At 37.0% G+C, this 72,089-nt stretch overlaps 3 protein-coding genes across 6 annotated transcripts; all 3 read right to left on the bottom strand.

Annotated features, from left to right (window-relative positions):
- Positions 1–729: 729 nt before the first annotated feature.
- Positions 730–6,431, bottom strand: LOC145994434 (uncharacterized). Of its 2 annotated transcripts, none has more exons than XM_083130565.1 (6): positions 6,297–6,431; positions 4,896–4,999; positions 4,473–4,623; positions 2,878–3,033; positions 1,698–1,852; positions 730–1,054 (listed from the first exon to the last, which is right to left on the bottom strand). In XM_083130565.1, the coding sequence occupies exons 2-6, from the start codon at positions 4,991–4,993 to the stop codon at positions 871–873; spliced, it is 744 nt and encodes a 247-aa protein (XP_082986691.1). In that variant the 5' UTR covers positions 4,994–4,999; positions 6,297–6,431; the 3' UTR covers positions 730–870. The 2 variants fall into 2 exon arrangements, with proteins under 2 accessions (XP_082986691.1, XP_082986692.1); XM_083130566.1 differs by having other exon boundaries at positions 4,896–4,995; positions 6,293–6,312.
- A 7,084-nt stretch (positions 6,432–13,515) lies between these two features.
- Positions 13,516–38,929, bottom strand: LOC145994435 (uncharacterized). The gene is made up of 6 exons (XM_083130567.1): positions 38,790–38,929; positions 35,949–36,047; positions 22,546–22,675; positions 20,791–20,946; positions 19,018–19,178; positions 13,516–14,523 (listed from the first exon to the last, which is right to left on the bottom strand). Exons 2-6 carry the CDS (start codon positions 36,041–36,043, stop codon positions 14,355–14,357), a joined length of 711 nt encoding a protein of 236 aa, XP_082986693.1. The 5' UTR covers positions 36,044–36,047; positions 38,790–38,929; the 3' UTR covers positions 13,516–14,354.
- A 3,418-nt stretch (positions 38,930–42,347) lies between these two features.
- LOC145994436 (monocarboxylate transporter 12-like) lies at positions 42,348–60,080 on the bottom strand. Of its 3 annotated transcripts, none has more exons than XM_083130569.1 (6): positions 59,952–60,080; positions 58,827–59,161; positions 51,399–51,512; positions 47,008–47,151; positions 45,116–46,213; positions 42,348–42,751 (listed from the first exon to the last, which is right to left on the bottom strand). In XM_083130569.1, exons 2-6 carry the CDS (start codon positions 59,122–59,124, stop codon positions 42,561–42,563), a joined length of 1,845 nt encoding a protein of 614 aa, XP_082986695.1. In that variant the 5' UTR covers positions 59,125–59,161; positions 59,952–60,080; the 3' UTR covers positions 42,348–42,560. The 3 variants fall into 3 exon arrangements, with proteins under 3 accessions (XP_082986695.1, XP_082986694.1, XP_082986696.1); XM_083130568.1 differs by having other exon boundaries at positions 58,827–59,164; positions 59,952–60,064; XM_083130570.1 differs by lacking the exon at positions 51,399–51,512 and having other exon boundaries at positions 58,827–59,164; positions 59,952–60,064.
- Between the last annotated feature and the right edge of the window lie 12,009 nt (positions 60,081–72,089).

The raw sequence follows: 72,089 nt of genomic DNA on the forward strand, positions 1-72,089 counted from the left end.
TGGAATACACATTATATTCAGTTCAAGAATTTCAAGAATTAACTAACTTTATAAAATAAATTTAGATTGTATACACTATATAACATGTACTTTTACAGCACTAGTTCACTTCAACAAATAATTTGTCATTGTGTGTTTTACTATTATATTATGTTATATTATTATTAAAAAATTGCCAAATTGATGTATAGATATATATATGTGCGATGTCAACATGTCTTTTGTAATGTACATGCACCAATGCCCCCAGGGGTATTATCGGTGTGAAAATTGCTCAATAAACTCAATAAACTCAATAAACTATTCACGCTATCTCTTTAATTTAAAGTTTTCACTAATCAGGACAATGTTTTGGCATTTCTTTGTAGAGCAAAATCGTCAACTTCACTTCTTCCTCTTCATGTGTCTTGTGCGATACTTCCGTGCAAAATTCTAGCTTCCGTCATACACCAGGTCGACACGACCTGTGCGAAGGAACCCTTGAAGTTCAAACAGGGAAGGACAAAAGATTTGAATTTCTGAATATTCGTGAAGGTAAATAATATTTATGCAGGGTTAGTCAAAATGTTGTTCTCGATTTGAAAGAATCCAGGAATTCCATTATATCGATTATATTAAATGTGAATAATATATTTATTTTTAATTTGGGAACATCATTTAGACTTATCCTGTATATTCATTGTAGAAATACTTGCTAGGTATTCGGTTGTTCTGAAATAATGAAACGAATAAGCTTACCATACGTTTAGTAACATACACAATCATTATTACAATATAACAACAATAAATATCGTCCATTTTTGTCCGTGGGGTCGATCACTGCCTATTAACTCATTTCAATGCACTTTGAATACTTTATGATCACGTTAATCAATGCTTGTATGGTATTTCAGGAAGTCCCAGAGCTGCAGTGGCGGAGAAGGTGCCGTCGTCCAGGGCTTCGTGCATGCTGAGCCACCCTGTGTCCCAGAGGGAGTAGACTGCGGCGTCTATGATTGGTCCAACTGCCTGTGGGTACTCGTCGAATGATGGCCACAAAGAACCATTAAGAAGCCTGAGAAACAAAACAAAGCAGTGAGGTAAGTTTTCTATGAATTCCTATTATTAGGGACATACATTTCTTGGTATTATTTGTACTCAAACCCATTGTTTTTATTTTCACTTTTCGTATTTTTATTCAAATTTCGCGATTGCTTTCTAACATATTGTATTATCTTCGTAATTATGACTGGAATGTGTTTTAAAACTCTTGGAAAATAGATTTTACGTGGTTCAGTCTACTCTCAGAGTACTTCAAGGAGAAAGTAATTCTCGTCTACTTGATGTTTTGCCTTCCTCCTTGAAAACTTGTCTCATGGAAAGTGCATAGTTCTAGAACATAGTTCTATATCATCTACAGTCCGTTTGCCTTACTTTAATTTTTCGCGGCATTTCTCGCATTATAAAACTAAGTAATATGTCAAATTCATGTTATTTTACGATTTTGGCATCATAAAAGTACTTAGGACGTACCATTGCACATATTCAAATACACACTTGCAACAATTAACGATTTTTCGTGTTCTCAAGTTTGCGAAGAATCGAAGTCCATAACTCTTATTGACACATGTCAATATTTATACATATAAATTTCTGTGAAATCACAATTTCTCTTTCCAGTACCTATATTTAGCATTTCACCCTATTTCACCACTTACTGAAATCGTGTCCAGGTGCTGAGGAGGCCATTGAAGAAGAACGTCCCATTGTTGGGGTAAACCAAGCTGAGTTGTGAGCCTTCGCTCTTGAGCGTAGTATACACGAAACCTCCGTACTTCATATCTCGTATTCGAAGTGTGTACATGTACTGCATCTGAAACAGAAGCACGATGAATGAAAGTAGGATGTTTACCATAATGGCAAATAAACCATTCTTTACTTAATACTTGCTAAGTAGGCCTACATTTGTAGGGAATTGTAGCCGCGTTTACAGTACAGAAATATAGAATGAACAACAAAAACTGTCACGAAAAGTGGTGAACAAGCTACTATCAAATTAAAACTTATGAATACTCGAGTTTTGACTCGAATTAAAAATGAACTAGTATAGCTACATAAAAACGAGTTACATCAAAATTTAGCTTCTTCAATTCTGCGTTTAGCTGTGGTAACAAGTTTCTTTCGAGTATGACTTCGATTTATTTTTATCGTCGTGAGAACAAAAAAGTGCCGACTTTTTGTGTTTTCCAAATGATCGCCCTCTTTGAGATTCTATAAATAAAAAACTTGTGGTTCGATCGTGATCAAATTGAAATACAGTGCAGGTAGAAAGGTTTGAAATACAATACACAATTTTCAGACTTTCTAAATCAGCCAAAAGAACGATCTTATGATTTTTGTGAAACAACTTTTTCTTACTATTAGATAGTCCTAAAAATACGGTCTTGGTCTAGAAGCTCTTTGCAGCTGTGTTTAAAACCCATTATCATTGTCAATTCACATCACAATTCACCGATTCTATACAGCTTTTTATTCAACAGATTAAAGGTGTCTGTGGAGCGTGGCAACACCGCACGCAGTAAAAGGCCACAGTTTGCAGCAGCACATACGGTGTTGCCACATTCAACAGACATCTGTAATCTGTTGAATATAAATCTGTATAAAACGGATTTCTGTTCTCTAGCTAGTCAGTGAGGCTATACCCTCGTGAGAGTGACTCGAGGTGGGAGGGGCATGCGCAAGAACGTGCGTTCTAGCCAGCTTTAGTCTGCAATTAACGAATGAGAACGATGGGTGGGAGGGGCCATTACTGTAACGTCACGTGCATGACTCGCACTGCACCTACGCTTCAGATTTGATAGCCAAAGCGTTTAGGAAACGAGAGCAACCTCCAATTACCTCTAAGGTTGGAAGAGCGAAGTTGAAATCCAAGAAGAATGTCCCAGAGTTGTTCCGATATCGAGGTGTGACGTCACTGGTTCTGGTTATGTTGCTTAGTCCTTTGAGAGAACCCAAGCTCATTAGCCAATCCACTAGGATTGTCGAATTGTTGACCTGCGAAAGCGAGAAATTACCTATTAATTGCGAGTTGAAGCTTTACTTGGAAGGGGAAGTAATTTCAAAACCTTATTTTTGGATTGAATTGAGAAAGAGTGAATAATTTGTCGCCTTGTAAAATTTTGGGGAACAAAGCACAGGATACTCACAACCTGTTGGTTAATGACACTATTGAGGAATGTTTGTAAGAGAAAACTACAGACCTACATTTTGAAAACAATATTTATGTACTCTATCCAGGAATCTGTGGAGCAAGGTCGCGCATAACGGTAGAAAAGGGGAGAAAGCTTGTGGGCGGAGCACCCCATTCAAGCAACACACAACCCTGCAAACGGTGGTAGCTGCAGTCGATTTTCCCACACCACGCAATCTCGTTCCCTCGTACGTGTTCATTGGTCGAGCCCTTTCGAGTCACTGTTTGCAGAGACTTGCTTGCGTTCGCTAGCTCCATAGATTCCCGGGACAGAGTATAGTTTTAAGAATTGCCTGTTTTCAGCAAAATATTACATGACTGTACTGAAGCTGTTATTATCTGTGCTAAAATTAATTGTAGTAGTGTAAATTATTTATGGACTGTAAGAAAATAATGAGTATGCATCTCATTAGGTGCATAACATTCATGAACTTAAGAAAGAAGATACAATTCTAGTGTCGAAGTATACCTGAAGAGATAAACCTCTAATAAAGGGAATTCGAAATCATTACTTGGAATAGTGAAAAATGATTGCTGAATCCAGGATCCCTCCCCCCTCTCTCTCTCTCTCTCTCTCCCGTTTTAGAAAATACGCGGACTTCATTCAAATTTCAAACTACTTTCTCATAGTAACGGCAAATTTACATTTGAATTTCATTTGATTTAGTTGTGCCTCCCCGATGGCGCAGTGGTAGCGTCGTCGCCTTGAAGTCAAGAGGTCCCGTATTCGATACCCGGTGGAGGCATATAATGGTTCGGATCCCACTTTAAACTGTAAGTCCAGTCCCGATTAGCCTTACTGTGCACAAAGTGGACTTAAAATACCAAATCTATCAACCAATCATTTGATTTCGTTTATTTTATGTCGCTTTTCTGGCACTATACGATTGGAATGAGTCATGATAAGATGAAATGGAAGCAGGCACAATCACAAACACACATGGACGACACAACACAAGAACCAGAGCCTACGGGCGCCAGAGTCTCGTCAGCCTGCAAAAAAATAAAGCCCATGGTAAACTACGTGAAAGAGAGATTGATATTTATATGTTTTCACCCAAATTTAAATTTGAGATAAACCACAGCAATTCATTGTGTAATTTTCTCCATATGCCTTTTATTAAGAACGCTGGCCTGTTTCCAAAGTATTTACATTAGTGTATTGATTATTTATATTATCCACCTCATTAATAGTAATTTCCGAATTGATAGGAACTCAAATGTTATACACGACTTTCCTTACCGCATCTAATATTTCAAAGTGTCCAAAATCGTCCACAATATCTACGTATCCTTTTGAGAGTATGTCATAGCTTGCCAAACCTAACAGCTGATCCACGTAGCTGTTGTAATCTGCTTCAACCAGTGACTTGTTTTCTGACAGCAGTTTCTCTCTGTAAACAAAAGCCATACAGCCATATAAATTATTGAACATAATCTAGGTGATATGCAGTTGAAATAACAGCAAAAGGTAATAGCCATCTGTACTGACATTATCTACTTATTAAGCAATTTGTACTGACATCATATACTTTTAAAAACAAAGCGTTCTCTTCTTTAGAAGAGTGTTGTCGAAAGTGTTTATCTAGTGGAATTCGGATTTGCTACAATTGTTTGTTCCTGAACTCCTTGTCACAATTATCTTGAAAGTTAATACTATACTCACTTTGTGTATTTGGCTGAATTTTCATTCGCTGAAATATCACTCGCTAGTTTGGCAGTCACCACTGCAACAAGCACACACACCACACAGAAAGTTCTCATTTCTATCTGAAAAAAAAAACAGCCATTAGAAAGAGAGACATACCTAATTAAACCATATTATTAATGGAAGTCGGACATCTTGGTGCTGATATTTTGTTGCCTGGACTTTTTGGTGCCATACATTTCGGTGCAGTAGCATTTTGGTGCTAGACATTTTTCAAGCACTTTTCTCTTTTGCAGATCCTTTCACATGTGACCACTAATTCACTTTCAGTGACTGAGACTTCATATGCTGAATGTGCAACGCCCGTTTTCACACTACAAATGATGAAGTTCTGAAGCTCGTCAAAGAACATATTCGTGCGCCAGATGTGAAATAAGCCTTGAGTCATTTATCTACATTACACTCTCATTTCTTCAGAGACGCCTAGACTCACGATGTCGCCATACGGTCCCGAGTTCGAGACCTGGTATGGGCAAGGGTGTTTCTTTGGTGAGTACCCCAAGGGTTGTCCAGAGAGGAGGCAACTTACCGTTGATCCTCAATGATTGTTAACGTTCAGTACACTTTGCTTAGAAATTGGAATTTAATCCAGAACACTTGCAAGTTATTCACATTTAACTTTTGTTTTGGGAAATATAAGAATTATTCACTGCGCATTCTTCTGATGCACCGAAACTACATCATTAGCTGTTTATGTAATTTAATATGTTACTAGAAGCAACATATTTGTCTCAATCATCACCATTTTGGGTTCTTTGTGTACATTCCACAGTAAATAATACGGAAATAAATTATGCTAAATATACATTTCAAACAAAAAACATTGTTCTGGAGCCCACTCACTTGAAAGAAAAATTGGTATTTTTGCCATGCTTTTGTTAAGTGGCTAGGGTTAAGTGGATAACACAGTTACGGCATAGAACAACAGACGCAATTAAACCACACTGTACAATTCCATGTTTTTAGGGAATAAAAACGTGTCAGAAACAGGAGCGTAAATTCTAGGCTAGCTACGCTATTTGCGAAATCCAGAGACTACAATACAGAAGAAAGATCGAATAGAAAATGTGCATAAAATTTATCACGTAATTAAGATGATGGTGCTTCAGGAGTTGGCAACCTGATTTTTTAGGAGTTGGCAACCTGAATTTTAAAGGAGTTGGCAACCTGATTTTTTAGGAGTTGGCAACCTGTCAGGACTTCATCAAGAAGCTGCAAATTCTTCAACTCCGATTCTGTCCGCTTAACATGCGGTTATACAACTTATCTGTGGTTATACTGATTGCTAATCTTCCCCTTTCTTTGAAAACATATAGCCCAGCTTTTGAACCCAGCATAAGCCACTGGTCAGACACTTACCTTTATTTTGTCTATGGTAGAAGATAGACGAAGTAATCTACGATGTTTTCTATGTCATCTCAAGAATCAAAATACGAAATACTCCAGAATGTATTTATATTTAAGCTGACAGACTTTGTTTTTCATAGATTGCCTTAAAATATTGCAACACTTTATCGCTTCCTGTACCCCTATCATGAATAACAATGGTTAGATCAGGATATCTATATCACATTTAGTTCAAGGGCTGAAGTCTTTACAGATAAGTAAGATTTGGTTTCTTTGGAATATGAGGCAAGTCTACAATGGAACTATTACACACAAGGCACGCGCAATTTCTGGACATTTTCTGATATAGATCTTTTGGAGTGGTTACGACGAGCTTTAATCGCAAAATAAGATTAGATTATAACAATGAAAATTAAGACGTGAATTTGTGGCGTAGTACATTTCTAGGTGCAGAAACGTTCTTATTTCGAAGGAGCTTTGTGGAGGTGCAGTGGTTAGTACAAACAATTTATCCCCATAACAATGTTCTTGTCACCTGTAAATCCAGATGAAGTTAATCAAATCATCAAAAAACTAAAAAATAAATATTCTGCTGGACATGATGGCATCCCTAATTTCTTAATAAAAATTTGTGCCGACACTAAACTATACCCACTGACAGACATATGTAATCTTACACTTAAATCAGGAAAATTTCCAGATGAATTTAAAATAGCGAAGATAAAACCGATCTTCAAGAAAGGAAATAAGAATCATGTACAAAATTATCGTCCAATCTCAATCCTTCCAGTGTTCTCAAAGATACTTGAACGTGCAATGTACAACAGAGCAGTGCTTGGAAGTAACTAGTTACAAGTAACAGTTACTTTTTTAGAACATTTAACTGTAACTAGTTACTTTTAAAAGTGAGTAACTGTAACTGTAACTGAGTTACTTTTTTACGATAGAAGTACCATTTTAACAGTTACTTCTACAGTTACTTTGAGACAGTTAAATTGCTATGTAAGCTAAGTGTCATAAATTATTGGCGATTTTGTACTCAAAGTGAGCCGGAATTTAGTTTCTGCTGTCATATAAAAGCCCATCCTTTGATACATTAATTCTTGCAAACAATAGATGAAGAGGAAAAGAGAAAGTTGTTGTACTAAATTTGTCTCCTGGCGGTGGTCAGTCGGTAGGCCCCAGCCAGGTGACAGGAATTTCAAGGTTTATCTTATGTTTCATCTTTCGTTTGGAAGATGTGAATACGATATACACACCTCGGAAGAGGAGTGGATTTCCAAGAAGCGGGAAGATAAGCATCTAGGAGGATAATTCCTTCCTATTGCTGACAGTTTGCCATTGTCAGGTGTGGGCTGTGAGGTGTCTCTTGTTTTTGTAGTTTGTTCCTCAGTGACCTTATAACTTCCCCCTTCTGTAAGCAGCATGCGATAGTTTTTTCTTTGCTATAATATCGGATTAAGCTGAAAAGGGACATACTGCAATATTTCAGTGTTTTTACGAAAGAATTCAACGATACTGGTAGTATGAACGAAACTGAAGAAGACAAGAACTAGGAAATGCGCATATGAATGGAATATAATGTAATTGTTTCCACGTGATTTCATTTATCTCAGTTCCTGATAATTTAAAAATGGAAGTAAATATATTTCAGGATAGATTTCGCTTATTTATGATTATTCAGCATTTCTAGACATTTTGAGAAAAGTAATATATTTTGGTAATTGCTATTCGTTTAAGATTTAAATGAGAACCCATTTTCTTGAAATAACAGATACGACAGATCTCACCATCATTATTGATACATCAGTGAATTGAAGACTAAAATTGGTAAATGCTGTAAGTGCCACAATAATTCAAACACAGTTTACCACGTTAAACTGTGAAATATGCCATTCTTTATAATGTGGTAAACGTGAAATGTGGCTGGTAGCCCTCTGAGTAGTTCAAGGGGCCTGTAAAGAGGTCACTAGTGTGCACGTTCTTACGGGCTGATGTGCAGAACGATACGATTTTCCAACACTTTCGCTTTTGGCACTTACAACGTTTACTATTTTTAGTCCTCAATTACAATACTCAAGTGGCAAACGAAAGAATCAGGAAGGCCTAACGATCATTCTCGTTTGTTTATGTAATCGCCTCAGAGAGAACTGAAGGGGTAAGTTTAAAATTCAATTTTCACCTCCATTGATAACGCACAATTATAGGCTACTACATTATAATTTTTATCCTTTTCTATTTCATAAACACTTGAAATTGTACAACAAATATATTTCTCTCTGACACGCCCTTTGTGCGAAACAGACCTTAGAATATATTCTACGTGAGTGATATATTTCTCTCTCTCTCTTTCTATACACTTTCTAGAATCCCCCTCACTCCAATGGACATTCCGTAAGGACAACAATGATAATAAATACAAATGTTTAAGTCGCAGTACTTCAGGTCAACCTCCGTGGCGGAGTGGTTAGCACAACGCACTATATGTCAGGGGTCCCGGATTCTAGTTCGTTTCGGACATGGGTGTTGTGTTTGTTCCAATGAGAATGCAGAAAACAGAAAATTGACATAGCCTACGTGAAAATTGAGAAAATGTGAATAACGGGGTATACTACCGCATAGGGGTATTCCTTAAAATAATAAAAAAGAAGTTGTCTGGGTGCCTGACCAACATGCGAGAGACCCCGGGTTCGATCCTCGGTGGGGGAGAACCGAGATTTTTTCCACCTGTTGAAGCGACTCCAGCGCCAACCCAGCTTCGTATAAAGTGGATCTCTGGGGGGAAAAGAATGCCAGGGAAGTGGTGCTCATCACATCACCCCCACCTTCGACCATGATCAACAAAGTGTGGGGCTCTAACTCCACACCCCCTATAACCCCCTATACGCCTTCATGGAGTCGCGCAAAGCACAGGAGAGCACTTTATTTTGTAATAAATATAAATATACGAAGACTTATATTATGTACCAGTAACATAAGTAAAATACATGTTAGTCTCACAAAATATTTTATTACAATTAATGATCGGCTTGTGTAATTTGGTTGGAAGAAAATTTTCAGCAGAAAGTAACTGTAAAAGCAACTTAGTTACATTTGAAGTACAGGTAACTGTAACTGAGTTACTTTTTAAAACGAGTAACTGTAACTGTTAATTTTTTAAGCAACTAACTGTAACTGTTACTAGTTACCTTTTTAAAAGTAACTTTCCGAACACTGCAACAGAGTAATAGGTTTTCTGGACAAAACCAACGTGCTAACACAAGAACAATTCGCGTTTAGGAAAAGCAAAAAAATAAATGATGCATTATAATCATTTTATCGAAAATTTTCAAAGGCAGGGAAGAAAAAGAATGTTTATGGTACGTTCCTAAATCTAACAATATTTGATATGGTTAATCATAAAATTATAATAAAAACTGAACAATATGATAATAAGAGGCACCGCAAATTCATGGTTCCAGTCATATTTAGAAAAAAAAGGTTACAATATGTAGAGGTAATTAAGAAAAATCCAAATTAGAACTCATTACGCAGGGAGTACTCCAGGGATTAATATTGGGACCGATTCTCTTCCTCATTTATATCAATAGTCCACCAAACTATCTAAAACCAACAGATACAGTTTTCTATGCAGATGACACAAATATTTTATTACTTGGCTGCAATATGCATAACCTCCAGGTTACAACCGATGAAACAATGAAAAGGTTGGCCGACTGGATGAATCACAATGACCTTTATATTAATGAAACAACAACTTTCCAAGTAAATTTTAATCCTAATAGAACTCAGAAGAGAAACTACTTGTTCTTTACAATGGAAAATAGAAGAAATTGCAGAGAGCAAATTTTCAGGGATATGGATTGACGCAAATGTCACATGGGACGAACATATAGAATACATTTTCCGCAAGGGTGTGCGCAGGGAGGGCCCGGGGGTAGCACTTGCCCTCCCTGAGATATCTGGAAACCTTCATGTAATTGGAATGGTGAAATTGTAGCAATATTTTATTAGAAATAACATTGCTTTCTGTGATTTACCTCTCAGTTTCAATTTTACAAATCAGTGATTTGAATGTTATGATTTGTAAAGTAATAATAATAGTAATAAGAAAACTGATAATAAATAATTGCCATGTTCAACAAAATAATGGGAGAACTTTTTCACAAGAGACTTTAGAATCATGTTGACTTCCGGGACTGGCGATGCACAGGTCCGGAAAAATTTTGTTTGGTATGGGATTGGAAAGGAAACATTAATAATATTAATAATAATAATAATGTTCCAACTGTAAAAAAAAATCTCAATTTCCGGAAGAGGAAATTTTCAAAATTTACTACTGCTTTGAAAACCTCGAATTGTGCACACTATTTCCCCTTCAAGTGATTGTTTTTGCACTTCTGGAAAAAAATGTTTTTTCAATAAATTTCGGACTTTCATAGTGCAGAAAATATAAAAAATTAACGTCTTTTATATAAGATCCTTTGGAATTTCTCGGCTGTTTGCCATTACGAAAAGTCGGGAAATCGTTTCCCGAAGTCGGGATTTGACCTTGATAATTCACATAATTTTTAATTATTATTATTATTATTATTATTACAGTGCCCTTCGGCATGTACAAACATGGATCAGAGGTACCGTGAAGGACAGTAGAGTAAGCGGTCTCTGACTCTGCTTCATATCTGTCACTGTGAACATTGTGAAAAATACAAAGAGACTACGACCAACCAACAAAGTGTGATGTTTATGGAAAGGAAGAAAGGTCAAACCAATTTCAATCTAAATAGTAGACTCGAGTCTGAACCACAGTAATTCAATTTGAATTTTATGATTTATAAAATAACAATAATAATAATAAAGTTTCTATGACTCTGCCCTAACTGAGAAAAACTCCTGCGGGGGGCCTTGATTATCCGAAAATTTTGAGCTCATATCGTTACATGTTCCAAATCCTGAGGAATATCCTAACAAAAGATATGATGAAAACTTTGTACCACGCAATAATAAACTCAAGAATAACATACGGGATACCATTCTGAGGCCTATCATCAAAAGTAGAAACTATTTCCAAACTCCAGAAAAAAAAAATCGTCAGAACAATAATGCAAGACGCTCCTAGAGCATCTAATAAACCCAACTTCGTATATTTCCAGCAGTGACGTAGCAACATTTCGCGAGGTCCTGGGAAAGATTAGAATGCGAGCCCCTCATCCGTTTTTAAATTTGAAATCTCAATGTGAATCGATCGAAATCTTCAGGGATACCTCAGCAAATTGTCGTATTTAAATAATAATAAATTACTGAAAAGTGATATTTAATAATTTCAATCACCATGAAAATGTAATTCTCTGTATTCTGGAAGCTGAAATCTGAAGCTGTAGGAAGGAAGGAAGAACTGCTAATATTATCTCTATCCTCCTTCCTTGGGTTGAAAACAACACAAACATGTAAATGCCTCACACTTGCTTCGTGGCAGTTGGGTGTACTTTATTGTTAAAATATTAAATTCGGGAGTGCTAGGTCAAGAGAGAGAAGAAAATAGAAGGCAAATTGCTTTTTATACAAGAAAAGAATGAATGAGTAAAAATGCCCAAGCAAGTTATCGTGAATTTTTTGCGTAAATGTTACACATGAGAGATACAACAATAATTTTTACTTTTTTCGGGCCCCCTTAGGCTTTGTGTGTACCTACCTGCATGTCAGGCGCCTGATTTGACGTATATAACGTTTAACTAGAATTTAAAGCCAGATAAAAACAGAATGTTGTAATTTGATTGGCTACAAACATTAGCCTTTTCATTATTTTTTCTCGCTTCTATATATTACATTTTTCGTATCAACCCCATAGGATGTGAGGCCCCTTCAGGCACGAGGCCCCAGGCGTTCGCCCACCCCTTGCTACGCAACTGATTACCAGTGCCTTGCTTATATGTTTTAGAAACAATTTATTCATTCATGAGCATGCACACTTATTTAACTAAAATTGCAACTTCCATGAACACAACACAAGGAAATGAAAGAGCCACAGTTTGTTTCAGTAAAGAGTGTATTCAACCACACCTAGCTTAGGGTTATTATTACATGAAAAGTTTAGTATGACAGTCACTGTACTACGCTTGTTATAGATGCACCGCTGCATTTGAAACTTTGTCATGTAACTAGTGGTGCTACAATAGGATTAAAAATTATGGATACTCGAGTTTCGATTACAATTGAAAATTAACCAGTAGACCTACACAAAAACGAGTTACATCAAAGTTTAGCTTGTTCAATTTTGTGTTAAGTTGCGGTAATAATTTTTCTTCTCGTATACTTTAATTTTTTTATCGTCGTGAGAACAAAAAGAAGTACCAGTTTTCTGTTATTTTCCCAACGACCTTTCACTTTAAAACTCTACAAATAAACAAATTTTGGTCCGATCGTGATGAAATTTAAATACAGTGCAAACAGAAAGGTAGTCCTACAAATACAATATTTGTCTTGTTTTGAAGCTCCTTGCAGCTGTTTTCCAAACCCATTATCATTGTCAATTCACATTGCGAAATAGATTTTCTACAGATTTTTATTCAGCAGAGTAAAGATGTGTCTTCAACTTGGCAACACCGCATGTGCCGATGTCCTTCAAACCGTTTAAACTGAGAGCTGTCACTGGGAGCGGTGTCGCCATGTTCAAGAACAGTGGTTTTTCTCGGTAGACAAAGCTTAGCATTAAGCGGCCATAGTCCTGGACAAAAGTAGGGGGCAAATGCCCTCACGCCCCCTAATAGCTACCACCGGTTTGGAGTACTTCTTCACCTGACGCTTGACGACAATTTAGATACTTCTTGACGATTGAAGCTCGTACATTACCCAAGTGAACGGTTTCTTTAATACATGACGCATTAGAGTTAACAGATGAGGGCCAGTCATCTTTGGTACAAACAACAAGGCGAATACGATCAAGGGAGCTTTCAGCAACAAGCGACAAGTGTAATTTGAAAACGAACCTTCGGAAAGTAAATGCAACCTTTAATATCGGACTGGGCCTTTGTCTCAAGAGCGTGGCATCGTGTCGCCTCGGTCTGCTGGTTGCGCATGCGCAGTAAATTCTTTTCTAGAGACTTGTCGCTTGTCTGGCGAGACATCCCCGTATAATGTGTCTCTTGTTCTCTTCGATCTGAAACTGTCTAAGCAACGACCAAAACATTTTATATTTAACAAAAAAAATTGAACTAAATCATATTTTATTGCTTATTTATTTATTGAGAAAATTCCATATACAATGCAGATGACCATTTTACACTGAAATTGTGAACAATGAAAAGAGCAAATAAAATAAACTTATTAACATTTTTATTATCATCGAAAGAGGAGACGATGAGACAGCTTTAGTAGCAATGTGGTTGAGACTAACTTCTTCGGGTGTGTAATAAATTGCAAACAGGGACGTATTTAGAAGTATGTTTCGGTGGGGTCCGAACGAAGTGTCTGAATAATAATAATAATAATAATAATAATAATAATAATAATAATAATAATAATAATAATGTTTAAATTTAAATACTTATATTAAATCAAATTAATACTAATTACAATATAAATTAATAGCTATTATATTATTATTATTATTATTATTATTATTATTATTATTATATGAATAGGTAAATAGACGATATACGAATAGAGATATAACAGCACATAGCCTATTCATTATGTAGCTTACCTGTAGTTAAGATCGGAATATTTTACATAAACAAGTTATGAGTAGTAGTCTTTCGGTTTGGAGGGGGGGTTCAGAACTCCCAAATACATCCCTCAGAGTCGTATGATCCCAATATAATCCTAGCCTTCCAATAAGTGCAGAGGAAATTAATAACCATCGATTAAAAACAAATGCTAAACGAGTATATTTTCATTATTTAATTTTAGTACTTGATAAGTCTTTCGGGTTGGGTCCGGACTCCCTGGACTCCACTAAATACGTCCTTGTTTGTAAAGAAAATTAATTTTATTCTTTATAAGTCACTACCGATTGTCTTTAACATATTGGAATTTTCGATTTTAGTTGAGGCGTAGTTTTCATTGTAAGTCTCAGTGGTCAGGATCACCCACTAATGGATAAGCATCCTCTGCACTTTTCTCGATCCTTGAGATGAACGTGGTCCATCCAGATCCATCCGTGAAAGAGGAAACAGCTGCTTGTACGAGAGGATTTGCTACTTGCGACTCTACACCTGGAGAGAGGGTATACTTCCATAGCCTGCAAAGACACGTGAAGCAGTGACTTAAACCTCTTGCAGATCAAAGTTTTTCGTCGATCGCCTGTGCTACATTTGACTGGAGAAATGACGATCTAGAGACATGCTTTCCTTTAACATTTCTGCTAGCATAAATGCTATGTAAATACTTCCAAAAATCTTATAGCAGATAGTACTTTGCAAGGAAGCATTTCATGTAACTTTACGGTTAGCTTTTGCGATTAAAATGTATAATATATACAACACGAAAGGCACGTCGAGTTACACCATCTATTCTGTCATACGTGTACAGTAAACGTTGTAAAGTATGTATTTAAGCAGTGCCATTGCTTTTGTACCTAATAACGTTTTATAAGAAACGATATTCCTCTCGGTTGAATAGTTATCGGCTTTTAAAAATGTGAAGTGATACATTTTCTACATCTCACGCGGCCGCCATTACAACTGCACTCGTGACCTAGAGCTCGCTTCTGATTGGTTATGCTACCAAAAATGCTACGGAAATAGAGTCGGTTCTATCCTTGAGAAATGCCATGAAATATGCCATAAATGTTAAGAGAAATGGTAAGGAAAATGCTTTCGTCTAAAGCGAGCCTAACACTGACATTTTTGGCTACCATGCAACTACTGTTAAAAAAATATCATTATAGTTCTTACAATATTAACAGCTATTACGCTGTTAACCGTTTTAAAGGTAATTTTAATGATTCAGCTTTTAGAAATATAAACACAGTTTTCAAATGATGTGAACGATTTCAACCCGTTATGTTTTATTCATAAAGTGTCAAAATAAGATACAACTTCACACATATGTAATATGACTGTCCAAGTTTAGTGCCAATGGTTATCGCGATGTTAACTCACAAATGCTCAGTGTGAGAACCTTTCGTTACTCTGCTCTCTGCACATGCCAATGCGGTAATCTAACTCAATCCAGACACGTTTCACCATGTTTCAGAAAGTTCTTCGCTTGTTGATCTTTATGAAATCGTGTACGAAACAGATGTTGCACGCTCGAGACCGACATGCTCTCCTAAAATGCTTTCTCCTCACAACTGGCAGCCATTTTACAATTGGTCAGCCTAGCACCTGGCGCCAGAATTTAGAACTACTGGGATCGTTAAAAGAAAAAAAATTAAGGATGTGTTCGAATGTATTTCACGGGCGGGATATTCGATCGGTGATTACGTTGCATTGCTCATGGAACGTGTTTTTATCGTTCAGATCATTTTGAAACACCCTGTATTTGTAGAGCACGTAACTACAGTTTAGCGGGTTGATGCGTACGTTCGTAGCGTCTTTTCACCGTCGCATTTTATTGATTTAATACCGGTTGAGATGAACAAAGGATAAAAATTAATAAATAATATATTTTTCTTTATTGCCTGTGACTGTCTACTAGGGGGGATCGAAAAAAGTAAATTTTTTATGATGCTTTTGGGGTAGAGCGGAAAAGTTGCCTCTATACATAAGTAACTTCTGTTCAAAATTTCACCACCCTAGGATAATGTCTTTTGTTCTGGCAAGGGACGTGAAATTTCAAAAATTTAGTAAAATCGGCAATTGTTTTTTTATTTTTGAAATTTTTTTCAAATTTCACAGCACTTTGCGGTAGTGTGCAAAAGTTGCACCTATGTATGGTTAATTACAGTGCAAAATTTGGCGCCCCACGGACAATATGTTCTGTTCTGGCAAGGAGCCTGAAATTACCCAAAAATCGACAAATACACTGTTTTTTCATTATTTAACTAACATTTATTAAACATAAACCAGAATTGTCATACACTCGCATACTATTAGATATAAGAATTAAGAAATAAGTATTCAAAATTAAAAGTACGAAAATGTGTGTTTTGTAGGTAATAATAATGTAAAATATGTGTCTTTAGGTTTTGTACTGTCTCTTGCACCTAAATTCAGGCATGGCCTTTCTCGATTTCAGAGTGAGAGTTCGGACATTGACAATGATCATTTAACAGGTCTTTACTTCGATGGCCGACGTGACAAAACATTGTCAACAGAAAAGGAGGATGATAAATACTACCAAAGAACAATTGTAGAGGAACACTATTCCTTGGTGAAACAACCAGGATCTAGCTACGTTGGTCATGTTACACCAGCTTCAGTATCAAGTCTGGCCATTGCTGAAAGTATTTACGACTATATCACAGCAGAAGTGCCCGGAGGTTTAAACCATATTCTTCTTCTAGGGTGTGATGGAACGGTCGTAAATACTGGAGTTCACAATGGGGTACTGCGTCGTCTTGAACTGAAGATCGGAATAGCTGTGCAATGGGCTGTTTGTCAACTACATTTCAACGAATTGCCTCTCCGCCACTTGTTCGAGTCCCTCGATGGTCCCACCTCTGGACCCAATTCCTACACTGGTTGCATTGGAAAATCTTTGAAGGCGTGTGAGCTGCTTCCAGTGGTAACATTTGAGCCAGTTAACTGCACCTTGCCATCAGATGATATATCCACTTTGAGTAAGGACCAGAAGTATCTGAGGGATATTGCTCTCGCCGTTAGCTCAGGCATGTGTCCTCCAGGTCTTGCTAAGCGCGATCCAGGTCCCCTAAACATGTCCCGCTGGTTGACAACAGCCAACAGGATATTAAGACTGTATGTTTCCACCACGGAACCATCAGACAACTTACGTACCATAGTAAAGTTCGTTATCAGGGTGTATGTGCCATCTTGGTTCCGCATCAAAATCCATCATTCAATTAAGGATGGAGCTCGGCATCTTTACCATTTCATTCAGTCATCCAGATACTTGGATCAAGTTAACCGCAACGTCATCGACCCAGTGATTTCTCGGAATGCTTACTTCGCATCTCGAGAAAACATTCTGCTCGCGATGCTGACTGATAAGAGAACACATATCAGAGCCCTTGGCATTCGAAGAGTCATAAAAGCACGAGAATCATGTGAGACGGTTGGACACGTTGGGATTAGAAAGTTCGATATTCCAAAAATAAACTTCGAAGCAAACGACTATATCGAACTAATTGACTGGTCGTCCAGCGAAGTAACTCCATCACCAATACTCGATGATGTGACTACAGAAGATTTGAAAAGTATGCTGAAAGAATCAATACCAATTGACTGGACTTTTACAAAGTTCCCATGCCACACACAAGCTGTGGAGAGAACAGTAAAATTGGTTACGGAGGCCTCAAAGAAAGTGTGTGGTCATAAAAAGCGGGATGGATTTATTCGCTGCACTCTGAAATCGAGAAAGGCCATGCCTGAATTTAGGTGCAAGAGACAGTACAAAACCTAAAGACACATATTTTACATTATTATTACCTACAAAACACACATTTTCGTACTTTTAATTTTGAATACTTATTTCTTAATTCTTATATCTAATAGTATGCGAGTGTATGACAATTCTGGTTTATGTTTAATAAATGTTAGTTAAATGAAAAAACAGTGTATTTGTCGATTTTTGGGTAATTTCAGGCCCCTTGCCAGAACAGAACATATTGTCCGTGGGGCGCCAAATTTTGCACTGTAATTAACCATACATAGGTGCAACTTTTGCACACTACCGCAAAGTGCTGTGAAATTTGAAAAAAATTTCAAAAATAAAAAAACAATTGCCGATTTTACTAAATTTTTGAAATTTCACGTCCCTTGCCAGAACAAAAGACATTATCCTAGGGTGGTGAAATTTTGAACAGAAGTTACTTATGTATAGAGGCAACTTTTCCGCTCTACCGCAAAAGCATCATAAAAAATTTGCTTTTTTCGATACCCCCTACTGTCTACCAACACTGGGGAAATTTGCAAGTCGGTTAGCTTACTGTAAAAAAACCGTAATTTTACGGTGACCTAACCGGCAGTTCGGACACCAGTAGCATCACCGTAAAATTACAGTGGTTTTACCGTAATATTACAGAAATTTCACCGTTTCAGTTACGGATCAAGTACTGTAAGTGATACTGTCATTTAACCGTAATTATACAGAAAATTTTGTTTGCTAGTTGGTTAGCTAATGATATCTTTAGCAGCTATATCGTAGTAGTATTGTATGTTTCTTATTTCTTGATTTAATTGTACGAGTTTTGGGAGTTCACTGGTAGAGCAGTTTGAAAAAAGTTTCCTTGGTTTGAAAAACGTGAAAATCAAAGACTACGTGATTTCTGTATAAGTTACATTTCAAGATCAGATTTTCAAGGTAATCAGAAATGGATTACATATGAAAGAAAGCCGGCCCCCGTGGCGGGGTGGTTAGCACTTTGCGCTACGACGCCAGGGGTCCCGGGTTTGAATCCCGACCTGCGCATGGGTGTTTGTGAGTGTCGATTCATCAATTTCATCATAAAATAAAGCAAATCAATCAAATCAATCATATAAATCAAAGATCCATCCAAGGTATAACATTTGAGTAGATCCATATACAGTATATATATATATATATATATATATATATATATATATTATTACCGTATATATAGGATTTCGATTTTCATATGTTTGATACTTACAGCAAGTCTGACCATAAGTAGATTTTAGATCTCAAGAAGTAAAATGCGTCATAACTTTTGTAGTACTCCATTCCGAATTCCATCTTGTCATTGCTTAGCGTTGCTTCAATGTTAGTATAATACGTCACACCACGTACTTTATAAGAACACGAGTATTTCAACTGCAAGAAAAGAAAATTATTTGAAAAATGTTCAGGGTAAGTAAACAATAAAACACGTAATAAGAAAGACAGAGCTTGCCAATCTAAAGATCAGCTTCATAATTTTATCATGAATGTACGAAGAGAACACAAGAATTGTTAAGGTGCATATTGCGTTCACGTGTTTGGATAAGAATCCCATAAGAAATTCCCCGCTGCTATTTCTTTTAGGTAAATCATTCCTATTAATAACATATTCCTCAAAGAACTTTGGGTTTGCTTATCCGATAATACATTTCAGTAGCGGCGAATGGGTTCCAAAACTGAGGGGGGTTAAGTGGTAGAGCAGCCACAGGCTGAACTTCTCCCATGAATGAAGAATTTCTAATTCTAATACTAAAGTGGAGGGGGGGACAATGACAGTTTACTTTCGCTTTGCAGAGGCGAAAGTGGCAAAGTGGGGGGGGGGGGCAACGGCGTATTTGTGATTTTATTTCTGGAGGTAGTTTTTTTTTGGATATGCAAATTTGTAAATGTTACCAGTCAGTAAACTAAAGTATTGGCTGGCGGTTCCTTGGTTCTAACCCAGGTTATTAAATCGTATGATGAAATAAGAACGTAGTTTAGAAATACTTAGTGCATATATTTATATGTTGGCCGCGGTGGCTCAGTCGGTAACGCGTCTGACTACCATGCTAAAGGTCCCTGGTTCGATCCCCGGCTGGGAACTTTTCTAACGTTGGAAGCGGCCCCGGCGACCACCCTGGGGGAAACCTGGTACCTGGGGGAAACCCTAGGGGATAAAGGCGGTCAGGGGCGTGATGCTGATCTCATCACCCCCACTCACGACTGGATCACGACCCCCACACCCCCTATACGCCTTCATGACGTGGTGCTAAGCACAGGGGAGCACTTTACCTTTAAATATATTTATATATTAAGAAGAAAAACTCAAACTCGTCCACAAAATGAGCAATTGAACTTGTGACACCGAAAACTTAAATCAAATGTCTATTGCCAAGTTCAAATTTAATGTCCAAAGAGTTGTTTCTGCTCGATGAGTTGTTCAGTTGTAGAATGGTGTCCTTTTTAATCCACAAGGCTTCATACTTTTCAAAAGATACATCTGTGATGACTGGACACGAACGATTATTCAAAACTCTTTTCGTGGAACCTGGTGTTTAAAGCTAATATTCTCTTGACACTCGTTTTTCCAGTTTCCAAACAAGAGAGGTTTGAAAATTATGGTATTATCACACAGTTCTAACCAATAAAGCTTATATATCCTGACATTTCAACAAAATCATCCTGTTTTGTTACGTAGTTAAGTGTGTACTATGTGCTTTTAATTCCATTATTTTGAGTTGGATAAAAAAATCCCCTGGTAGGGATAAAAATGATTTTCCTTTGACGGGGATAAAATTTCTTGTGTGGGGGGAAATCTCCGGCATCCCCCACATTAATTCGCACACTGCTCAAATGAGTCTGTTTTTTCAAATCACGGAAAATTCTCTATTGTCATTCGTATTTCATCCCCTTTGTTGTTATTATCGGCAGTTTATTTTTTGTGCATGAACATAAGGTTTGATCCGATGATATTTGAAGTAAGACAATGGTAGTTAAAGAATCGTACCAGTAATTTGGAAATGGCGATGTAGGTAACCAGTTTGAATGATCCAGAGCTGTTGTCATACAAGTCAACGACGTGAATGATTCTCGTCACGTTAGACTGTTGTGTGAGTGATCCTCCGCTCACAACCCAATCCACTCCGATCGTTGAATTATCCAGCTGTGGAATAAAAATGTACACATTAATAAAATATTTAAATTGTGTCTCTATATATATAGTCTACGTGAAGTCCCTGAAGACGGAGGCAGATTCAGCCTCCGAAACGTAGGTAAATCTCTTTAAAAAACAACAGTGGTTAAAAGTCCAAAAACTAGAATGAATAAATCACCACTGATTAGCTACAAAGAAGAATAGTCTATGTGTGTATATATACATGTAAGGTAACTGAACCCAATATGGCTCAGTATGCAGTATGGCCCTTTTGCTGTTTCCAAGTAGTTACAAGCTTAATTCAACAGATGACGCTAGTATGTCATTTAGACTACGTGTATACCAAATATGGCCTAAACGTTACTTTTTACCAAAATCTTCACTGCAGCCATGTTATTATTTGGAATTGACTATAATTTTCAGTGAACGTTCAGAAATGTTCCCTCTTTTGAATCTTTACATTTCTGACATTGTACGTCATTAGAAATAGTCGCAAACCTTAGGTAGGCCATATTGGGTTCAGGTACCTTATGTTTTAACGATAAGAATATTTTATACATGTGTCTGTGTGTGTGCCTTGCTATACTCTGTCCGGGCAATCTCTGGAGCGAGAGAAACTAAAACAAGTCTCTGCGCAAGTAGTGACTCGAGAAGGCTCGACCAATGAAGACGTGAGAGGGAACGAGATTGCGTGGAGGGGGGAGCGACTTTCCAGCAGCGTGTACTACTTCGCTCCGCCCACTCGCTTTCTCTTCTACTCTGCCTTTATGCGCGGCCCTGCTCCACAGAATCCCGACATAGAGTATTGTAGTAATATTTTTATTAGTGTTGCCCACGAGACGAGACTTTGGCCTGTCTCGTCTCGTGGAAATGCTGTGAAATGCTGTCTCGTCTCTAAAATATTCGTTTGTCTCGGGACACATGATCAATCTCGTCTCGTCTCGAATTTTTAAAAGCCTGTCCCGTCTCGTCCCGTGGGCAACACTAATTTTTATTGGATCTGAATCTGTTTCAGAACAAACATTAGTAAAATAGAAACAGAATTACTTTTTTATAAATAATGTACACTTATTATTATTATTATTATTATTGCTGTTTGAATGAATCTGTTTCAGAATAAACATTAGTAAAATAGAAACAGAATTACTTTTTTATAAATAATGTACACTTATTATTATTATTATTATTATTATTATTATTATTATTGCTGTTTGAATAATGGAGTGAATTTGCCAATTAATTGCTCCCAGATTTCCTCATCAGCTTCTTTGATGAAACAAGCTAAATAATAATATTCTTGTCCACTTTAGACCACGCTTCCATTTAATATCTTTCAGGGCGGGAGAGTATTGTTCATGGTTGTATTCAAGTAAAAGATGAAAACTTATGCACGGAAAGAAAATGGACTAACATTATCCTTCCTCGGTGGCGAAGTGGTTCCCACAGAGCGCTACGATGCCAGGGGCTCGGGTTCAAATCCAGGTCCCTTCATCAAATTTCATCATATCATAACCCTTCTCTGACCGTCGCGATTAGCCAAAATTGACAGAAAAGCGATACTAATAGGAACTCAACATGAACGTAAGTGATTTCTTGACATAAACTCACCTGAACTACATCGAAATGTCCAGAAGCTCCATCAACGTCTAATTTTTCCTGTGAAAGTAAGTCTTCGTTCATGAAGTTGAGCACTTCGTCCATGTAACTAATGTAATCTACTTCTAGCAGTGGTTTCCGTCTGCAAACATAGAATTCGATTATATCAACTGTGCCTAAACTTCATAGCTTTAAGGTACACTAATTATATCAAGCTTATTCAAGTTAGGTAAACGCAAATAAAAGCATGTAATGTATGTAAAATTCAATACATGATATTCAGCGAACAACTTCCCCCAACAATTCATTGCGCGATATCACGCCAGCCGCCATATTTCGGGCAAACAGATCAGATCTTGCATTGAAAATCTGCTGGGTGTGACGTTCCGTTTGGGTGTTCGCCACTGGATTAGTACGTCACGGTAGATACCCAATCTCCCTGTGCGGCGGAGTTATGAGACTTCCCTGTACGTTATTACTACACTGAGCATTCTCAGGACGTGCAATTAGAAAAATAATTAGCTTCTTGCCATTGTACGTACAAGTTTAATAAAATATTTTAACTTTAAACAGTCACTGGAAAATAAAACAACTATACTTACAAATACAATCACATTATAATAAAATGCGGCTTTTCCTTTTATAATAGCGTTTTTTCACAAAATTCAGATCATGTCCTGAATCGAACAACGTTCAATCTTCCGACATTTCGTTGTTTTGGCAACGGATTCAATAAAAGATGAGACAGTTGTACAAATCAAGGTTATTAGAAGTACAAATGTCTAGAAACCGGAAATGAATTCCGCTTCCGTTATTACTTTAATCACATATAAATCCAGAGAATATAATTTGATAAAATTAACAGAAACAAAAATAAAACATATTCATGTTGAAAATAAGCAAGGCGTATCACGGGCAAGCATTGTGTGTGTGTGGTTTTTGCCGAAGTTATTCAAGATATGATTATCAGGATCATATGAGGAATGTGCACGTATAAAATATCGCAAATTTTCTCGCTGTAAGAAGGTTTCACCTAAGCTTTATTTTCCGTGAATATTTTTGCCAGACATCATGTGTCTTCTTCTTCTTGACCCTATCGACTGTGAGTCGATTTTGGTCATTTACTCTCAAGTGGAGTTCTCACAGTGTATGCACTTGTTATCCACAGAAGAAAAGTACTGAGCACTAAATCGCTAAGTTACATCTTAGATAGGAAAAAGAGAGGATAGCCTGTGGTTGATGGAAACTGAGCTGTTTGTGTAATATTGTGGTAATATTAATAGTTGTTAATTAAGTGAGTACTGTTTATAAAGAGAGAATTTTGTGACTGGAATTGAGTTAAACCCATATACTTATTTAAGTTGAAGTTTAAAACTACGGTAAAAGGAATTATACTCATTAATGTGATTTTCGTAAGGCAGTCTTGTTAACGTCATGGCGGATGCCATAGGTTATATGGAACTTAATAATCAAGTAGAAATTATAACGAACTTGGTAGAAGACAATGAAATTGTTATAGAAGATAACATTATAGAAGAAACATCTAGAAAACAAGCTAAAAGAGTCAGATCTTCTGAAGATGATCAAGTTCCAGCAAAAGCGGTAAGGATAGACAGGTTAGATAATAGAGATAAAGTAAACACGTTTGGAGAAGGTCGAAGAGAAAATAATGTAGACAAGTGTAAAATGTATTATGATACACATAATGGGCCATATTTAGTAATAATGACTAGTACTAAAGGTGCAGAAAAGAAATTTAACTCTATGAAAATAGGCAATGAATTGCGAAAGAAAGATATAAGGGTCAGATATATCCAACCAAGTGGTTTATTTAGAGCAAAGATTTATTTTTACACCAGGAATGAAGCTAACAATTTCATGAAAAATATGCATTTTCATAAAGAAAATAATATTGATGTGTTCATCCCGGAATCCTTATTGGTGAAGGAAGGATTGATATATGGTGTACCTACTGAATTTGAAGAGGAGGAAATTAAGGAAAGTATTGAAGACCCGACAGTAATATCAGTGGAAAGAATGAAAAAGAGAATTCGAAAAGATGATGGTTCATATTATTTTGTTCCTACTAAGCTAATATCAATCACGTTTAGATCTCAAGAAATGCCTAAACAGATTATAGTGGTTAGTCACATTTTCGATGTTACTCCTAAAGTTAGAAATGTGATGCAATGTAAGAAATGTTACAGGTTCGCACATTCAGCAGCCATATGCAAGGATAAAGCTAAGTGTGCTAGATGTGGAAGAGAGGAACATGAAAATTGTAATGAAACTCCGAAGTGTTTAAATTGCGGAGGAGAACATGTTGCTACTGATAAGTCATGTGTAAAATGGGAAATGGAAAGAGAAATCATGAGAGTTATGGCATATGATAATTTATCCCGGCAAGATGCAAGAGAGAAAGTAATAACAGGTAATGTTCCAAGCAATTATGTTGTTCAAGGCAACTCATATGCTGATCAAATAAAAAACCATATAAACAAAAGTCAAATAAGTGAAATTGACACAAGAAAAACTGGTGTTGTAGGAAATAGCATAACAATACAAAACAGATTTGAAGCCTTAAGTGATTGGGGTGAAAGAAAATCAGATACATACTTGGAAAATGTTTCACGGAAAAGAGTTCCTCCAGAACATCATAGAGACTATTCCAAATTTGAAAATAAATATGGAAAAAATTTCAGACTAAATTCCTATTCACAAACAAAGAATTATAATGTAAATTCTGATGGAGAATCAAGTAAAGGTTCTCTAAAGAAATTACAAAGTAATCAAAAACAATTAAATGGAAAGTCTACAGGAACTGTAATTAAGACAAGGAAAAATGAGGAAGATGTGGATAGTACAAACAGAAGCATGCAGGAGGTGAGCACCGGAATCTACAACAATGAAGAACAGAAAAAAATCGTGTACTTTCCTCACATAACATCTCAGAAGGATCTTATGTATAATTTGTTACAATTAATGGCGAAACTTATGGCGACATTAACTAAAAATTCTGACTTATTAAGCATAAAAGAAATACTAACAGAATGCTCACAAATAAATGGCCAGGTGCAGAAAATTATTGAGGATTTGGAAATTTTTGGAGAGACACCTTAGGGTGTGGAAGGAAAAATAATGGAAAACATTCGTGGGGGTACACTGGAATGTAAGATCATTGAAAGCAAGAAAGCAAAATCTGGTGAAATTAATAGATGAATATAGACCTGAACTTTCATGTTTATCGGAAATCTCTGTGAACCCATCAAAGATAGATTATTTTAAAGTAAATCATTATCACATAATTTATGAAAAGATTAAAGATGATAGTAAAGGAGTTGCAATTATGATTCATGAAAGCATTCCATTTGAACCTATATCTTTTGATTATACATTGTCTATATACGACACATACAAAATTGAAGTCGTAGGAATTAAAATCGCTTTTATGAATCAAAAAGTTAGTATTATATCTATATATATTCCTACAGGTGCAGAGTCACAGAAATTAACGACAAATACATTATCGCAAATGTTTCAATGCATAGAAAAGCCTTTTATTATAGCAGGGGATTTCAATTGCCATCACACAATATGGGGAGATCAGGATGAAGATAAGTTGGGGAAAGTGTTAGTAGAATGTATGGATTTGTACAACTTTACTGTAATTAATGACGGGTCTGCTACGTATATAGGAAGATTAGGTACTCGGCCAACAGCTATAGATTTAACGTTAATGTCAGATGATATATGTGGTCAATTTCAGTGGGAAACAGACAGTGATCAAAGAACCAGTGACCATTATCCATGTTTCTTTTATACTGATACTAATTCAGTGAGATCTTTCACTGTTCCGCTCAGAAAATGGAAAGTTAACGAAGCTGATTGGAATAAATATTCTAAATTACTTACAATCTTATTTAAAAATACAGATTTAAATAATATTGATAAGAGTACATATGATTATTTTGTAGATTCTGTTAGCATTGTTATGGACAGATCATGTACAAGGGCAAAAGAGGAAGTTGTAAAAAAGTATCCAATAGTACACTGGTGGAATAAAGATTGCCAAAATTTTAAAATACAGAGAATTGAAGCTACTAAAGTTTATAAAACAATACCAAATCAGGAAACTTGGATTAATTATAAGAAAGCAATAGCGCAGGCCAAGAAATGTTATATCAGCGCAAAGAGACAATCGTGGGCAAAGTATTGTGAAGACATAAATAACAAAGAGAGTATCAGTACCGTGTGGGCTAAATTTAAATCAATCCGCAAACCACATACCCCTCGATTAATACCACTCAAAGAAACCTGGAAAGATGAATTTATTATGAAGGTAACATGTAATAATAAACAAGAACCTGCAGATGCCCCTGATGAAATTTTCTCTTTCAGTCCTAAAGATAGACATTCACAAGGATTATATACCAATATCATGATCGATGAAATAAGAGACATAATAATAAGAGCCAAGGACACAACTCCAGGAAAAGATGGAATAACATACTCGATGATTCAAAACTTGCCGGAATGTGGTATAATATATCTTTGTAACATCTACAACTATATAATGCATTCAGGAAATGTACCGCAATCGTGGTACACTCAAATGATTTTACCAATATTGAAACCTGGCAAAAGTCCACATAAAGGAGAATCTTATAGACCGATAGCTTTGTCTTCAGTACTGGGGAAAATTTTTGAAAAATTAATTCTAAAGAGAATAAGTTGGCATATAGAGGGACAGGAATTATTTTCAAGGCTTCAAGTTGGATTTAGGAAGGGAATGGAGTGTACAGATGCGTTGGCAATGTTATCATCAAAAATTTATGATACAATGAAAAGGAAAAGTAGTCTTATTGCTGCTTTCTTAGATATTAAAGGGGCATATGATAATGTAAATATAAATAAATTATTAAACATTCTACAAAATCTGAAAATACCTTATATGCATCTAAAAATAATTTGGAATCTATTAAAAAATCGTTGTTTATATTTTTACTTTCACAATAAAGTTGAGGGTCCTAGATGGATAACAAGAGGACTTCCACAGGGAAGTCCTTTAAGTCCTTTACTTTTTAATATATATTTAATGGATGTTCAAAGAATATGTCCTGAGCCATTTGGATTTATACAATAGGCAGATGATTTATGTATATATGAGAGTGTCAAGCAAGTAGATAAAGGAGTCTCCAACATGGAAGCGAAAATAATAGAGATAAAGAAATTTCTTGAGAATAGATCTATGAATATATCGTCAGAAAAATCAAAGTTGATTATATTTAGTAAAAAAGGAGCTCCGAAAAATGTGAATAAATATACAAAAAAGTTACACATTCCCATAGAAAATTCAGTGAAATATTTAGGCGTTATATTTGATAGTAAATTAACATGGAAACCTCATGTAAAAATGTTAGTGAAAAAGGCAGAAGTAATTTACAATGTATTTCGTTCTATGGCTACAACAAAATGGGGAAGTCATCCTAGTTCCATGATGAATTTTTACAAAAACTATTACAAACCAACAATAGAATACGGGATTATAGTCTTTAATACAATTTCGGAACGTGTATTTCGACCTTTGGAAGTAATGCAGAGGAAAGTTCTACGAAAGTGTCTAGGACTGATGAAGAGTACTCCCAATGTTGCTGTATACATGGAAGCATGCGAATGGAACTTAAGTTATAGGAAAAGAGAAATGTCTATTAAATATCTGTTGAAAACAATGTCAGAAGTTAATCATCCGTTTAACGACATTCTATTCGACTTGGTTGAATTATATGATACAGGCAAAATTAATAACTGCGAAGATATAGGATGGGTGCAATTATATAATGAGTACTATGAGGATCATCAAAAATTATTGAAAGTAAGGAGTAAGCCCATATATACTCTAGATTTTCCTGTTTGTGAATATAGAGATATTTATTTTCCCGAACAATATACAAAATATGATTACATGGAAAGATGGAAAGATTATTACTTTATATATACAGACGGTTCAAAAAGTAGTCAAAATGTAGGATGTGCTGTTTATGATGTACAGAAGAAGGAATCAATTATGGTACATTTACCGGAAGATTTTTCCATTTTTACAGCTGAAGCTTATGCAATTTACCAAGCACTAATATATACATATAAATTGCAAGAAAAAAATATATTAATATTAACGGATTCCAAAAGTGTATTATATTCAATTCAGTCCAATTATGATTTATTATTTAAATGCTCCCCATACATTATAAACTGTGTAAAAACTTTACAAAATTTAAGGAGCAGGGGAAAGATAATTCATTTAACCTGGGTTAAAGCACATTGTCAAAATTTAGGAAATGATATGGCAGATTTGTATGCAAAACAAGCTAGGGTAATTCAACCTGTACTGGAGCTGAAAACCTGGTACACAGACCTTCTACCGAGGGTGAAGAAAAAGTTGAAGGAAAACTGGACGGAATGGTGCAAAGGTGAATTTCAAAATGCAGGCAGCTTTTATCAGAGGATAGCTAATTTCAATAGAATGAGACCTTGGTTTACAAAAGTTCAAGGTTCACGGAATGTGATAGTATTACTAAATCGTATTAGGTCAGGACATACAACTACTAAAAGTCATTTACAAAAGATCCGGATTGTACAAAACCCAAACTGTACATGTGGCAACAAGGAAGATATACACCATATCCTATTTGAGTGTAATAGATACACACAAGAAAGAGAGACATTCTATAAAACTCTTATAAACTGTGAAATTCCTTTTCCTCAGTGTTTGGAATCTTTGATTTGTGAACCTAACCTTACAGTTGGATATATATTGTTATCTTTTTTTAGAAAATGTGGCTTAACTATTTAATAGAAAAAAAAATTGTTCATAGTATCCTTTAATAATAATGTACTAAAAAATGTAAGTTTATGTACAGTACATATGTATATAGATATGGGAAAAACTGCTTAGCGGTAATCCCAAGTAAAATGTAAATAAATAAATAAATAAACATCTTAGATATTTGAAAAACTACTTAGCGGTAATCCCAAGTAAAATGTAAATAAATAAATAAAATAAGTTACATCTTCTGGCATATCGGTAGAGGAGCCATATAAGAAGAGGAGTGGGGTCCGTGATGAGGGTAATTAGGGATACAGGGAACATAACACCATGACGGCGCAAACCAGTGTGTCTCTTTTTATATCAAATTCTGGACATTGTAAAAAGAGATGTGTGCCATCTTGATTAATTTCCCCACATGTGCAGGCTTGTTTTGAGGTTATGTGTAAACGTGCTAGGTGAACATTAGTGCGAACATGACCCGTTCATAGACAAATAAGGCTACAGCCGGATTGCGCAGACTTTTCCGGTTTTATCAGTGATATCTGATAAGCCGTTGACAAGCTGTCACAATGTACAGGATTGCGCACAAAAAAATGAGGCGATGTTGTCAGATGTAAAATGTTCTCAAGCCGTTCTCACTTCTGTTGTGTGTGTGTGTGTGTGTGTGTGTGTGATGGCGTGTGTGATGGCGTGTGTGTGTGTGTGTGTGTGTGTGTGTGTGTGTGGACTAACACGTGTTTTTGCTGTGTTTTGTATAACCTAACCTAACATAACCTAACCTATCTTGACTTGCTACAGTTACTGGTCAAATTATATTTTTATTTAATCCTTAAGAGATTTACTATTTTATTTGTAATATCTCTCTCTCTCTCTCTCTTGTCTAAACAAAAAAAAACAGTTTTGCGCACAGACTTTAAAGCTATGAAAGTGGCAACGTTCGATCAAAATCTGTGCGCAAAACAGGTCAATGAGATTTGTGCGCAATCCTGGATCTAAAGTGTGCGCAATTCGGTTGCAGCAACAAATAATAATGAATATAACGGACCTTGGTAAATTATATGAATAGTACCAAGGTTCAATTTATGAATTATCTGCAAGCCATTTATATGTGTTACCCTGGATGAAATTGTACTGTGCACCATTGCCTCCATTTATTTTGAAGTTTATTTTTAACTCTTGGAAGTAGGTATTGAAGTCTCGTAATGAGATAGATTCGGATGATCGGGTAGCTTTGGCATATATGTCCACTCGTTCATTTCTCGTATTCACATAGGGAATAAATACATCATGTGAATTCACCTGTTTACTTGAATCACTGCCTGATAACGTCATCCGTTATAACTGAAACTAATTTAATATTGCTCTGTGTATTCCAAATATTCTGTGCATTGTTCTTATTTATTTTGAAACAATTTCCATTTGACGACTTGCCACATACAAGAATGACTTAGGTTCAGAATGTTTTTCTCTTTCGTATTTTTTATCAATAATGCACATAACATCATTTGTAAAAGAATAAGATTATGGTGTCATTCACGGGCGTCCGCAGGGTGGAACACTTGCCCCCTCCCCGAGATATCTGAAAAAGTTAATGTAATTGGAATAGTGAAATTGAAGGGATATTTTATTACAAATAACATTGTTTTCTGCGATTAACAGGTTGTCAGTTACCGCAATTAATTGCCATATCCAACAAAATAACAAGAGAACGTTTTCACAAGACATTAGAATCATGTTCACTCCCATAACTAGGGGTGTGCGGAACGAAATTATTTTGGTAGGGACGGGATTGGAAATATTAATAATTCTGACGTTCGGGACTGAAAGGAACCAGGCAGGGAAATTCTTGAAATTTCTTGATGTGGTTAAAATCTCGAGTTGTACGCTCTATTTCCCCTTCAAGTAATTGTTTTTGCACTTCTGGAACAAAAACTGTTAATTTCAAGAAATTTCAGAGACTTATAGTGGAGAAAATATCAAATATTATATAGCTCTTTTAAATAAGATCATTTAGATGTCTCGGCTCTTCTGGATTACGAAAAGTAGGGAAATCATTCTCAATATCGAAATCTGACCTTGCAATTCACATTTTAAATTATTGTTATATATGTATAGTACCTTTCGAGATTAAGTGGTCTCTGTTTGATATCTGTGCTTTGTGAAAAAGTACAAAAAGACAAAGAATTGTTCATCAACAAAGTGATAGATGTTTATGGAAAGCTAACAAGGTGAATCCAGTTTCTATCTAAATAGCAGACTTGAGTCTGAGTCGGACAGTGCTTCGGTAGCTTACCTTGTATGCACGCTACTGTGATTTGTAAAGTAGTAGTAAAAGTTTCTGTGACTGAAATGCGAGACATGAAGTCTTAAGCTTAACGCCCACTGAGATGCCGGAAACGCGCTACTCCGAACCTTATGCCTTTCCGAGGGTAGTCCGCCCATGTACCGCGTCGAACCGTGGAACATTTTCCATGCTCGGCTACAGCGGTGCCGAGCATGACGCTTGCCGGAGCTAAACGAAGAGACGCGGAGTTACACGAGAGGGCATATGGAGACGCAGTCATCGAAAAATTTTACACCGCAGAAACCTGCAGACATCTGCCACCGAAATTCCGCGCTTCACTTCTGCGCGTTTTGCTGTAGTGGGCGTTACACTATTTGATTTCAATAGAAGCAGACGACAGAAGGTCTGTTGCCGCGTTTCCCCACGTCTCTGGGCGATATGCTTTACTCTGCTCTCTATGTTGATGTTGAGAGGCCCAATTGGAACAACTGATAAATTCCCGACGCACCCTCTCGTAAAGATACATTAATTGCAGTGTCGGATCTACAAATCTTGAGACCCCCGCAAAATATTACCAAAGCCCCCTGCCTCTACCTACCTACTTTCACACACCACACACACACACACACACGCACATTATATATATATATACTAGACTCTCGCTAGTCCGGCCATTCCTTGCACATATGGGTGCCGGATTCGCGGAAGTGCCGGATTATTGAGAGGGTCGGAAATTACGTACTACTATGTAGTTTAAACACATAGGGACTATACAGGCTGTACTTTACGTGCTTCCTTTTAGAAGCCATAGTATGTACTGAACTTTATTGTAAGAAAGTCACAATTTCAAATACTGTACGTATGTATAGCATTGTTTAACATTTTTAACTAACAACATTGTTGAACACGATAATTCATTGTTGCGCGCGTCATTGCTGCTTGAGTGACTACAGGCCGGATGTGGGCCGGACTACTGAGAGGGCGGACTATTGAGGGCTGGATTAGCGCGAGTCTAGTGTGTGTGTGTGTGTGTGTGTGTGTGTGTGTGTGTGTGTGTGTGTGTGTGTGTGTGTGTGTGTGTGTGTGTGTGTGTATAATTACACATATATTATGTGTGTGTGTAACTCTTGATCTCATGTTGACAAAGTCACATACAAAGGCCTACAGGGTTATTCAAAAGTCCCTTAACACTCCCTATAAAGAGTAAAGGAATTAGTCTGGGTACGTGATAGAAAACGTTTAGGCTTAAGGGGGAACCACATTGGTATGTTCCAAGCGGACGTCCGTAATATTGGTGGCCGCTATATTGAATTCAACTGAAAACTTCTAAATGGGAATGGGATGATGTGCATGGCGGGGGTGACAAAGCTAAGTAAAGCATACATAATGATATCTTTCTGTTTGCGGGAGAGGGTGGGGGGCAAAGTTTATTTTTTTTAAAGTTGGGACCTAATGCACTTGAGTTAAACTTTGAAAAATTGTAATATGTAATTGTACAATAATTCTTATGTAACTTTTGTCTGAGAATTTGATTACCATATTCCGTTTATAATACTTATTCCTACAATCCTTTATAGGAGTTTAATATCTTCACACATATTTACATAAAAAAGGAAGGCCCAAGATAAAATTTTCATCCAGGAGAGGTCGATTTTTGGCACCCCAACTGTCCACCCTGTCACTCCTGGTCTAACTACTTTCCACCTTCGGCTAATACAAAACATGACCGTGCTGTACATATATTTATGGTTTAAACGGCGATAAATAATAGCCATGTGTTTTCAATGCGTTAACTTCAAAGAACGCGTATATTTTAGGTTGATATCAAAATCACAGTAGCCTCTTAGTTTAAATTGATACATGATTTTGCAATATACATTTGTCATTGAGAAGTAACTTCAACCAATTTTTCCTATACAAATCCAAATCTTTATAAAACAAATATCCACATTTATGTAATCGGAAATAAGGATTTGGCTCTATTAAATCGGGATGCTCCGGTCTGGCGCCGTCGAGGGCGGTGCACCGGGCAATCGCTTGGGTCGTCCGGCCCTTAATCCGCTCCCCCATTCACACACATACGTTTTAAACGTTGGTTAAGCACTGGTATAAATATGTAATACTGCTACTTTCAGCCACATCAATGCAGTATGAAGTAACACACACATATTTACAGGTACAAGTAAAGACAAATGAAGGGCTCGGTTGTAAAACATGGTAAGTGACATTTTGTTTATTTCCGAGTTCATTGAGAAAAAAGGTTATTAGAAGCTATACTGTAGATAAATTGTTTTCGTGTTATGTTTGCCGATTTCAGAAGGCTTCACTGAGTCCAATGCACATTGTATGACATGGCAATGTCACTCGAAAATTGAAGGATGGCACACTTAGCTTGTTTTACACCCGAGTCCTTCAATTACTAATCCTGATTATATAATACAGTAGCATATTGAAAACAGAACATTTTCAACTTCTGCATGACTTTTCCCAAGGAAAACAAAAGAGTATATTTTGCAATGGACTAGCTCGTTCAAGAGCATGAAGACTACAGCATTCCCATGCTTCTTCCTCTATTCTCGTACATATTCATTCATAATATGCCATGTGTTTTCCTTAATTCATTGTCGATTTGAAAAAGGAAATATTGAATTATTAAACGCACAAGAACAAGAAAGAAACCAAAACTGAGTGATATTCCCACATTATTGATTCTGTCCTTTTCAGAGCAGAATCCTGCGTAATTTTCCACCTGTTGTATGCGAAGTTTCTGTGTGCAAAAGTTATGTAATATGTTGAAAGTTATAGATTGGGCTCCTATAAGGGGGGAGAACGAGAACTTGAGGGGCCCAGGCCCCTGACCCCCCCCCCTTGGTTTCGGCGCCAGTGATGATGTAATATATATAGGACACTGTTTTCTCACACCTCGAAAATGATACATTTGTTACAATCATGCAGCCACAACATTTTCCTGATTAAAGATAGGTTTCACCACTACATGTTTCGTGAAATTCTAGCCAAATTTGATTCTAGTCTGATTACCACGCGGGAGACCTGGGGAGGGTGATCTGAGGTCGGAATTTTTCCGGCTTTGTCCCCACATAAAGCGGCTCTATAGGGGCCACCCAGCCTCAAATCAAATTGTACCATGTGGAGGGTAAAGGCGGCTGGAGCGTGGTGTTGATCACATCACCTCCAAGATGTCAGACATCGAAAAAATGTGGGGCCCTATGCCCCCCTCCACCCACCCATACCCTAAATGTACCTTCATGGCACGGTGCTATATACCTTTATATATTGTGTTCGTTTCTGTACCACTGAGTAACTATGTTTTTTTTTTGTTGTTTGTTCTTTTTACATACGCGAACCCTCTACTAAGTCAATGGCCGAGGGCCAAATAAAGGCTTCCTTGTCTCCGCCCCCCCCCCCTCCCCACTGCGAGGTTTTGTGGCTTGTACGTAGATCCGGCACTGATTAATTGCTTTTTAATTTACATTGTTCGTCATTGTTCTCTGATGTAGGAGTGATGTATAAACCCCTTCCTCTCCTTCTCCTCCATGGTGAACCGTAACTATGGAGGGATATCGCCTGGACGCTGAGGAACAGGGGGCGCCAAACTAGCACATGGAGAACAGGAGAAGAGTAAATCGTTAAATGAATATTGCCAGTTTGGAAAAAAATAGATTTAATATTTTAAAAAAATTCATGTTCGCTTCTCTCACAATACGCCCATTTGTACGTTACATATTAAGTTTATTAATACATGCTTAAAAACAATTGTTGTATTGTTAATAATGATGTGATATACAATTTACCAATTAATGGCTGATAGCATATGCGAGCGTGTTTTGAAAATGGTAGACAGTCAAAATAAAAGATGCATGTTCGATGATTTTGATGATGGTGGGTGGCGTTCTATTAGATATACATTAGTGCCCAATTCCATTAACTTCAGATCCTAGAATTTCACTAATTCTGCTACTAATTTCACCACCCCATTCTTTCTCCTTTTCAGTATCAGGGTTGAAAAAAGATCTGAACTGTAAATTACTTAAGAAATGGTTTAAAGCACATTGTAATACAAGTAAACACATTATAATTTTGTAATAGTCCACCCACTTTAATTGTTTCATTTTCTTACGAATTTTTATTGCAACCAACGTTTTTCTTTACTTCAATGGTTCAATTGGGCTTTTCATTGATGAAAACTGTCCACGCCCTTCTGATTGTCCCAGTCCGGCCCTGGGTAGAACCGTGAAAGCTTTTATTTTTCTACTACCACCATCTGTAAGAACAATTATTACTTACAGTACATTTTGGGTTGGAGTTTCGTCATTAAAATGCTCACTAGTAGGTTTGGCTGCTACCATAGCAGCAAGGATAAGTATCAGAAACTCCCTCATTGGTCTGAAAATAGATAAGGGTTCAGGAGTATAAATTGCAACCATAGGCAACATTTGAACTATTTGCTGTGCATAATAAATAATCCTTTACTATGAACTAATTCTCAATTCCCATATAGTAGTATGTAAGCATACACGCATATACAGAGTATTAGTGAAAGAAGCATGGCATTAAATGAAAAATAGCCGAAGATAGAAGGATCTGTGAAAATAGTACAAGAACTATGAAAACTAATGAAGGATGTACTAGAATAAAATGGATATCCAGCATTAAGAAGCATGTCATCCTAAAGAAAGAACTTCACTTTCCAAACAGATAAAATGCAACAATTGGTGAGTTTGAAATTAGCAGGAGACAAATGGACGCACAAACAACACAAAACGATAATAGTAAAAAGGAAAAAATACGACAAAGCCTAACTACAAGGGAGAAAATAAGAAATTGATGATATTCAACTTGAAGTCATCACACAATGCACTTTGGGGAAAGACAGCATGAAGTCGGACAAACAGATTAGCATGTCTTAAGGAAAGCGCATGTATAGTCAGTCTTACAGCGAGAAATTTGCGATATTTTATCCGTACACATTCCCCACATGATCATGATAATCATACTTTGAATCTCTTCGGCAAAGATCATACGCACAATGCTTACCCATTATGCTTTCAACGCAGGATCTGAGCTATTTGCTCGAAATATGGTGGCGAAGCGTGATTTCGCGCAATGCATTGTGGGGGGAGTTGTTCGCTGAATATCATCTATTCCTTAGAGAATTTTGTTCGCCATTCGCTTGCTCTAAGCTTTGCATCGGAGCTGATCCAGTGTGCTATTCAAAGTTTATTTTCACCAACGCGAATAGTTTCTCGTATAAATCGATAATACAAATATATTTCGTAAACCTTTTCGATAATTTAACGAGTAATAGGAAAATAACATTCTTGTGAAACTAAGAATGAATATATTAAAAAAAATGGCGCATGCTTATATAGCTACAAGGAGCACTAAACGTGATGCCATGTGGGTAGTTGTTGCTGTAGATTCACAGTACAATAATAATTTACATTCTTCACTGTGTTTATATTATTTTCTGGTTACATGTATGTGAAATTCGAAATCGGAGAAACTCCCAGAATAATTCAGAAAAATGTGTTGAGCTCAATTATAGTATCCACATGATATTTGTTATTATACAATATGCCCTCTCCAATATAATTTAATGTTAACGTATGCTTTATTTGTACTAAGCAGAACAAAGTAGACATTTCTCCCTTATACTTTCCTCGCTTTTTTAATACACTTCTTTCAAAACTATAATTCCTTTAAGTAAGAACTCCCTAGAGGTTGCGAGATGTGAAACAGAAGATAAAATGTATATTTTAAGAAACTGTCTTTTTCGCTAAATTTATAGATAAAACAGAGGATCAGGTTTACTTACCATGTTGAAAAATGTGACAAGTAAAATATGGATTATTAACAAGTGTGAAAATAAAAGTATAATCACACGGAATCATTGTGTATCATATTCTTTAACACGCCAACGGTCAACAATAAAGCACATAAATTGTGAAATTGCAAGTGACGTAAACAAATATTATGCAATTTTAACATTTTTTGAGTTCCGATATATTTTCTGCTGTTGACGATCATCTTTGTTCTTACTCCTAGTTTTAAAGCACTATCATGTTCCGACATAATTTCTCATGTTAAATTAAAATAGACGTGCAATTTATTATAATAACAGCACGTTCAGCATCGAATTCCCCATGTATTTAAATGTTAGTCAACTCTTGCTGCCACTTACAATTAGCTTCGCCTGACCAGCCCCACTGGTGCATCCTTAGTGTATCAAATAGAACGGCAGCTGATAAAAGCTGATTTGTATTTTGATGCACCAAAAGTGCGCCATTAGCCGTTTGGGTAAATTTCTCGTAAAGGACAGACAGCTGAAATTTGCTAGTTCATTTAATTTGAATATTCGTACTTACGTATTCTGCATTGAGAAACATTGCTGAAGGTGGCATTTCACTTATTTCATGGAAATAAGCTCTATTTGCGACATATCGAGTAAGTTTTCTTCGTTTCTTTTTGACTTCTGTAACACGAAATGGTGGTCACAGTTTCACTACCGTTTCACTCGGCATGCAGTGTTTCCACCCCACTGCACCCAAAAATACCTACGTAGCCCCACAAACCATTGACGCATAGCCCCACGAACAATTCATACATAGCCCCACGAACCATTTCCGGTAAGGTTAGGTTAGGTAGGGTCACGTATAGGTTACAATAGTTAAAAATTGGTTTCGAAAAAAATATGCGTAGCCCCACACACCATTCTCACATAGCCCCACGAACCATTGACACATAGCCCCGCAAACCATTTGCGGAAACGTATCTTCTTCAGTTACAAAAACACATGTTTGGAAACACTGACCGGGATTACGTCATCACACACAGGCTACATCCACCTGGACGTAAATGGATGCAAGAGCTTTCGTGCATGGTTCACACAGTTATATCAAAAAATAGATGACTTACCGGCAAAATTCAATGAATGATTGAGAAAACACTTCCCAGAACTTCCAGAAGTATAAAGAAACTGCATTCGGTAAGTAATTTCTCCTGTAAATTTGATGAAATCCGTCTGTCCCTTACGAGAAATTTACCGCAGTGGGTACATTTTGGAACCAAAATAATTATATTTGTATCAATTGACATATTTTGGGTGTGTAACTGTTCGAAACTTACCTTTCGTATAACTACCTCCAAAAGCAGATGAGACGAAATACCAACTCTGTCGTTACAAGAAGTTCAATGATGAAATCTTTATGGCCATATTTACATTGCGATAAATAACGTATTTTTTCTTTCATAATCTTGTAATGTTGAGTCGGTTCATTGTTTCATCACCATTGATTTGTGGCGTAACTTCATCAATATCTTATCAGTAATATTTATCAGTGAAAAAAGAAAACTTAAATAACAAATGGTGTGTGTGTGTGTGTGTGTGTGTGTGTGTGTGTGTGTGTGTGTGTGTGTGTGTGTGTGTGTGTGTCCCACCCTCGAGCGTATACAATTAAATATTTTAATTTTACAATAATCATATATGTAAAATAACAGTCCTGGTAGTTTCAACCCATAATCATCTATTTCATTTTTACATATCACTGCATTGGTGAGATAGGCTACATTACATCTTAGCATATGATGATATGTTCACTTAAATTTCAATTTCACTGCCTCTTTCACCTCACGATCAATTATTTTAGGACCTACTACCAGAGACAAATTACGGTTATTGGTTTACTACGGGCTTCGAATACATGCCGCTGGTTTTGGCTGGTCGAGCGTCATTCGCTCGTGACGTCATTGCCAGAAAGGAGCTCTCAATTCTGTACGCTATCTAGCTTTGGAAGTGCGAACTATTTAGTGTTCAAGCGATAAGCTCTTGCTGCAGCACTCTAGTACTACACACACATATACAGGGTGAAGTATATTGTATCTACGAGGGAGAGTCGGAAAATAAGTTTCCCCTGGCGACTGTGGACAGAGATGGGAAGGAAAAGCAAAAAACGTAAATGAGAAAAGGAATAGCATACTTATTTAATTTTTCCACATATGAACCCCGGACATTCAGGCATTTGTCATACCGCTTGATAAGCTTCAAAAAACCCTCTTGAAAAAAAATAGTGTCCTGTATACGGAAGGAGTGTTGCACGAAATGTGTCACCTCAGCATTGCTTCCAAAGCGCCTTCCTCCGAGAGCCTTCTTCAAAGCCGGAAACATATGGAAGTCACTCGGCGCGAGATCGGGACTGTACGGCGGATGGGTAAGGCGCTCCCAACCAAGGGTTGCAAGATGGTGTTGCGTAGCCCTCGCCAAGTGCGGTTTCGCATTGTCATTCAACAACAGCGTGCCAGATGTGAGAAGGCCAGGCCGCCTACGCCGAATAGCCTGCTTCAATTTGGACAGGGTGTGACAGTAACGTGCAGCGTTGATGGTTCCTTGTTCCAAAAAGTCCAGCAACAAAACACCATGGACGTCTCAAAAAAACTGTGAGAAGCACCTTACGTGCCGAGGGAGTTGTCTTGAACTTCTTCCGGACAGGAGATGACGGATGTTTCCACTCCATTGGTGCGGCCTTCGATTCGGGTGTGCTATGGTGGACCCACGTTTCATCCCCCGATCCTCCACGTGCCCATTCATACCGGACAACCGCTCTCACTTACTCCTTTGACCACGAATTCAACACGCACCTTCTCTCTATATCTGCCGGGCCACGACTGAGAGGCACCTCCCCTCGTTTGCACGCACTACGCTCACGCTATCTGTTGGATCGCGGTCGTACTTCACCCACTGGTGTATGGGTGTCTGTTGTGTTCCAACACGACCTGGTTTCCCCCATTGCTGTACGATTTCCCTGGCAAAACTGGGGGGAAACTTATTTTCGGACTTTCCCTCGTACCAAAATCAGTTGGCAACCCTGTCGGAACGCAATTACTTGATTGATTAATTGAGTTGGTGTTTTAAGTCCACTTTATGCACAGTAAGGCTAATCGGGGTTGTTTAAAATGGGATCCGAACCACTACGTGCTTCCATCGGGTATGCGACAAGGCGACGACGCCACCACTACGCCATCGGGGAGGCTCGGAACGCAGTGGCGTATGCGTAGGAGCCCCCCATGCTTAGACAGATGGATGTCTTGCAATCAGTCTGTCATGGGATATTATTCACTTGTTCAGATACGAATCGTGGCACTGTAGGCGTTCATCCGAACGGGTTCCATTCAAGAGACGCAGAAGGTGCTGCGCTGAGAAGCATCAGGACGTCAGAGAATACGTCTCCTTCGACCTGGAGATTTCTGTTTCTGCACACTGCCATTGCCTCTCTATTGTCTGACCTATCGTATTATGTTGTGATGCTCTCTTACGGGTTGATGGCGACCCTCATTGGACCGTTGCCGCAGTGCCTGCTGGGTCTCCTGAATGGAACCCTCCACTGCCACGAGTCGTATCTGAACAAGTGAATAATATTCCATGGCAGACTGATTGCCAGACTTCCATCTGCTTAAGCATCGGAGACTCTTGCGCATGCGCACCTGCGTTCCGACAGGGTTGCCAACTAATATTGGTAGATATAATATGCGCTACCCTGTACCGTGAACCATTAGTCCCGTCTGGTTCCGTACACTTTTTGACACCAGGTGTAGTGCAGGTGCAATCCAGTGCCAGGCTTGTGCAAGGAAATTCTTCTGAACCAAGTAGACGCCGTACGAAAGAAGATTCAACAAATACCTGTCTACTGCTTGGTTGGTTAGCACGAACCACGTGACCATACACCACACATTACAGCGCTCCAGAACGTAGTGCAAAAGGTGCAGACACTAACTACAGTACTTGACACCAAGTCAACGAAGTGGACGAGTCGCTGTTGTACAGTGTTACCAACTAGACGGGCGAGTGCAGAGAGAGGCAAAAAGTGCCGCGAACTAGACGGGACTAATCAGTCCCTAAAAAGCGGTGTGAGTTTGATGGGTGGAAACTGAAGAAAACATGGAAAGTCAAGTTTTGTCCGTTCCGCCGCGAGACCCTCAACGCAAGTTCACATCTGCATTGATAAGGTAGTTATTGCTGCCACAACAGTTTTAAGCAATCCGATTAGTTGACGTGACGTCATTAATGTGGGTTAGGTTAGGTTAGATAAAAGAAGAAAAAAAGTGTTGTAGTACTAATTGAAATACTGAAGTGGGCATTTGTTAGAAAACAATGGTTAAACCTCCCCGATGGCACAGTGGTAACGTCGACGCCTTAGAATCAAGGGATCCTGGGTTCGATTCCCTGTGGAAGCACATAGTGGTTCGTATTCCACTTTAAATTCTAGGTCCAGTCCCGATTAGCCTTACTGTGCATAAAGTGGACTTAGAACAACAAATCAATCAATCGAGAGCATGTATTGGCAATCTGAATATTACTTACAGGATTCCCTGTTCCTGCCCTGCTTTGCTGTCCATATCCTGTACCAAAATCTTTGATCCAGAATTTATTAGGCAAATCGTCGCTTGAGAACCAGAAGAACGTAACTTCAAAAATGTGATTCTCAGTTTTGTTTAAATAAATTCCTCTCAAGAGCTCTATTCGGATCGACATATCTCCACTTCTAATAGCAATAATGAGGAGTCATGTATTTCCTGTTTACTGACTCTTTTTCTTAAGAGTCAGACATATTCTTAAGAATGCCTCTCTTCTAAATTTGATAAATTGCATTTACGTCCCTCTGGTTCTCACACAAAGGAATGAACGAAAAATGCAATTATACAAAACTTAGAAATTCAAGTTAATTTTCACACAAGAAACATTACAGTGATCACAATACTATAAATTCAACAATCACCAGCTCAGCAATCCACAACAAGCCACTTCACATAAACTTTTGATACCACCATTATGAACTGTTGAGCAACTTTCTGAAAATCGCATGTCTTGGACTAGGACACAAACCAAATCTCAATGACATCTTGTTATGCTACTTCCGGTACAGGAGGTAGCTTTGCAGGAAGATGTTGTTCCGAACGCACACCTTGAGAACGTGCTTGCTGTAATTTTCGATTCAACAAAAAACAAATGAATGTTGAAACTGATGCCGAGAGTTGAGTCGCTGCAGCAAAAATAAAAGCTGCCAAGTACGATTGTGTAGAATCCACCAGAAAACCTGAAAGTAATTAAGAATGCACGCCAATTAAAAACATTAAAATTATTACTTTAGGCAGAATAATTTGTAATTGGTCTTTCTTTGAACAACGATGGCATGCTTGTTTAATGATAAACATGCTGATTTATTTCCTTTAAGGATAAGCTAAATTTATTATTATTATTATTATTATTATTATTATTATTATTTATTATTATTATTATTATTTCCATAGGGTTACAATTAAGCCATACAACATTTCATTTTGAACAAAATTAATACAAATAATGACTTGATGCCCTATATAGTAAAAAAAAATATGCAAAGCTACATCTAAGGAAAATGTGATGAATTTACATTAGTATATATAGTGTTCTATATTAGCAATGAAATAAAGAAAGTTTGAGAGTTATACACATTTAGAAGAAAAGAAAGTGTAAAGGTGTGTGGGTTTAGATATGAGTGTGTACGGAATTGCTGTTCGAAGTACAGGGATGAAAATTTTAAAATATATGTGTGTGGGTGGGGGATGGTGGGGAGGGGGCGTACCCTATCGGTATCGGTCAATACAGAAGAGAACCACCTATCCTTAACAGGTCGCAAATAATGATATTAATGATAAGACATCGGTGATTAATTTCACATTAGTTGATAACATTGAATTTGAAGAAAAACTGGTGAATAATCCATAGCCTCTGTGAGAGACTGAATACACTAGAAACGACTGTTGTTATAAAAGCAAATTAGTTTGTATTTATTAAAAACTCAAACAACATAAAAGTTGCACTGGTGACAACATTTAATATATTATATCTTGTTCATATTTTTTAGACAAATGACTATATAAGGTATATCTTGTCTATGTTCTCTCCCAATTTTCTATTTCTGGAGTTCCCTCATAATACGTAATGAAACAATTACTAGCTAGTGTGACTTTTATATTTGTTTGCCTTGAGTCAAAGTTGTGCTCAGGTAGTCTCATCGGAACTGGACTGTTTAAAGGGAGATTTACCAGCACCGGAATTCGAACCTTGGACCCATTACAAAGCGACGACATTACCAATGCCAACATTTAAAGATTTTTGTATTCTCAATAAATAGAATATTATATTTCGAAACACAATGCGTTCGATAGGAACCTGCAATAATATACATTACATTACCTCTTTATCGGGAATAATGAATTAATGAATGAATTAAAAGTTTGGATGCGACGGTATCAGCAATAATGCTTTGCATAGTACAGCAAACGCCGGAGATAATATGGGTCAGTCCTTGGAAAACAGGCCACTTCGTATATCTCGACGTGTAGATGCCGCAGTTCAACGAAACTCCTGTCACTGTTGTTCTGTTGTCGCCCGGTAGATGGCAGTCGCGTCGCAGGCTTATGTGAAGCAATGCGAGTGTAAGCCGTGTGAAATGCAGACGTGCAGGGACTTGCTCTTTCTTATTGGCCTGCATGATATGCCGGACGGTATTTTTACGTCTGCATTTCACACAGCTTTCACTATCACCGCTTCACATAAGCCTGCGACGCGACTGCCATCTACCGGGCGACAACAGAACTCCCTTTCAGTGGCAGGAGTTTCGTTGAACTGCGGCATCTACACGTCGAGATATACGAAGTGGCCTGTTTTCCACTGACTGACCCTTATATTGGGTGTTCCATTTACAACGCAACCCGGAGTTGGGGATGGTACAACTTTTGAACCGAAAGTGGTACACATACAATCCTTATACCAAATCGAAGCCTTGTTCATGCATATATTTTTAAACCGGGGAACAATGATTGGATTTCATTAGTGTCCCCGCAGTGTTGCCAGATGTAACGGGAAGTGTATATGAAATTTTTTACAAAGCATGAAAAATGGCACATAACACACATGTACGAACATGCCGTCGGTAATTTGCAGTTTGGTTAGGTGGATTAGCTTGGCATCTATGGCAGTGAAAAAAGAAATGTTCATTTCTACCGATAGCTAATCGGATGAGGCATCTTTAAAGGAGAACTAGGAAAATCGTTGTTTTTAGAAATTAAGACTGTGCATTGGCAACACTGCTGGTGTTTCAGTGCCATAAAAGATGTGTTTTGAAACTGTATACATCATGCAATTACTGAAAACAATAAAAAAGAAAATTGGTAATTTTCATGAAAATAATGTTACTTATATGCACCTGGCAACCATGCGATGAGATTACATTTTCCCCCGCTTTGAAAGAAACAGAGGAAAGGCCAGTCGTGTTCTCATCGCATGGTTGCCAGGTGCATGTATGCTCTTATTCTCCAGCATAAGGGCAGTTTCTTTCCCAAAATACACATAGAGGGATGAAGAAAAAAGAACGTAAATAGCAATGGACAGTTTGATCATTGTTGTCTTCACTCACCTGCAATAGGTGCACCACACAGTGTTCCAAGTCCACCAAAGAAGAGAACATAACCAAGAACCAATGTGAGGCTTCGCGGTCCAAACACTTCTACTGGAGCCACAGCAAACAGAACGTTTTGGAAACCCGAAAAAACGCTGAACGAAACTCCAACAATGACAAACAGAACTGGCGTGTTGGCTACGTACAAGGTCAAGATAAGCAAGCTACACACAATCTGGCATGTGCAATAGAAGAACAAAGGGCTGACTCGGGGGTTGGACGAGATGAAGCCGGAGCTTAGACGGCCAAACATGTCGCCGACACCCATCCCGGAAAGAACATAGGATGATGTATCTCCCATGCCTTTGAAAATTGCAAAGTCTTTAAGCAAGATGTAGATGGTGAGAGAGCTCATCAACCAGGCACAGGAAGAGTACACGAGAGGCCAAAACCGAACATCTCTCGCCAAATCCCACACTGTCTGTGGACCATCGTGCATTTCTTCTTCAACAACTGACAATGGCTTCTTCTCCAAGGCAGCCACTTTGGTCTCTGATGACCACAAAGGCTTGTTCACCATTTCGTTCCTAAACACCTTTTTGACACTTGCCTTCCTTCTAAAGCACCCACAAAGTTTTTCCAAATTATCACGGTGAAAAGAAGTTCGGTTTCTTTTCTGGATCTCTACAATGGTCCCCACACTAGTCCCCCACCTGCAAGAACTCCTCTCAGCCAAACTGTTCATGGAGTACGATATGTAGCTGCTGGTACCGCACAAGTTCAATGTGGACACGGATATTCCCATGTCTTGTCTAGCAACCACCGAAGGCTCATCTGGAGCGACACTTCGTCCCAAATTGTCTTGTCCCACTTTAGTTGGTTTCAGTGGGAATATAAGGGCTCCGTACACACAGAACTGGAACGTCAAGGATGCAGTGATGAAAAATGACCCTCGCCATCCAAACTCGTCAATGACGTACGTCAAGAATGGAACGAAGAAAAATGTGCCAATGCCAAATCCAGACAGTGCCATGGATGTGGCTGCATAGTGCAATCGTTGGAAATAAGTTCCCAGGGCTACCACCCATGCAGAGTAGTTGAGACAGCAGCCGATGGCTGGAAGAGACCAGAGTTTGAGGTTTTAGATTTTTTGTAAATTAATACATAGCTGTTGTTCTAAATCTTATCAGACAGAAGTGATTATAAATTAAATACCTAGGTAGAAAACTGTCAAGCAGGAAATCACAAGTTATACATGTTGTGACGCTATAGACACTCAGATCAACATCATTTATGTCATGTGAGGTTAGGAATAGGTGGATGTTTATGTGCACTGAATTCTATGCTTCTATACTTACTGTCTTCTGAGAAATTGGTGTCATTATTGACTGCAAATATGTTAAGGAAATGGATATCGCACCAAGTTGACATTACGCAGTTTTATCAACTCGCCATAATTAGTATTTATAGCTAGAATGGTTTGGATGCATCAAGGCATTAAAAATTGTATCGAATTTTAAATATAATGTGCTTGTATCCTACAGGCACATGGATGATGCAATCGAAATAAATTACGTCGAGCTAAAGTAGGGTTCGACATGTCTGAAATTAGAAAATTTTACATCTGCGAATTTGTTAGTTTTCGAGATATTGAAAGGCCCTCTTACATGGATTATCGTCTTACACGGCCAGATACACACACGAGCTTCATATAAGAATACATTTTTCAGCTTTGGCTGTAACGTTTTCACAAACTTTTTACTTAATTGGAACCACTAAAATTAAATGTATAATCCAGCCAAGTGTACAATCCGGAAACGTTAAATTGGGATTTTACTGTAATGTTTTTTTTTTTTCATAATAAGAAACATTTTACACGATCAATCACACTTAACATACGGGACTCTTACCTGTTATAACTCCATACGTGAGAGACAGTGTTTGTAGATTTCCAGCAAATGAACTAGCAACAAGTCCTCCTGTTGAAATGACACCTGCTATCATCACAGTCACCCGACACCCATACTTCTGTATAAATGCTGTAGCTACGGGACCTAAAAGAGATATCAATGCACATACAAATAATAGCTAAGAAAGAAAGTAAGTTTGGTAACATGAAGAAACATATTATATGTGAGGAGAAGTTGTAGAAGTTGGAAAATTTTGACCAGGCTCCAAACAGTAACCAAAATGAAAATCTCAAATCTAGCAAGTCTAAAATTAACATTTGTCTCTAATATTAATGATGCCCTGTTCAAGTCATCTAAATCTAATAACAAATCATCAATAAACAAGAGTAAATAGTGATTGACCCCTTTGATGTTTGAATGGTTGACATTCATTGACATATACAAGGTGTATCAATAAAGTAACGAGACTGGCAACACTGCACACCATCTGACAATGCTGCGAGCTCACCCTTCAAGCGAAGACTTGATCATCATGTCATTGACTGTTGCTACAAATTGTAAGTTGCTAGTACAGTGGGATCCATAAGTATTACCGTGCAAATTGTCCATGACTATTTTCATTAGTTTTTCTCTTACATCCTGTGTGTTTTTAAGTGATGAATTTTTATGTATATTGGTGTAGAAGTTGTCAACAGCTTGTTTCGAGTTTTCTTTAAATTCTTGAAGCTCTTATTGGGTCAAATAAAGTGCACGAACATGGTGATGGACAATTTGCACGGTAATACTCATGGATCCCACTGTACCAATATGCTATTTTTATTGCCAACACTTGGGTGCTTCATCATTACAATTACCCTTGCCACACGGCGATATCCAGATGAATTAAATCCTGGTTTTGAAAAGGTGCCTCAAACAAGGGTGACATCTACATAAGAAGAAGATTCAGTCAAGATACAATTACGTATATGTATATTGGTATACTCAATGCGAGAATATCTACATCGTGCTCGTTTCAACTAAATGACAAGCAATTCTTTATAGCTTGCCGTGCTTGTTGTTGACCATGGAAACGGACGTTGCTAGGGAACTTAAGAAAGTTTATTTTAACCTCGAAAACTAGTGTAAGTGAATTATGCTAGACTTTTCGAATTTCAAAATATGAGCGTCAGAATTTATTACTGAGGAGTGTAGGAATTCGATTACGTTTAAAAATGCGAAAATGACAAGAGACGTAAAATATTGCTATTCCGATTTAGTGTCGATATTGAATTCGTTTATACAAAACATCCAACTAAGCTTGAAACGGTTATTTCTTACTTAGTTTATTATTAAGGAAATATACAATATTTGTACCATATTAGAGCCCAAACACACATAACATTACGTTGAAAACTTTTCAAATAAGCGAACCACGTCGGCGAGAGCACGAGACGCTCACTTAGCCTTTTTCAAAGGGTGAAAATACCCGTTTCATACTCCCTAGCAACGTCTGTTTCCATCCAGGAGCTAGAAATCCGCCAATTTTCCCTCATGGCTTTTACAACTTCTACATACAATAATTAAATTTGAAATTCACATACCTTCTTTAAATATTTCTCTAATTGCAAACTAAATTTGAAAATAGTTAATCTTGATATCTAAAATAACAACAAATCTCCTGCATGTGTTTCGATTTTTTATGAATCGCACTGGGTAATGTAAGCGCAGATGTTGCAATGCTAGATTAAAAATGTACACGATCATATTCGACTGAGGCGACACATGGTCCCCAAGAAAATAATAACAATTAAAATGACTTGCACTTTGTATCTTTCGGTGCTTAGTTGAGAGTTTTTAGTGCCTTCGTACATTTTTATTATCCTCGAGATAATCACCATCACATATGATTAAATTCCTAGTTAGAAAATATGCATCAGACAAGAGTGACATACATCTACATAAGAAGATTTTGTCCAGATATAACATAAACAGTCATGTAGAACTTACTTAATTAGTACTCAAAATTCGATAGATCATGGTTATTTTAATGAAATGTTTATACGTACATGTAATACTGTTGTGTTAGTCATGCCTGTAATTGAACTTGGAAACAGACGTTGAAAATCGTACCTTAATGTCATATTTGTCAAGTAGTGACGTCACGTAAAATATGACTCGTATCAACTGTCCATACCTTACGGAAGATAAATTTTGTGAGGGCAATTGACTACAAGAAGAAAACTAAGAGTGTGGCTCATGTTGTTTAAAAATGATTCTTGTTCACAATAATATATACTAAAAATATACCGTAGAATATTATGGGCTATATCTGTCAAAAAAATATAACGTATGTTTCCTTAATTTTATTGTTGAGAAAACAAATGAACATTGATGGATAGCAAGTTTATTAGAAGTATATAGATGGATAGTATGTCAGATATAACTAGAATTACCTTCACCGTAAGTTAGGTTTCAAGTTTTGTGCAGTATATAATTAGTGTGTTATCTTAAAAATGGATACTAGGGAACTTAAAGAAAGTTTATTTACACATCGGAAACTACTGTAAGTGAATTATGCCAAATTTTCGAATTTTAAAATATGAGCGTCAGAATTTATTACAGAGGTAGGAATTCGAAAGGAATGACGGAAAACAATTATTTTTCATTTACGTTCAAAAATATGAAAATGACAGGAGACGTAAAATATTGGTTTTTCGATTTAGTGTCGATATTGAATTCGTTTATACAAAACATCCAACTAACACACACACACTCTTGGTTTTGAGAAGGAGCTTCAAACAAGGTTGACATCTACATAAGAAGATGTTTCAGTCCAGATACAATTAGATATTGGTATACTCAATGCGATAAAATCTACATCGTGCTTGTTTTAACTAAATGTTTGGAGGTATAATGAGAAACTATTCTTCAGAGCTTAACTGGCTTAACTTGCTCGTTGTTGACCATGGAAACAGACGTTGGTAGGGAACTTAGAGAAAGTTTATTTTCACCCCGGAAACTACTAAGTGAATTATGCTAGACTGTTCGAATTTCAAAATATGAGCCTCATAATTTATTACAGAGGAGAGGTGGAATTCGAGGGGAATGACGGAAAACAATTATTTTTCAATTACGTTTTAAATTGTGAAAATGACAAAATACGTAAATATTGCTTTTGCAATTTAGTGTCTCTATTGAATACGTTTACAGAAAACATCCAACTAACTAACTTGAAACTGTTTTTACTTACCCAGCTTAATATTAAGAAAGCATACAAGAGGCCGAACACACATAACGTTATGTTCAAAACTTCTCAAATAAGAGTGCCACGTCGGCGAGCGCACGAGACGTGTCGCTATTTAATTCGTTTATATGAAATATCTAAATATTTTGAAACGGACGATATGTACCCAGTTTATTATTATAAAAATAGACAATAATATGTTGAATATTTGTAAAATATTATAGCACGTACACACACAAGCGAACTTATACACTTGTTTCCCTTTATCCAATACAACATGCACGCATCTTCAAAATCATTACGATCATTCAGGAACCCCATCTATAACATGATTGCACTCCCGACGTGGCCGAAGGTCAAGCATGCGAGCGTACAAGACGTGGCTAAAGGCCACGTCGAAAATGCGCGAGTCTGAATTATATTTTGGCTAAAAAGTGCATTCTGCGATTGCTCAGCCTCCCTATTCCACTGATATGAGTCCCTGTGGTTCATTTCTGTTCCAAAATTGAGGATTCACCTCAATCGACGCCATTTTAGAACAGTGGACAACATTGAAAAAGCTGTAACCGATCAACCAAAGGTGATTCTAGTTACCGACTTCCAGCGCTGCTGTGAAGAGTGGGAGCAACGTCTCCGGCGGTGTGGCATCCAAAGGGAACTATATTGAAGGAGATAAAGTTGACATGTACGAGGAACATATATACATAGGTAGGTATGTTGAAAGAGTCGCATTACTTTATTGATAAACCTTGTGAAATTAGACGATCATCCAGCGTCCAAAGTTAACAATAGTCAACTAATAACAAGTTGAAAAAACTACAAGACGGAAGAGAGGGAGAGAGAGAATATGATATTTTAAGATATGTGAGGATGATAGATGCAGAATGGAAGGCTCCCAAGAAGAGAGCTAAATGAAAATAAGAGACCAGTACAGAAGAACATCGCAAAAAGCGTGAAAAGAACAAATTGATAGGAGAGAAAGAAAATGAAGATTGGAGTGTGGTGGAGAGACAAAAGTGGGAAGAAGAATGATTACATGAAATTAATGAAGGAAACACGTACAGAGAACACTCTAGCCTAGGCTTGAACCTGGAACCTTTGGTGGAAAGATCGGGTAGTGAACCTCTCGACAAACTGAGCCACCGATGAAGTCTTGAAGTACACTTACCTCCCAGCATGAAGAAAGCTGTGTTGAGGGATCCAACCCATGCAGTGGCAGACCTCGTATCCTTAAATACATCGAGGAACACCACATAATACAAGCTGAATGTATAGAAAAGCCCTAAGAAAGAAAATAAAACAATGGATAAGATACGAGGGCTGCTGGAAAACTTTCTGCAATCAATATGAAAAAAGACATGTCAAATTCTGGGAATGGCTTTATTGTTTATCAAAGTATTCACCCTTAAGATCGATATACTTTTGCATACGCTCAAACCAATTTTGAAAGATTCTTTTCCACTCTTTAGCTGATATTTCAGAAACCGCTGTTCGGAATGCGTCAACAGCTGCTTCAGGTGACACAAATCGCTCACCACGCATCTTATTTTTCATGTGTGGGAACAAAAAGAAGTCATTAGGTGATAAATCAGTTGACTACGGACAATGAGTCATTAATTCGACATTTTTACTGGACAAAAAATCAACAGTTTAGTGTGCTGAGTGGGAACTGGCGTTGTCGTGGTCAAGAATAATGCGTCGATTTGGGTTTGTTTTACGCAATTCATTGATGACCTCTGGCAAACAAATTGTTGTATACCACTTAGCATTTACAGTCCTTCGATCTTCTAGAGCTATTGTTGCCACATATCCAGTATAACCGAAGAAAGAAGCAATCATTTGCTTGGCAGCACTCCGAACGAACAACTTTTGCTGGTTTCGGCTCACTTTGAAACACCCAAACAGTGGATTACTGTTTAGTTTCGGGTTCGTATGAATAGATCCAAGTTTCGTCCCCTGTAACGATGTAGTACACCAAATTTGACTTGCCTCGGTTGAATTTCTTGAGCATTTCTTTACACCAATTTACACGAGTCTGTTTTTGAGCTTCGGTCAAGTTGTGTAGGATCCAACGGCTTGAAAGTTTCCGTACGTTCAGATGACCATGTATTGCTTTCATGTCAATGTTTTAGGATGCCTGAATCTCACGGTATGTCACATGCCGATCTCTCTCAATCATTTCACGCACAGCATCAACATTACTGGCAACAACAGACGTGGATGGACGACCTTCACGAAATTCATCACTGAGAAATGTGCGACCACGCTGGAATTCGGAAAACCAATTGTACACAGTCCTATTGGATGGTGCTTCATCCCCAAAAGCCAAATGAAGTCGTTCGATGCATTGTTTCGGTGTTAAACTACATTTGAAATCATAAAAAAATCATTGCCCGAAAGTGTTAACGAGAAATTCCATTTCTCACAAGAAACTACTTCTTCAAACTGCTGTGAAAAATAAACGAATAGGCTTAAACAAACAATCAAAGATAATTTAAACAAAGGAAAGGCCTATTCTTCCGATTTTTATAATAGCGGAACACTAGCGCCACTGTTGGTGGTAGTTTGCAGAAACTTTTCCAGCAACCCTCGTAGAAATAGCTAGTCTGATGCGTTCACGGAGAGTAAAATTCGTATATATTGTCGCGTAACCTGTAGATACCAGCTGGGATCGCCGGTCACCAAGGAATATAGCTCAAAAGGTACAGTGATGTACAAATAGAACGGCGCCGTCGTTTCTGCCGGCGGAGGGAAGTATGAGGAAAATTAGGTGAGTACTCTCTCGTACTTACCTGGCCCAAACTGCTGCTGGCTGACCGGTTCGTCGGTGGCCCCCTTGGCTCGTTGTTAACCGTAAGTCTGAACGACACCCCACGTGTCTGATAATGTGGCTGGAACGAAAGTGTCCTTTTTCCCAAGAACTGGGTATTTTATTCAAATATACAATCGACATTTATGTGTCTTGCTTGCAGTGTTGTCTACTTCGTTACTACCGGTTGCACTCCTCTATCAGGAAGACGAACCAGGTATTGTCGAAGGAATTTCCTTGTTTAGCCAGCGGCACGCATGATGTTGTTTGTTTGAATGGGTCAGCGTACTGTACAGGGAGACTGATGTGCTTCATGATTTTTGAGGTTCACCCATTTTCCCTCATCAATATATATACGCATACACAGGGTGATTCAGAATTCCTTTTACACACTTGTAACGGTTGTAGAGGGGACGTAGTAGATCAAGTTTTGGTAAGGAACCCATGTCCGGAAACGTACCGTTTTGGTACTACACAGATGACAAAATCACATAATTTCACATCTCCCGCTTCACGGTAGGCAACCCACATTGACGGAGGTCGACGTCTTCAGTCACCTGATGCCACGTGTGCTGCTTCCAACGTCCTCTGTTTACAATCCGGTGTGCTTCGACCTTCACGTCAGTTGCTATTCAGTCGTTGCGGAAGACAGTACAGTATGGTTGAATACCCGTTTGCCGAGAACACCGACATGTTCTTAATTTACAGCGAAGCTGGACGTAATGATAGAGATGCGCAACGTCTGTATGCAGAGAGCTTTTCCGCATCGTGTCACTCCATCACATACCATTTTTGTCCGATTAGATGATGATATACTCTACAACCCCTAGAAGTGTGTAATAGGAATTCTGAATCACCCTGTATATATTGTGTCCTTGACCAGAAGATTGAAGTATGTGAATATTGATGAAGAATTAACATTAAGAAAATGTCATGAAAAAAGTTAAATATGTACAGTCACCAGCAATGAAAATAGGACACCTAGATCCTGAAGTACCATCTTCCCTGCCAGGCGTTATGTGTGTTGCCTAAGTCTACGGCGATAAGTGGATTGTAACAGCACATTTTCAATGGCAACTTCTACTACCGCCATACTACACACATAATATCTTGCACGAAAGCGAGTATTTCAGGATACAGGTGTCCCATTTCTATTGACGGTGACTGTACTTCTAATCTGAAAGTTCCAGTAACACATATATCCCCCACAAAAAAAAGACACTTTGGCCAACTTCCTTCCTCACAGTTACAATACAAAAAACTGTTGAACGTTATGTTTATAACTGTAACATCTTTGCTTTATTTCACAAACAAACGTTTGTGATACATAGTAGATTATGAAATAGCAAATTACGTATAGGTGTGTGTGGCTTCGAGCAGCCATGTTTGAGGCCAGTTCTGGTAAGCATACGGAATTCAAGCGGGCAAGTGGGAGATACTAATACAAATACAGAAATTTATGATTTAAAACAAACGTGCAGCTCGTTCAGAGGTAGCGAACGCTACGTAGCGGATATTTCCTTGCAAACGACAAATATAATTGGCTTCAAATATGGCGGCTGTGAGCATCCTGACCTCACATGAAACCCATCTATAGCGTATCTGAATGGTCACGACCGTCAACTGATCGGCAGAAATCTCTTATCTTCTAATAAGAGGTGTACCCAACCCAGAAGCGTGTTGATTAACGTCTGTGCAGAAATTGGAATTTAGACACGGGAACACTTGTTACAGTTAACCCGGTTGACCATCCTGGAACACTTGTTTAAGTTAACCTGGATGATCATCCTGGAACACTTGTTTGAGTTAACCGGTTGATCATCCTGGAACACTTGTTTGAGTTAACCTGGATGATCATCCTGGAACACTTGTTTATGTTAACCTGGATGGTCATCCTGGAACACTTGTTTGAGTTAACCCGGTTGATCATCCTGGAACACTTGTTTAAGTTAACCTGGATGATCATCCTGGAACACTTGTTTGAGTTAACCCGGTTGATCATCCTGGAACACTTGTTTGAGTTAACCCGGTTGATCATCCTGGAACACTTGTTTATGTTAACCTGGATGATCATCCTCGAACACTTGTTTGAGTTAACCCGGTTGATCATCCTGGAACACTTGTTTGAGTTAACCTGGTCGTAATCCTGGATCACTTGTTTGAGTTATCCTGGATGATCATACTGGAACACTTGTTTAAGTTAACCTGTATGATCATCCTGGAACATATGTTTGAGTTAACCCGGTTGATCATCCTGGAACACTTGTTTGAGTTAACCTGGATGATCATACGTACTGGAACACTTGTTTGAGTTAACTTGGTTGATCACCCTGGAACATTTTTTTTAGTTAACCTGGATAATTATCCATGGACACTTGTGTTAGTTAACTTGGCTGATCATTCGCGAACACTTGTTGTTTTCAATTCTGTTACTCCCAAATCGGCAGTCACATACAGAATCTCCGAGTCACATGTTGGACGTAATTCTCGGAACCAGTCTGGAACTGGCACTTACCGGCAGCTAATGTTTTGTACTCGCTGACTCAGACTGTCTACCCTGCGCTCTGCATTTAACTGGACCTTCTATTTATCGGCCTGGACATCGTCTTCTACGCATACAGCTGAAAATTGAGGAGGATGACGGTATCTGCGTTACAGCTCCCTGCTTCGGAAGGTTCCTTCTCAAGTTACAAAAGATCTTGGAAGTAGCTTACACGGAAGACTACGATTTTCTGCTGAAAGAAAAGTGTTCCACAGATGAATGAATTAATTATTGTTTATTCCCTCTTGCTTTCTAAGCACACAGACAGGAAGGAGAATGAATAATGATGATGCTGAAAGCGAGAAGTAAAAAAAGCTCTTACGATTATATGAGCAATCGGCCATATTAGTGGTGACGTCACCAGCAGACAACTGAGCAAGATTGGGTCCAAGCAAAGTTGTCACGTAGTTGTCCTCTACTCGATAGCACTGGATTTCCAATTTCCAACTTTTAAAATTGTAAGGCCCGCTTTGGACGAAAGCATTTCCTTTAACACTTTTGCTAGCATAAATGCTATTTAAACGCTTCCAAAAATCTTATAGCAGGTAGTAATTTACACGGAAGCATTTCATGTAACATTCCTGTTAGCTTTTGCGACTGCAATGTATAATATATACAGCACGAAAGGCACGTCGAGTTACATCATCTATGGCAAGTGCACGGCGTTGACAATTGAAGCAACTAAAATATACAATACACGTATACGCTAAAGTATGTATTTAAGCAGCGCCATTGCTTTGTACCTAATACCGTTTTATATGAAACGTATTCCTCTCGGTTCAATAGTTATCGGCTTTTAAAAATGTGTGAAGTGGTACATTGTTTGCATCTCACGCGGCCACCATTACATTTGCACTCATGACCTAAAGATCGCTTCTGATCGATACTATAAGCGTCATAATAAATAACTCCCTAGCACAGGGTATCTTCCCAGAAGCGTGGAAAAAGCCAATCGTTTTTTACCGCTCGCAAAATGCAAGCCTGTTAAAAATGTGAATGACTTGCGCCCAATAAGTATACTGCCCATAATGTCGAACATTTTAGAGCGTATTGTACACGAGCAGCTATTCACACACGTAACAGCTACATCTAGTTTTCCAAAGCATCAATCTGGTTTTCGGGCAAATCACAGCACCACAACAGCCATTCTGAAAGTTGCTGATGATGTACAAAAAGCCATCGATGAAAGCAAAATCACCTTACTTGTATGCCTTGATTTCTCAAAAGCATTCGATTGCGTGAACCATGAAGTTCTACTCGCTAAATTACACAGCATTGGGGTTAACGGCATAACCCATGATTGGTTTGCATCGTACCTTTCTGGCAGGAAGCAGCGTGTACAAATCAGAGGCAAAAATGACTGTTCCTCTGGGTGGTTAAACATTCGTAATGGAGTTCCCCAAGGAAGCATTCTTGGACTTCTCCTTCTCTCCATTTATGTAATGGACTTACATAAGAGCCTCTCGCATGCGCAGTATCACCAATATGCTGATGATACTCAGATATACATACATACAAGGATAGAAGAGTTCTCAAATGCAGCATCACAACTACAAAAAGACCTGAACGCCATAAGTGAATGGGCACAAACTAACTTACTAAAATTAAACCCAACCAAGTCAAAATTTGTCATAATGGGAACGAAATTTCTGGTAAAAAAGCTTAGCCAAAACACAGATAACATGATTCTCCCTAAATTGAATAGCCATCGGTTAAATTTTGAAAATACTGTAAATAACCTTGGCGTTGTCATGGATTCCCACATAGAATGGTCAGGCCATATTTCAGAGCAGATGAAAAAAGCCAACAAATCTCTTCGAGCATTACATCACTTGAAAAATATTGTAGGCATTGAGGTTAAAAAAAATTGTGCGAGAGTCTAGTTTTATCACGATTAATCTACGGAGCCACGGTTGCTTACAATGCAAGCAGCTCCATAACTAATAAGCTACAAAAGCTACAAAATGCATGCATAAGATTCATTTACAAGCTGAAAAAAAGGGGCCACATTTCGAAATACTTATTCAATTTGAATTGGCTTAACACCAAGAATCTCGCGAAATACCAATTATTAACTTTAACACATAAAGTACTAGGCAGCAAACAGCCTGCATATCTCTTTGAAAAACTGAACACAAATTCGAGCAGACATGAGCATGTAACACGACGAAAAAAATTAGTGTCAGTCCCAGTACGTAATACGATCACCTACGGAAAATCATTTATCGTAATTGCCACTAAAGAATGGAATTCCCTCCCAACCTCCCTAACATCCATCAACAGCCATAAGCTATTTAAAAAGCATCTCAAACAGTATCTACTGGCAAGGCAGCGAAATACTTAATCACGAGCAACTTTTCATTCATAAAAATACTCACTACATTTGGCAACTGTGTGCATATAAATCTTATAATATCATTATTTTATTTCACTTCATTATTATTATTATATTTTTCATTGTTCCAGATTACTGAATATATATGAATATGTACTATAACAAAAGCAACAAACATTAGATAACTATGATCAACAATTTATAGGTAAATCTGATTTTCTTTTTCATTATCTATAGCTACATATACGCGTCTATACCTATATATTTAATTGTTCTTATTTGTATTAATATGTAATCCTTTTCATGTTTTTATTTTTATTTTTTCTCAATGTATACTCTTTATTCCATTGTATTAATCTTCCAGACAAGGGTCTGTTGTAAGAACGGCCCTATTATTATTATTATTATTATGCTACTAAAAATGCTACGGAAATAGGACCGATTCCTTCTTGAGAAATGCCATGGCAAGTGAAAAGCCATAATATTTCTCACTATACATGGTAGCATTTTGGTCATGGCTTAAATGTTAAGGAAAATGCTTTCGTCTAAAGCGGGTTTTACAGCAGTTATGAAACAAAATTGTGATGTTTGTCGTACCTTGTTGTAAAGTTCAGATTTTGGAGAACACGTCGATATATTACACATACCTTACAGAGGATGAGATAAGGAAGTGTAGAAAGGAAATCATGCATTTTAAAAGAAAATCGAGCCATTTCGGTTCTCAAACTCAACTGCCACGTTGCTGTCGTGATGTCTGCTGGGAGCCAAACAGCCTCACGTGACAGCAGCAGCTCCGGCTATTGGCTAAGGTTCCCACATCGGACGCCAGCGCACCACGTGGCGGGTTTGCTTGGATTCAATGTGACGTCACACTAACATGGTCCATAAACATATGTGGAACGGAGTTTACCTGAAGACGTGGCGAATGACAAAAATGCAGCAACGAGAATGACCCAAGCCCATCCACCGTCGATGCTGCGATTGGCTGCATAGTTGCCAGCGCCTTCTGCCCTTTGCTTCTTGTTCTTCGATGTAGATAAAGCACCAGACACAGAGGACTTCCGAGAAGCTGCTGTTGATGATTCTGTGATTGTGGTACCTGGTGCTTGCTGTTCCTCTTCTTCTTCACGCTTGTTGACGATAACATTATCTTCTCTCTGAGAATCCATTTGTTGCGAATTATCACTTATATCCCCTGTTTCTACCATGTCTTCGGATTTTCAAATTTTCACCCCAATGTAAATCCTGCTGCAATATAAAAAATATGATAGTGTTCATGAACCTACTTCGATGAACTGTTATACTTGAATGAATGAAGTGAAGTGAAAATTCGGTGGCGTTAGCGCCGCAACCATTTAAAGTCTTTACGTTCAGGGTTTGTATATGGGCAATCTTAGAAGTGATGTTATCAGCACCACGCTGCGGCCGCCTTTACCCTCACCCCCGCTCGGTACCATTTGATTTGAGGCAGGATGGGGACTAGAGCCGCTTTATGTGGGAGCAAAGCAGGAAAAATTCCAACCATAGATCACCCACCCCGGTTTCCCGCGTGGCAGTCAGACTAGAATCAAATCTGGCTAGAATGTCACGAGAAATGCAGCGGTGAAGGTTTCTTCAATCTATCTTTGATCAGTCACACTTCTCTGCTTTGCAAGATTTTACTGCTCTTATTAAACAAAGTATGCCACCTTTGCTTAAAGTTGATTATTTGTTGATTTTGAACACTTTTTACTTCAAATATTGGCTACAGCTTTTTGGTGCTGAGAGCTAAAAGGTAAACTTCCCAGGAATGTTTTCTTTCTTCTTCCCCTCAATGATATTTCCTACCGACTACCACTACGAGCTCAGAGGGAGAATGTTTGCTTTCTCTGTGTCAGTTGATGGGCTTAGCTTAAGCTTAAGCTAAACCATTCAAATATAATAGTAACAGTGTACAACTTTAGGCAGGTACCACAATATACAGCATCACAAACATAGGATACAACTTAAAAACACTAGGCACTACATTATACCGCAGCTTAAACATAATACTCACAATGTAAAGCACCAGGCACCACAATATACCTATACTTAACACGTTACCGTGTTCAACTACATATCTTGTAATTTCTCGAGTGCGATTGAACCGGTTTGTTCCTGCCAATTGAAGAGTACATGTGCAATCTTATCAATCTTCTATTGGACATGCAAATGTCATCTGTGAAAACAGAGCAGTATATTAACTTTTATCACAAGCTTCAGCCAGTCACTGAGGAGCGGAAAACAACACTTTTTCCTCGTCGTGCGCAATGACGTAATTCTGGTTAAGTAATGTAGATATCAATGGAATGCGAGATGGCAATATGCACACCTGAATGCAATAAGCATATATGTTAAGTAGAATCGCACATGTAACAATCAAACATAAATGTTTGCAATATAAAATTAAATATAATTGTTTTTGATTGAATTTTTAATAATTACGGGAATGCACTGACATAACAATTATAACTCAATAACGAATGAATTAACATGATTTGATTTACTTTTACTTCGCGTTTCTGTCACTTTTGGGTAATTGCGAAGATGAGGATGAAATGTGATTCGGATTTTAGGTTTTAAACCTATTTTTCCTTTGCAGGTAAATAAGAAATAACAAGTTATGTCAGCGTTTCATTAATAAACGAAACAACTGACTAAGTTTTATAGTGCCTAAAATAACCTATTTTGTTTGTTAGAACCTATTTTAGGTTTATCTGCCTAAATTAAACCTTTTTTTAGGTTTTACAGGATTTTTATATCTCACAGAGGTATTTACTAGGTTTGCTGGCGAAATAATTCAATGACTGGCGTGTTTGAAACATGTTTTCTGTCGATTTCCCTCCCTCAAAGTATTTGATGTTTATCAAAGCTTTAAACGAAACAAAAATGTCTGACGTCACTGTTACCTGCAGACAGTGGCGGCTAAAGGGGAAGTTACCCCCTACGTTTTACCCCTGCACTATAGACTCTTAGGCTAAGCCTTGCCTACTAAGATAAAGTAAACTGTCCTTGCCCCCCTTCCTCCCCATTCTCAGTTTTGGCACCCAATCTTCTCTACTGCCTGCACAGTCCCAACTGCAAACTTCTGATCTGTGTGGCCTTGCTCACTTTCGCGTCACTTTGGTCCTTTTTGGCATTCACGCCTTGCGAAGTAATATTTCAGCATTCAAATTAGCACAACTGACTATGTTTCTGTTCAAAGATAATTTTCAGCACTTGAAATGATCCTCACAGACAAAAGGTGGAGTTTGAGTGTGGATGACGCAAAAAGATTCATGGTGGTCACTAGGACCATGATAAAATTCAAGTATAATTCCTGGTTTTCACGGTGAACTTCCCAAAAATTCAAGGACACAAGCAGATGTTTTCGCTATTCCAACCTTACGTATTACCGACTCTCACCCTCCCTTCCATACACAAAAATATTGACAATATAAATGGTTTGTATGATTCCAATTAAACAAAAATTTACCTAATCAACTTCAGGATATATTATTTTGTAATAATCTTCCGTTTGTCAGATAGATTGTTCTGCAAAAGACACTAACGAAGTAAACGGATTAAGAAAATTTTGTTTTATTTTCTGTGTAGCTCTCTTTTTCATCCTCAAAAAAATGAATGAAATAAAAGCTATATTGAGAGAAACTTGCCTCAGGGTATTGATAAACATGTATAAATTTAATTGGATATGGATTAATAAAAGTTGAAATTTTTCACGGCTACGGAGAAAAAATGGAATAGAGAAAGCATCCGCTTGTACCTTATTTCATGTCTTGCCAAAATTCATGCATAATTTCCGGTGCCAATAATTCACGTGTAATTCCCGGAATTCAAGGAATTCCAAGTGAGTAGCCACCCTGATATTGTGCAGCAAATTATACATACGTAATTCATTTTTCATATCAGCAAGTAGCTCTTTCTAACAGCACAAGTGCAGCATTATATTAATTTGTAGATAATTTTGAAAATCATATAAAGAAATGTAAATTTGTTTAGAAAATTTATATTTGGTTATTACTGTTCTTGTGAAATTTTGTTTTTAACGATTGTATCTAATCAGTATTTTTCAGGAATTTTGTACCAAATTAAGTCTTTTTGCAAAATTTTTCAGGATTTTTCGAGCCTAATTTAAGGTTTTTAGAACCTAATTTAGGGTTTTTAGAACCTATTTTAGGATTTTTAGAGCCTAATTTAGGGTTTTTGGAACCTATTTTAGGATTTTTAGAACCTATTTTAGGATTTTTAGAGCCTAATTTAGGGTTTTTGGAACCTATTTTAGGATTTTTAGAACCTATTTTAGGATTTTTAGAACCTATTTTAGGATTTTTAGAGCCTAATTTAGGATTTTTAGAACCTATTTTAGGATTTTTAGAACCTATTTTAGGATTTTTAGAGCCTAATTTAGGTTTTTTAGAACCTATTTTAGGATTTTTAGAACCTATTTTAGGGTTTTTAGAGCCAATTTTAGGATTTTTAGAACCTATTTTAGGATTTTTAGAACCTATTTTAGGATTTTTAGAGCCTAATTTAGGATTTTTAGAACCTATTTTAGGATTTTTAGAACCTATTTTAGGGTTTTTAGAGCCTAATTTAGGATTTTTAGAACCTATTTTAGGATTTTTAGAACCTATTTTAGGATTTTTAGAGCCTATTTTAGGATTTTTAGAACCTATTTTAGGGTTTTTAGAGCCTAATTTAGGATTTTTAGAACCTATTTTAGGATTTTTAGAACCTATTTTAGGATTTTTAGAACCTATTTTAGGGTTTTTAGAGCCTAATTTAGGATTTTTAGAACCTATTTTAGGATTTTTAGAACCTATTTTAGGATTTTTAGAACCTATTTTAGGGTTTTTAGAGCCTAATTTAGGATTTTTAGAACCTATTTTAGGATTTTTAGAACCTATTTTAGGGTTTTTAGAGCCTAATTTAGGATTTTTAGAACCTATTTTAGGATTTTTAGAGCCTATTTTAGGATTTTAGAACCTATTTCAGGGTTTTTAGAGCCTAATTTAGGATTTTTAGAACCTATTTTAGGATTTTTAGAACCTATTAGGGTTTTTAGAGCCTAATTTAGGATTTTTAGAACCTATTTTAGGATTTTTAGAACCTATTTTGGATTTTAGAACCTATTTTAGGGTTTTTAGAGCCTAATTTAGGATTTTTAGAACCTATTTTAGGATTTTTAGAACCTATTTTAGGATTTTTAGAATCTATTTTAGGGTTTTTAGAGCCTAATTTAGGATTTTTAGAACCTATTTTAGGATTTTTAGAACCTATTTTAGGATTTTTAGAGCCTATTTTAGGATTTTTAGAACCTATTTTAGGATTTTTAGAGCCTATTTTAGGATTTTTAGAACCTATTTTAGGATTTTTAGAACCTATTTTAGGGTTTTTAGAGCCTAATTTAGGATTTTTAGAACCTATTTTAGGATTTTTAGAACCTATTTTAGGGTTTTTAGAGCCTAATTTAGGATTTTTAGAACCTATTTTAGGATTTTTAGAACCTATTTTAGGGTTTTTAGAGCCTAATTTAGGATTTTTAGAACCTATTTTAGGATTTTTAGAACCTATTTTAGGGTTTTTAGAGCCTAATTTAGGATTTTTAGAACCTATTTTAGGATTTTTAGAACCTATTTTAGGATTTTAGAGCCTATTTTAGGAACCTAAAAGCCCATTTTTTATAGCCTAAAAATCCGAGGTCTAGTGATAAGATGAAATGGATTAAGGGACAATCACAAACACAAATGGACAGCACACAAGTCCCAGAAAGGATTATACTAGCTTTGGGTCCACACACCAGAGCCTCGTTAGTGTGCAAAATACAGTCCAGGGTGTACTACGTGGAAGTGAGGTTGAAATTTTCGTGTCTTGAGAAAGGGTCACCCCTTATACTCCAACAACGAAAACTGTAACTTGTTACTTTTTGAAATTACATAGTAACTTTAACTGATTTTTTTGAAGTAATTAGTAACTAATTTAAGAGTTACTTCAATTTATGTTTTCGCAAGAACAGATTTTTCATAATTCCGGATTTTTCCAATATCTTGATCCGAGAGCATAACTTTAAAATGATTGATTGATTTGGTGTTTTAAGTCCACTTTATGCACAGTAAGGCTAATCGGGACTGGACCTACGGTTTAAAGTGGGATCAGAACCACTATGTGCCTCCACCGGGTATCGAACCTGGGACCAACTTTAAAATGAATGGGTGAATTTATGATAATTAAAATTATGAGTAAATGTAATTTTATCATCAAAATCAACACAATATGGGCCCTAAGCTTTTAGAAAACCTGGGACATATTGAAAGTTCTCGATTTCTGAAAATCATTTGTAGACATGCCACAGGGTTTTAGTTCTTCATTAATAACATAAGTATGGTTTGCTTTAAATAATATATAAGGTGTTAAACTTCAGTTCAAGTATAAGGGTTTACTTTGAATTTTATTACCTCTATACTTTTATACGAGTATTTATCTGTACGATAAGATATCCCACGATCCATTATCGCTGATGAGTGTTGAACAAAACACAATCGACTTGTTCAAAAGGTCAAGGACGACAAGGTAAACTCGGGCTATTGACTCAAATTAAACAGTTTGAAAGATTTCACACCTTTCCTTGTAGTAACAAGATATTGGGTTCATTTTTAGATACTGTAAGTGCCTTTTAATCTTGTGTTAACTTTTTTTTATCAATATTATTACAAGAAGTATAGGTGTGTTTTACCTACGTCACAAACTGTTGCATTGTGGTTTCGAGCAGCCATGATTGAGGCCAGTTCTTGTAAGCATACGGAATTCAGGAGATACTAACACAGGCATTCGTGATTTAAAAGAAACGTGGAGTTGCATGTATTGTTCTAATAAGGTACTGGATGAACGAATGGATTCAATTTTGGGCTGTACGGCGGCACCTAATGCCATTTTGCACCCTACAATGTACACGGGGGAAATCTCCTTATCTAAGAATTTAAAAGGGGGTGTAAAATGCCCCTTTAGAACAGTTAAAAGTGTAAGGTTGTAAAGACATACACAATCCATTAAAACGGTAAAGCAGGGGAGATTCTTATATGTAGGAAGTGAGGAACTTCCTACACTTCAATTATAGTTGCTTCCAGTTCTCTACTTTTTAGGAGTTTAATAATAATGTGCGTTATAAAATTATGAGCTCAATGTACGTACACTAATTTAGCTACTGTCAAGAGTTGACTGCTCGCTCGCTCCAGCTGCAGCCCAAAGACGATGGACACATGGGCTTTGCTGCTCCTCCGCTGGTATCACTACAAACAGATAGGTGAGAAGTAGAAAAGGGGCAGGGGAAGGTAGCGGTTTTAAAGCATCCAGCGAGGAAGCATCGAGGGTTTCCTCAATCAGTGATGCTGACCCCAACAAAATGGTACTAAACCTAGCACAGTGTGATCTTTGTTGGCACCTAGCAACCTGCTTTTGGCATAATGGTCAAATATAGCATAATCTGCAAACGTGAGTCTCTGGGAGAGGGAATTCTAATTCAAAGGAATGTGTCTTCAGGAAATGAAAGTAAAATTAGGTCCAAATCTTACTTTTACTTCACCAGCGGAAATGTTTCAAATAAAAGGGAGTATGACTTAACAGCAAGCTTTTAACAACCATATCATGATCCATCCTCTATCTTTTCTTTATCCTGCCAGATTTTGTTCGTGAGGAAATTTTATGGCAGGAAATCGATAGAAGTTTGGGGGTAAAAAAAGTATTTTCTAAAACCGTTTCAAGTTCTTTGCTGAATCCATTTCGTTTGTTGAGCCATCGTACACAATTTTTCAAACCTTCCTCGGTTTATTATACCTTCTTCCTACATCCCAAAAAAGCCACGAGTCGCCAATGCGGTAAAGAAAGACTAAAAAGTTCCTCAGAGGAAGAGGAAAATGGCCGTGCTTCTCAAAAAGCTAAAAACAGTTAAAATACTCCCTTCATCTCCCAACATGGATGATATGGACAGGTAAGATAAAAATTTGACCCGGGCGAGGTGAATATTTGGCGCCCCTATTTTCCATTCTCCCTTCCCTCCCAATTTTCTACACTCGTACGGGAGTGACTTTAGAAACTTTCGTGTATAGTGAGATTTCTACGTTTCTGAGTGTACTTAGGTTTTTAGTTGGTAGTGATTGAAATGCTACGAGAGTCAGTGGCGCAGGAACGTTTTTCATTTGGTACAAAATTCAGCCTCCCATATTATATATATATATATATAGGTACCTATACCTAGTAGGCACGTATCTACAAATACATTTCGGAGGGGTCCAACCAAGTGTCGCAATAATAATCAAAATAAATAATAATAATAATAATAATTAGAATATTTATATTTAATTTAATTAAATATGTAAATTAATTCATATTGTTTTGTTATTATTACATGAATAGGTAAAATATAGTAAAATAATAGAGATATATTATCTAGCTTACGTGTAGTTAATATCGCCAACATATGCATAAAAACAAGAAACACACGAATGTCCTATTATTTGATGCAAAATTTGCATAAATATTTTTTCTTTGTTATCTTAGAATTTTTTTAACATATTTTAAACCAGATAAGAATTCTGAAATATATAAAGCTCTGGACCTCGTTCTGGGTTTATTTGGATTTAACAGAATGGAAAATCAGGAGTTCGAAATGTAAAAATTGCGAACAAAGCTCGTACATCTATTCATTTTAATGCAGGTTGAGATTAAAGGGTTTAATTGATTGATTGCGTTGGTGTTTTAAGTCCACTTTAGGCACAGTAAGGCTAATCGGGACTGGACCTACAGTTTAAAGTGGGATCCGAATCACTATGTGCCTCCACCGGGTATCGAACAGGAGACCCCTTGATTACAAGCCGACGACGGAGATTAAAGGTGCTGAGGAGGATCTTGAGTCACCCCATCCAGGAATAATCATCTCCCACCCACTGGATATAGAAACCACATTATTGAATATATCATACTTAATAGAGTTCCAGTTCAGTTCATTCTGTTTTTAAAGTCCCATAGCTACGCATAAAAATATCTTTAAACAATTTATGGCAGATGTGTACCACATCCAATGTCTTTTAGAAGCCATGCATTTGGTATTTTCTCAGACATCTATAGGGCGTGATATTAAAAAAAAAAACCTAAGTTGAGATGGTTCACGATCAACAAGTAGGATGTCTAAGTTTGAAATATTTGTGAAACATTTGACAAAGCATTTATTTGTTATGTAATTAGCTGTACCTAATGGCACTCTTCAAACACTGAAACTACTATCATTACATATACAAAAACAAAATTCTTCAGATCTCAGAGGAAGCAAGGAAAGCCATACCTTCAGAAGGTTTTTTTTCCTTCTCAATCTTTGGTGGACAATGTGAAGACCCGACCAAGGTATTTTTTTTTCGTGTATAGTGTTATTAAATGCAGATACATGTGACTTGTCAATTTCTCTTTTATGTGAAAAGATAAATTATAATATAAGCAAAAGCATGTGCGCGTCACAGGTAAATATTTTCGCATCTACAAAGAAAATCCAAAACACATTCCCACCTCGCCGGCCTTTGTGGCGGAGGGGTTAGCATAGCACGCTATGACTCCAGAGGTCACAGGTTCGAATCCCGGCCTGGCATGAGCGTTATTTGTGAGTGTCCATCAATTTCATCATATCATCACTCATAATAAAACTAAAAATTATACTTTTTTCTATGGTGGTACTGAAAATCATAATTTTGGAACAGGCTTTTTCATAAATAATAGAATTATCTCTGCTCTTAAAACAGTAGAATTTATTAATGACAGGATATCATATGCAGTTTTACAGGGTAGGTGGTGTAAAATTATTTTAATAAACATACATGCACCAACGGAAGATAAAGATGATAATACTAAAGATGATTTTTATGCAGAGTTAGAACAGGTCTTTGATAAATTTTCTCAATATGATATGAAAATTCTGTTAGGTGACTGTAATGCACAGATTGGCAAAGAAGAGACATTTAAACCCACGATTGGTAAAGAAAGTCTTCATGAATTAAGTCATGATAATGGTATAAGATTGATTACTTTTGCAACCTCAAAGAATTTAATTGTGAAAAGTACCACTTTTAAACATAAAGATATCCATAAATATATCTGGTCTTCTCCAGATGGTAAAACTCATAATCAGATAGATCATATTCTCATTGATAAGAGAAGGCATACTAGTATAATTGACGTTCGTACACATATAGGTGCTGACTGTGCCAGTGACCATTATTTAGTAATTGCTAAATTACGAGAAAGACTCGCAGTGATAAATCATAAGCAACATAATCTAAAAGTTATAAAATTTAATACAGGAAAATTTGCTGATGAAAGAACTAAGAAAGATTACCAAATTAAACTGTCAAATAGATTTGATGTTTTGCAGGATTTAAATGATGATGAAAATATAAATTAAACAGACGTAAATAAGAATTGAGAACACATACGTAATGCAATAGAATCAGCAGCTAAAGAAAGTATAGGATACCATAAACCAAGAAAAAGTAAGCCATGGTTTGATAATGAATGTCATAATCTAATAGAAATAATAAATCAGGCTAGACTTAGGTGGTTAAATAACTCTGATGATACAAATCTAAACAATTATAATAGAATAAAGCGAGAAGTTAACCGCACGTTTAGAAGTAAAAAAAGAGATTACTTGAAAAGCAAAATTAATGAAATTGAAACAAACAGCAAAAACAAAAATATCAGAGATTTATACGTATAAATGAATTTAGAAAGGGGTGGCAACCTAAAGTAAACTTGATAAAAGATAAAGACGGTGATTTTCTAGCTGACCCAAGCGATATTCTAAATAGATGGAAGAACTACTTTAATGACCTTTTAAATGTTCATGTAGGAGATAAATCAGAAGTAAATGAAGTGAACACAGCAGAACCTTCAGTTCCACAACCTAACTTGACTGAAGTTAAAGATGCTATTAAAAGGCTAAAGAATAACAAAGCACCTGGCATTGATTTAATACCAGCTGAGTTAATTAAATATGGTGGAAATTCATTAATATGTCAAATTCATAAATTAATTTGTTTAATATGGAATAAAGAAGAAATCCCTCAACAGTGGAAAGAATCCATAATTGTTCCTGTGTTTAAAAAAGGTGATAAAATGAACTGCAATAATTACCGTGGAATTTCTCTACTCTCAACAACATACAAAATATTGTCTAACTTTCTTTTAACAAGACTAACCCCATATGCTAATGAAATTATAGGTGATTATCAATGTGGATTTAAACGTAACAGATCAACTACAGATCAAATTTTTCACATCAGACAGATACTTGAAAAAAGTGGGAATATAATCAAAATGTCCATCAGCTATTCATTGATTTCAAAAAAGCATATGATTCGGTCAAAAGAGAAAAATTATATAATATATTAGTAGAGTTTGGAATACCTAAGAAGCTTGTTAGTATGATAAAAATATGCACCAGTGAAACAGAAAGTAAAATTCGTTTAGGTATTAATATGTCTGACAAATTTACAATTCATGATGGGTTAAAACAAGGAGATGCATTATCTCCATTGCTCTTTAATTTTGCCTTAGAATATGCTGTTAGGAAGGTAAAAGAAACTAAAGAAGGACTAAAATTAAATGGTGTGACTTAGTTGTTAACATATGCAGATGATGTAGACTTACTGGGGGATGATGTGAATACAATTAAGAATAATGCTAAAATATTTTTCAAAACTGCTAAAGAGATAGGTTTGGAAGTTAACAAAGAGAAAACTAAGTATATGCTTACAGGCCGAAACCAAGTGTTAGATAATAATCAAAATCTAATTATTGATAACAACTCGTTTGAACCAGTTTCCAAATTCAAATACTTAGGAGTAATATTAACAAATGAAAATTATATTAAAGAGGAAATAAAAAGTAGGCTTAATTCAGGAAATGCATGTTACTTCTCTCTTCATAAACTTTTATCTTCTCGTTTAATATCTAAGAAACTAAAAGTTAAAATATACAAAACAGTAATTTTGCCTGTAGTATTATATGGATGTGAAACTTGGTCCCTTACATTGAAAGAGGAACATAAATTGAGAGTATTTGAAAATAAGATCCTTAGGAAAATATTTGGACCTAAAAGGGAAGAGGAGACAGGTGAGTGGAGAAGGTTACATAATTTAGAAGTACATAATTTGTATTCATGTCCAGATATTATTGGAATAATGAAATCAAGAAGACTTAGGTGGGCAGGCCATGTGGCACGAATGGGAGAGGAAAGAGGAGTTTACAGGATTCTTGTTGGGAAACCTGATGGTAAGAGACCTGTAGGAAGGCCAAGACGAAGATGGAGGGACAATGTTGAGATGGACCTAAGGGAAATCGGTAGGGATGGAAAAGAGTATATAGAACTTGCTCAAGATAGGGAAAGATGGAAGGCCTGTGTTGCTGCAGCCATGAACCTTCGGGTTTAAGAAGGATAGAGAGTTAGTTAGTTAGTTTTCATTGTTCGAACTTTTCGCCTTCATTCTTAATGTAAGAATGGGCTTGTCAAGCAAGACCTTCTCTTAAAATATTCTATGTTTAATAAAACCATGTTTATACATTTTAGAATGATGAATAAAATTCCAATATAAGGAAAAATAAACAAAATAATGTTCACAATGAATAGAAATTTGTTTTCATGATGTAGAGGTTGTTTTAAAAATAGATTTCTTCATGTACGTAAAATTTACGTAGCGGTAGTTATACTGTAATATTGAAACACGGTAGTGTTCTATGGTTAAACCTCGGAACACACACAGTTGTGTTCCGACGTGGCAACAGCGCGAACTTCTGCCACCAGCGTAATTTCATGGCTGTGCGTTTAGTTCATATGCGTATACAAATTTAGATATCAATACCATATAAATATTCAAGAAATTATAATTCATGTAAAAGCTGAAGACCCTACTTTTATTTTTAAAATGTACATAAAAAGGGCACATTGTTTAAAGCTTAAACATTACAGCTAAAACATTAAAATGTTTGCAAACAAACAAATAAAGGTGCTGTGTTATATAAAATGATCAAGGTCTATTGAAGAAAACTTCGAATTTGTGGCCTGGAGTACTGAACTGACCATTCCTCTTTTCAGGACAGTCGATTACACAGTGTGCACAACGCATCTAGACGATTAGTCATTGGCTGTAGGATAACTCGTAGACGAAGAAGCCTTCTCTGTCACAGATGATCTGGACTCGTAAAAAAAGTTATATTTCGCCCTCCATAGAAGTATTAATACAGCCTCAATGCTTTGGTGTTCCTGAGGAAACAGACATTCATTTAAAATTTCTTTCCATGCAAGTCCTGCACAGCGCGCTATGACGCCAAGAGTCCCCGGTTCGAATCCTGGGCATGGGTGTTGTTTGTGAGTTCCCCTTCATCAATTTCATCAAATCATCCATTATCATCGTCGCGATTAGCCAAAAGTTGCAGAAAATCGAAGTAAAATAAACCCAATCAATCAAGCAAGATCTATATTGTGAGCCCCTCCCCATGTGTACCACGTGTATTAACTTTTCTTTATATTCTTGCCACATTTTAAACATCTGTTTTCTCTTTCGTTGGCTTTATACAAGCAATGTTTCCTCAGTGGAGGCTTGGGTCTGTAGCCCCTAAAGCCCCCCTAATTCCCAGCATGGTGCCAATACTTCCACTGTCATGGCAGTGTATACTCTCTCCCAGCTGGTAACACGATTAAGCCTTGCTTCCATGACCAAAAAAAAAAAATACACTACACATGCTGACCTAGGAAGTCTATGTCAGTAAAAAACACTTAACAACGTGACGTTTCAACCCCTCTATCAGGGTCTTTCTCAGACTTGAAACCAAACTAAAATATTTTTTTTAGTGTTCATTTTACAGTAAGATAGACTGCCTTGGTCAGCATAGATGGTGTTTTTTTTCTCTTCCAGCTTTTTTAAAAATGTATTTCTCGTTCGGTATCCACTATTAGAAAGTGGTAACAGAAATAATATATTTGGGAGAAAACATGAGAAATAGGGTATAAGGCTACGTTCAGGGAGAATTCACATCGAAGAGACACGCGACACGAGAGTTTCACACCGAATAGACAAGATGCACGCGACATGCGGCAAGCGACACTAGTTTCTTTGCT

Source organism: Lepisma saccharinum, chromosome 10 (assembly GCF_977018435.1).
Source record: "Lepisma saccharinum chromosome 10, izLepSacc3.1, whole genome shotgun sequence".
NCBI classification, from domain to species: Eukaryota; Metazoa; Arthropoda; class Insecta; order Zygentoma; family Lepismatidae; genus Lepisma; species Lepisma saccharinum.

Coding starts and splice junctions, on each gene's coding strand:
- LOC145994434 (XM_083130565.1), bottom strand. CDS start 4,993: ATGAGAACTTTCTGTGTGGTGTGTGTGCTTGTTGCAGTGGTGACTGCC. Junction 3,034..4,472: donor ACTTTGAAATATTAGATGCG/GTAAGGAAAGTC, acceptor TCGCTTTCGCAG/GTCAACAATTCGACAATCCT. Junction 1,853..2,877: donor TCGCTCTTCCAACCTTAGAG/GTAATTGGAGGT, acceptor CTTCTGTTTCAG/ATGCAGTACATGTACACACT.
- LOC145994436 (XM_083130569.1), bottom strand. CDS start 59,124: ATGGTAGAAACAGGGGATATAAGTGATAATTCGCAACAAATGGATTCT. Junction 51,513..58,826: donor GTCATTCGCCACGTCTTCAG/GTAAACTCCGTT, acceptor TTTCTTTCTTAG/GGCTTTTCTATACATTCAGC. Junction 46,214..47,007: donor CACGTATGGAGTTATAACAG/GTAAGAGTCCCG, acceptor GGTCTCTTCCAG/CCATCGGCTGCTGTCTCAAC.
- LOC145994435 (XM_083130567.1), bottom strand. CDS start 36,043: ATGAGGGAGTTTCTGATACTTATCCTTGCTGCTATGGTAGCAGCCAAA. Junction 19,179..20,790: donor TCGCCATTTCCAAATTACTG/GTACGATTCTTT, acceptor CTTTTCTTGCAG/TTGAAATACTCGTGTTCTTA. Junction 14,524..19,017: donor TACTTATGGTCAGACTTGCT/GTAAGTATCAAA, acceptor GTGTCTTTGCAG/GCTATGGAAGTATACCCTCT.